At 46.1% G+C, this 61,238-nt stretch overlaps 1 protein-coding gene across 2 annotated transcripts; it reads right to left on the reverse strand.

Annotated features, from left to right (window-relative positions):
* Positions 1–344: 344 nt before the first annotated feature.
* On the reverse strand, positions 345–51,863 carry LOC144495576 (inositol monophosphatase 2-like). Of its 2 annotated transcripts, none has more exons than XM_078215710.1 (8): positions 51,643–51,863; positions 43,721–43,854; positions 31,827–31,931; positions 28,423–28,468; positions 19,594–19,702; positions 9,301–9,409; positions 3,053–3,204; positions 345–1,947 (listed from the first exon to the last, which is right to left on the reverse strand). In XM_078215710.1, exons 1-8 carry the CDS (start codon positions 51,727–51,729, stop codon positions 1,817–1,819), a joined length of 873 nt encoding a protein of 290 aa, XP_078071836.1. In that variant the 5' UTR covers positions 51,730–51,863; the 3' UTR covers positions 345–1,816. The 2 variants fall into 2 exon arrangements, with proteins under 2 accessions (XP_078071836.1, XP_078071835.1); XM_078215709.1 differs by having other exon boundaries at positions 345–1,962.
* Positions 51,864–61,238: the final 9,375 nt, after the last annotated feature.

The raw sequence follows: 61,238 nt of genomic DNA on the forward strand, positions 1-61,238 counted from the left end.
TGGACTGTGGGAAGAAACTGGAGCACCCAGAGGAAACCCATGCAGACATGGGGAGAACGTGCAGACTCCACACAGACAGTGACCCAAGCCGGGAATCGAACCGGGGTCCCTGACATTGTGAGGCAGCGGTGTTAACCAATGTGCCACTCCCCCACCTTGTCCTGTAACTCTGCACATTCTTCCTTTTCAGATAATAAACCCAGTTCCCCTTGAATGCCTCGATTAAACCCATCTTTCATTTTAATCGAATCTGTTAAGATCCTTACCCTCCAGAATCTTTGTGTGTGTCAAAGAGTAGAAATGTGTATCCAAATGAGTCTGAGATTTGAAATGACACGAGCTGAGACAGGAATATAAAACTATTTATTAACGAACTTAAAATTTTATTTCTATGCCAACAATGTATTCTCAGTAAAATTAATAAAACCCTGAAATACAAGATAGTTTAAAAAATAGGACCTTTTTTTAAAAGTAGTCTGTGTATGTCTCTGTTGACAGACTGTTAGACCATGCAGTGCTGAATTTGATGATTACTAAAATGAAAACCAGTTACAAAAACATTTAGGTTTGGATTCAAATGTTTCAGGATGTTGGGGGAGGGAGTCAAATTGATCTTTGACAATAGTGTATGCCAAACAATCCAGTGCCTGCTTCGACTGGCACCCAATGTCGGTGGGGGGGGGTGGTGTAGTGGTCATGTCACTGGACTAGTCATTCAGAGGCCCAGGCTGATGATCGAGGGACGTAGGTTCGAATCCCACCATGGGATTTAAATTGGAATGTAAAATCAGTCTCAGTAATGGTGACAACTAGCACTGATTGGTGTCAATTCACCCTTTAGGGAAGGAAATCTGCCAACCCTTATCCAGTCTGGCCTACACGTGACTCCAGATCCACACAATGTGGTTGACACTTAACTGCTTCTGAGATGGCAAGCCACTCAGTTCACAGAGCAACTAGGGACGGGGAATAATAAATGCTGGCCTTGCCAATGATGTCTACATCCCAGGAAAGAATAAAACAAAAATATCCCTAACCCTGATAACGGAGCACGGGCTCAGTCTCCCTCTCTGTGAACTCCCACCCAAGACCCATTTAAATCCCACAAACACACAAAAACAAATCTGATTCGACCGGTTTTCACGAGTCATGAACTCTGCAACTAATCAACAGTTGAAGTTGAGAAAACGCATATATTAGGCCTGACTTTTATATTCTCCATACGTAGTGAATTCTTTTTTTGAATTTGCTGAAATACTGGCTGGAGGACGAGGGATTAATTATTTACTGAAGTTTTGAAGAGTCACAGTCTTAGTTCCGGGTTTTTTTAATGCACTCCCATCACACTCCAGTTACTGTGTCAGCACCAACCGAACAGACTGTGCGGTGGTGGTGATGGGGGGACCAAATGTATCTGTCAAGAAACCAATGGGGGTGGCCGCAATATTGTCTGATTTAGTTCTCCGCTGAGGTCAGCGTAGAACCAGCAGTCCACCAAATTCCGCGTACCTCGCTCCCTCACCAGTCAGTTAGGTTACAATTATCCCCATCAGTCTGTCCAAACATTAAATGTTAACAGTAGAAAATTAGACCAACACAACTCAATAGAAGATGAATATTGTTGATTCCTGCAGGGAGAGTGGAACATTATACGACCAGTTCACTTGTGTTACATTTTTTTGCTATAAATCACAGCACCAGACGCTGTGCGGAGATCGTAGCAGCTTGTCACTCTAAGTTATTTTTAAGATTCAACAGTGTGATTTCTGCTATGGTCCCACCGGTGAACACTCTGAATTGGCCTTTCTTTAGGCAGTCAGTTACTTGTGCCTTCAGTGCCGTCATCCCGCTCGTAAGCCACCGGCTGTAGTTCCTTGCTAATCCGACAAGCCATCTCACTCGTGCCGGCTGCCACCACCCTCCGAGACATGAGGTCTAATGGTCCTCCTGGAAACAAGAGAACTACAACTGATGTCGGCTCGGTAATGGCAGGATGAACTTTCCACAAATTCATAATCAAACTGGACGTTGGTGAGGTCACACTGGTACAAATAGCAATCTGTTTGCTACCAACACTCCGTTTAGCTCAATGACTTCCACAAAGCAGTGGAATCAAGAAGAGGAAAACTGGGAAGGAGCGAAGAATAAGGGGATGCAAATGATACTATCGACAATTGACTGTTGCAAAATGACCTGGGCCGAAAATCTGACCATTACATTGGCTACTTGTCTATGATGGTTTTCCTCGCTCTCCATTCCATTTCATAGAATCCCTACAGTGCAGAAGGAGGCCACTCAGCCCATCGAGTCTGCACTGACTCTCCGACATCTTAACCAGCCCATCCTGCGCTCTGCCCCCATGGCCCCGCGCTCTGTCCCCGTGACCCCGTGCTCTGCCCCCGTGACCCCGCGCTCTGTCCCCGTGGCCCCATGCTCTGTCCCCGTGACCTGTCCCCGCGGCCCCGCGCTCTGTCCCCGTGACCCCGTGCTCTGTCCCCGCGCCCCCGCGCTCTGTCCCCGCGGCCCCGTGCTCTGTCCCCGCGGCCCCGTGCTCTGTCCCCGCGGCCCCGTGCTCTGTCCCCGTGGCCCCGTGCTCTGCCCCCGTGACCCCGCGCTCTGTCCCTGTGGCCCCGCGCTCTGTCCCCACGGCCCCGCGCTCTGTCCCCGTGACCCCGTGCTCTGTCCCCGCAGCCCCGCGCTCTGCCCCCGTGACCCCGCGCTCTGTCCCCGTGACCCCGCGCTCTGTCCCCGTGACCCCGCGCTCTGTCCCCGCAACCCCGCACTCTGTCCCCATAACCCCATGTATTTACCCTGCTAATCCCCCTAACCTACACATCTTGGGACACTAAGGGTCAATTTAGGGCATGGCCAATGTACCTAACCCGTGCATCTTTGGACTGTGGGAGGAAACCAGAGCACCCGGAGGAAACCCACACAGACACGGGGAGAACCTACAAACTCCACACAGACAGTGACCCAAGGCTGGAATCAAACCTGGGTCCCTTGCACTGTGAGGCAGCAGAAGCAGAGTTCAATAGTCAGCTTCACCTACCTGCTGTGTCCATCATGATCCCTCCTGCCTCCCTCACAATGACAGCGGCAGCAGCCATATCCCAGCAATGGAGGCCAAACTGGTAAAAGGCATCGACATCACCAGCAGCAACATGGCACAGGTCGAGAGCTGCGCTTCCTACTATCCTGATCCTGGGAGTCACAGAAACCACAAGAAAGAAATCACAGCAATTACTCTCAAAAATCCTCACTGCCCTCCTAACTTCAAGGAACATTATTCTTACTTTAAAGCTATTGGAAAATTGAAGGTCCTTGTTTTTAAAAAAAATAGAGGAATAAGGTGTTCTTCTTGCGCATTGACATGTTCGACTGACTACCCACAGTTTCAAACTACAGATTGTAAGGAGGGATCTTAAAAACAGGATTATACATAAAGGGTATATGTAGGGCAGAGATTATTTCTGAAAAATAAATCACTGAACTCTATAAAGCTACATAACTCATGTGACGATACTGTGCCTTTAAGAAATGTATTTGTGTCATGTTTCTTGTGCAGGATTTTGTCTTTTTAGAGTCAGTTCTTATTAACCCTGTGCTACTTTGTCCGTAACCGGCAGCCCACATGTTGATATTGCAGAAGCATAATTGATCCGAATTGCTGGAATGTTTATTTTAGTCTGGGCTGCTGCAGTGAAGTTATTTTAATGTTTTCCCTGGGGTTTTTCAATGTGGGGTTTGATTTGGTTGACTGACAGGAAAAATCACGTGACTGGGTGGGGCTAGGCTCACAAGAGTGAAACAAGCTCAGTTGCTGCTTGGGATCTTTAGAGAGCAGTAGCTCTCTTCCTCTCGCTAGAGATTGGAGTCTGGGATTGCCAGAAAATAGGTCTCTTTCTCTGAAGTTCTGCTTTTGAAGATGGATCTTTCTCTGGAGGCTGCTGTATGGGAGTCAGAAGACAGGTGTCTTTATGTATCCCTGTCCAGAGGTGGTAAAAGGCTGGAGGTCTAGCACCCACGTAAGCCTATGTGTTTTGTGCTAACTGATTCTGAAGAGGGATTCATGTCTGTGGGGATATTGCTTAAATTAGAACTATAGGGATAGCTAGCAGTTAAAGAATTATACATTGTCATGTTGAAGTATTTCAATAGATAAAAGTTATGTTAATTATTTTTGTTATATTTTAGCTGTGTTAAATAAAGTTTGTTTTAATAAAAACTTCCTAGTGTGTCAATCGAATCATACCTGGATGCTCACACTAATGTCAAAATCAAAAACAGTTGGAGTCTAGGCTAACTTCATATTATACCTGGGAGCTTCTGATCTCACTCAACAAACAACAAGTTGTGTTTACATCATGCCTTTAACGTAGGAACAGTAAGCCAAAGCCTTGAGGGAAGTGTAATTAGATAGAAATTATCACTGCGCTCAATAGGGAAACATTAGGAAGGTGATTAAAAGCTTCTACAAACACGTGGTTTCAAGGGGGTCTCAAAGAAAAATAGGGAGGTAGACAGATGTAAAGGCCTAGGGGAAGAATTCCAGAGTTTAGGGCCTGTTCGGCTGAAGACATAGAATCCCTACAGTGCAGAAAGAGGCCATTCGGACCATCGAGTCTGCACCGACAACAATCCTACCCAGCCCCTATCGCCGTTACCCCGCTACTCCCCCAAACCTACGCATCCCAGGACACTAAGGAACAATTTAGTATGGCCAATGCACCTAACCCGCACATCTTTGGATCGTGGGAGGAAACTGGAGGAAACCCACGCAGACACGGGGAGAAGGTGCAAACTCTGTATAGACAGGGACCCAAGCCGGGAATCGAATCCGGGTCCCTAGCACTGTGAGGCAACAGGGCTAACCATTTGTGTCACTGTGCTGCCCATGGCCATAGTGTCAGGCAATGAGTATGCAGGGGATGCACAGAGGGTCCGAATTGGAAGAATGCAGAACTCGGAGTATTATGATACTAGAGAAGATTACAGAGCGAAGAAGGGATGAGGCCATAAAGGGATTTGGACAGGAGGATGAGCATCTGGCATTTGAGGCATTGGGACCAATGTAGATCAGTGAGCATGTTGGTGATAGCGAGTGGGACTTTATACAGGGTAGCACTTGGAAAGCAGAATTTGTAATAAGTTGAATTTTATGGAGAGAAGAGGAAAGGAAGCCAGGCACTGGTTTATAGTCAAATCCAGAGATGATGGAGGGTTCTGGAGGCAGGAGACATCCTGGCCACAACTTGCTCAGTAAGAGTGGAGCAAAGCGGAAGCAGTCCAAGCGATGTACCCATCCGAGGAGATCTACTGAAGGAGGATGGTGCATTTAGGCATGTCAACATCGACAGAGAGATCAAGAAGGGTCTCTTCTTGACCCTTCAGGAAGAGACCAGACACAAGGAATGGCATTCGCAGCTGGTGCAGGCTGCAGCACACTCATAATTCTTCACATTTTCAAACAAAGAGTTGCAGGAAAGGTGAGGGTGAATTGGGAAGAGACAACACATTCAACAACTTTGGAGAGGAAAGGGAGGTTGGAGATGAGGTGGCATTTTGCAAAGATAGAGCAGTGTGGAGGGTTGCTTCAGAAGGGGTGATGATGAAGCCTTGCCGAGTTTGAAAGGATGGGGGTAGTACTTGAGGTGAGAAGCGCCATTTCCAATGTTCATAAGACCATAAGATATAAGAGCAGAATTAGGCCATTTGGCCCATCGAGTCTGCTCGGCCATTCAAGTATTCTGATCTGATTCTCATCACCATTCTCCTGCCTTCTCCATTTAACCCTTGAGCCCCTTATTGATCAAGAACCTATGTCAGGAGGGACAGCATATAGTCACCACTTTAGTGAGAATGAGGCCAAGAGCCTGAGAGGTCATGGACAAGATGTGCTTGGAAAGTGCACGATTGAAAATAGTTGAGAAACAAGAGAAATAAGCAATATAACAGGTCAAGGAATAAGACCAAAAAACAGCGAAGTACACAGCAGGTCAATCAAGATCTGAAGACAGAAACATAGGTTACTGTTTTGGATAATACCCTCAAACGTCTTGTTTTCATAGACATAGAAACATAGAAAATAGGTCAGGAGGAGGCCATTCGGCCCTGCACCACCATTCAATGTGATCATGGTTGGTCATGCGCTTTCAGTATCCCACTCCCACTTTCTCTACACGCCCCTTGATCCCTTTAGCCACAAGGGCCATGTCCAGCTCCCTCTTGAACATATCTAATGAACTGGCCCCAACAGTTTCCTGTGGTAGAGAAGTCCAGAGGTTCACAACACTCTGAGTGAAGAAGTTCTTCCTCATCTCAGTCCTGAATGGCTTACTCCTTATTCTTAGGCTGTGACCCCCAGTTGTGGACTTCCCCAACATCGGGAACATTCTTCCCGCATCTAGCCTGTCCAGTGCCATCAGGATTTTATATGTTTCTATCAGATCCCCTCTCATTCTTCCAAATTCCAGTGAGTACAGGCCCAGTCAATCCAGTCTCTTTTCATGTGTCAGTCCTGCCATTCCAGGAATCAGTCTGGTGAACCTTTGCTGGACTCCCTCAATAGCAAGAATGTCCCCCCTCAGACGAGGAGACCAAAACTGCACACAATACTCAAGGTGTGGCCTACCAAGGCCCTGTATAACTGCAGCAAGACATCCTTACTCCTATACTCAAATCCTCTTGCTATGAAGGCCAGCATGCCATTAGCTTTCCTCACTGCCTGCTCTACCTGCATGCCAACCTTCAGTGACTGTTCCACCATGATACCCAGGTCACGTTGCACTTCCCTTTTTCCGAAACTGCCACCATTCAGATAATAATCTTCCTTCCTGTTTTTGCCACCGAAGTGGATAACCTCACATTTATCCACATTATATTGCATTTGCCATGTATTTGCGCACTGCGCGCTCAGCCAGCCTGTCCAAGTTACCCTGCAGCCTCTAAGCATCCTCCTCACAGCACACACTGCCACCCAGCTTAGCGTCATCCACAAATTTGGAGATATTGCGTTCAATTTCTTTGTCCAAATCATTAATGTATATTGTGAATAGCTGGGGTCCCAGCACTGAACCCTGCAGTAACCCACTAGTCACTGCCTGCCACTCTGAAAAGGACCCATTTATTCTCATTCTCTGCTTCCTGCCTGCCAACTAGTTCTCTAAACACGTCAATACATTACCCCCAATACCATGAGCTTTAATTTTGCTCACTAATCTCTTGTATGGGACCTTGTCAAAGCCTTTCGAAAGTCCAGATACACAACATCCACTGGTTCATCCTTCTCCACTCCACTGGTCACATCCTCAAAATATTCCTGAAGATTTGTCAAGCACGATTTCCCTTTAGTGAATCCATCCTGACTGGGACCTATCCTGTCACTGTTTTCCAAATGCTCAGTTATTGCATTCTTAATAATTGACTCCAGCATTTTCCCTACCACTGATGTCAGGCTAACCGGTTTATAGTTCCCGGTTTTCTCTCTCTCTCCCTTTTTAATAAGTGGGGGTACATTAGCTACCCTCCAATTCACTGGAACTCTTCCAGAGTCTATAGAATTCTGGAAAATGATCACCAATGCGTCCACTGTTTCTAGGGCCACTTCCTTGAGTACTCTGGGAGCAGAGCATCAGGCCCTGGGGACCTACTGGGTTTTGATCCCAGCAATTTCCCCAATACAATTTCCTGACTAATAAGGGTTTCCTTCAGTTCCTCCTTCATGCTCGACCCTCTGTCCCTTTGTATGTCTGGAAATACTAGCTGACCTGCTGCTTGTTACTGTTTTGATTTCTGATTTGATTTGATTTATCATTGTCACATGTATTAGTATACAGTGAATCGTATTATTTCTTGCACGCTATACAGACAAAGCATACTGTTCATAGAGAAGGAAAGGAGAGAGTGCAGAATGTAGTGTTACAGTCTTAGCTAGGGTGTAGAGAAAGATCAACTTAATGCGCAGTAGGTCCATTCAAAAGTCTGATGGCAAATTCTTTGCTACAGTCTTCACAAAGGAAGTTCTGAGAGAAACAAGTTTTAGTGAGGAGCTGAAGGAAATCAACACTGGTAGAGACATGGTTTTGGGAAATTGATAGGTTGAAGGTGGATAAATCTCCAGGTCCTGATAATCTTCGTCCCAGCATACTTAAAGAATGGCTTGATTTGATTTGATTTATTATTGTCTCATGTATTAGCATACAGTGAAAAGTATTGTTTCTTGCGTGCTGTACAGACAAAGCATACCATTCATAGAGAAGGAAAGGAGAGAGTGCAGGATGTAGTGTTACAGTCATAGCTAGGGTGTAGAGAAAGATCAACTTCATGCGAGGTAGGTCCATTCAGATTTCTAATATCTGCAATTGTTGTTATTTCTATGATATTTGTCCAGATTACGCTGTGTGTGAAGAGACACAGAAATGGGAAGAGAGAATGGGGAGGTGATACCGGTATTATGGCAGCTTTCTGCGTGGTGGAAACCGAGGGCTCAATAGGGGAAAAGAGTCAATAGTGAAGAGTCAGGAAAACATTTGGAATTTAGACGGGGCCTACTCAAGTGACACTCGGAGCAAAAGAACTTAATTCTCATTTATACTTTCTAAACCTCTTGAATAAATTACAGTTTTATCATCCAAACCTAAACATCCCAGATTCTATTCTGTATTTAAAAGGTTCTGTGAAGGGTTCACGCACATTCTCTCTTCCACCTTCTTCCGTCGGGAAAAAGATACAGAAGTCTGAGGTCACGTACCAACCGACTCAAGAACAGCTTCTTCCCTGCTGCCGTCAGACTTTTGAATGGACCTACCTCACACTAAGTTGATCTTTCGCTAGACCCTAGCTATGACACTGTAAGAAGTCTCACAACACCAGGTTAAAGTCCAACAGGTTTATTTGGTAGCATGAGCTTTCAGAGCGTTGCCCCTTCAGGTAAGTGATGAAGGAGCAGAGCTCGTGCTACCAAATAAACCTGTTGGACTTTAACCTGGTGTTGTGAGACTTCTTACTGAGCCCAACCCAGTCCAACGCCGGCAACTCCACATCATTCCTAGCTATGACTGTAGCACTGCATTCTGCACTCTCTCATTTCTTTCTCTTCGAACGGTATGCTTTGTCTGTATAGCGTGCAAGAAACAATACTTTTCACTGCATACTAGTACATGTGACAACAATAAATCAAATCAAATCATCTTTAAATCAATTACCGTAGCAGGAGCAAGTAATGTCTTAATTGAAAAAAAATCATATTACAACTTATTCAAAGATTGGTTAATAACCGTGTCATTTTGACTTTCTTACCCATGTGCTGGCACATTTAGTAACCTCTCCATGTTATTAAACAGCATCTTTACTGCTACAGGATCCCGAATTGAGCCAAGTTCAGTTAATATCAGCGCCTTTGACAGGTCTGCAAAGAGAAGATGTCAAACTGTTCAGCGAACTCACATTGACCTGGCTCAGAAGTAGCATTGCCAACAAGACAGCACGTCCAGAACTTAGCTCCAAGGTCCCTTTGCACCAAAGTGTCCTCTCCGCATTGCCTGCTCTGCCTCGGGACAAGTGAGCTGTCCTGTCAAAACACTGGGGGCCCGATTTCACCAAACATTCGCGCCCGGAAATACGGATGGGGGGGATATATATTTTGAAATATTTTCCAAAATTTCTGACTGTCAGGTTTTTAGTTCCTGCGATTATAATTTTGACATTATCTTCCAAAGGGAATTCCTCTAATTCTGTGCAATGTTCAGATGAAAACAAGATTTAGTAATCTCCTTGAATCTTATTTCCAACCAAGTTCCACCACGGGGCCAATGCTGCCAAGTTCACCACAGGACTCTGAACATTTGAGCATCAACAATCCAGTTACAGATCACAAATGTATTATACAGGTCACTAATTGCTCGCTAGGACACTGTAGTTTAATTACCTTTCCCATAGATAATTAGGCAGCACAAAGAAGATGCTACATTATTTGCAGTTTGCAAGATTCTCCCAAGTCCATCCTCCCCCCCTCTCTGCTCTCTCTGCTGTTTTGTATTTCGCGCCCGGGCGCGCTGCTTCGGATTTTTTTCAAACTGCGCATGCGCAGTTCAGAGCTCCGATCGGTCTGGCAGCGCTAAGCCCCGCCCACAGCGCGGTTCGGACTGGAGCCGGCAAAACACGTATGGGCGCGCTGGAAAGAGGATTCCAGGCTCGGATCTATTTGACGCCCTGATTCGGCACCTATACTCAAAATGGTAAAATCAGGCCCTGGGTGTAAGTGTGCAATGACAGGGGTGGCCTGGGCATTGCTGTGAACTTAAACACTGACCTTTTCATCTCTGCAGCTTGGGTCTAAATACAGGTCAGGGCAGTGCTTTGAAAACCTCCCTCTGGGATTACCAATTCACCCGGAATCTAACACGGGTTATATGTGAACTGGAAGAAATGCTTTCTCACCAGTGCACACATCTGCCTTTTTGTTGATTATTTAAAAAAATAATTACATGGCAGTTGTAACACAGAAACAGGCCATTCGGCCCTATTTGTCCATGGCCCAGACAAGCCCCCTTTCATGCTCCCTTCATCCGACTCCCTCTATTTCCATATAAAATCATCAAAGTTTGGGAAAAGAGCAAAACAAAATTCCTACTGGCACAATAAATACTGTATTTATTTATTGTTATCTTTATTTACATTGGATTGGAGAGTGGAGGAAGGCTGGGAGTTTACCTGAACCTTTGCTGATTTGACTGTGGAGTAACAGGACTGGATTACACCACTCGGGGCGGGGGTGGGGGGAGGGGGGGGGCATGAGAAATCCAGCAGGCTGCCAACTTGCCCACCCCTGCCCACTCTGCAATTTTAGCAGCAGCAGGAAGAGGGGGGGGTGACCTCGGGTGAGCTCCCTGCCCGTGGGCCAACTAAAGCCCTTCCAGCAAGGGCGGTCCACACCAAATGCCCAGCTTGAGGTTTGCCCATGAGGGAAGCTGGCAGGCATTGGGAAGGGGGTGCTAGGTGGAGGGGGATAGAAAGATAGATGGAGGTGGGAGGGCAAAAGAGATATGCGGAGTATCCCCCTCAACAGGGTCCCCACAAGGTGTAACCTCTTTGCACACTCTCTCTCCCCCAGAGACCCTTCTTCCAATGATCTCTCAAACCCCTGCCCCGAACACCCCCATCCCCCCATTTACAAAGACATGGTTCAGTCCAACCCATTGCCTCAAAACCCGAGTGCAGTACCGACAGTGACCAGCACTCCAGGTGGTGCTGCCAGCACCGGAGGGCTGCTTCTGATTAGGCTCTTATTTCCTTATCACTGTAGGTTTATTTCCCTCAAAAGTTCATCCAATTCCCTGTCCAAATCATTCATCATCTCCGCTTCCAACACCCTCGTAAGCAGCGAGTTCCAAGTGCATTGAAAAGTTGTTCCTCACAGCCCACCCTCCCGCAATTCTTCTGTCTCCTCTGGTTCTTGTGGCATCAGCTAATAGGAACATTTATTGTCAAGCTGTCATAATCTTGTACACCTTTAGCAAATACAAACAACAATAAAAAGTACAGCACAGGAACGGGCCCTTTGGCCCTCCAAACCTGTGCCAATCACGATGCCCTAACTAAACTAAAAAAAAATCTTCTGCCCTTACTCAGTATTCCCTCTATTCCCTCCCTATTCATGTACCCATCCAGATGCCTCTTAAATGTTGCTAATGTTCCTGCTTCCACCACTGCCTCTGGCAGCGCGTTCCAGGCACCCACCACGTGAAAAACTTCCCCCGCACATCTCCCTTAAACTTTCCCCCCTCACCTTGAACCTGTGCCCCCTTGTAATTGACACTTCCACCCTGGGAAAAAGCCTCTGACTATCCACCCTGTCAGTGCCTCTCATAATTTTGTAGACCTCTATCAGGTCTCCCCTCAGCCTCCGTCTTTCCAGCGAAAACAATCCTAGTTTATTCAAGCGCTCCTCATAGTCAACACCCTCGAGACCAGGCAACCATCCTGGTGAACTTGCTTTGCACTCTCTCCAAAGCTTCCATGTCCTTCTGGTAGTGTGGTGACCAGAACTGCACGGAATGCTTCAAATGCGGCCTAAACAAGGTTTGATATCTTTTTTTCTTCAAGGAGAACATCCCACTTTACTTCGACTTGATCCCTCAGCCCTGGAACCATTCTGGTAAATCTCTGCACCCTCTCAAGATCCTCCTAAAAAGACGTGGTGACCAGAACTGGACACTAAACTCTAATGGCTGAAGTAGAGCTTCATAAAGGTTCAACATAACTTCCCTGCTTTTGTATTTAGACCAGAATTCTTCGTTCTTGCACTACCACTGCCAGCGAGAATGGAGAATCTGGGGCTCTGCCAAATCTCCAGTTGCTGCAGCGGGACTGGAGAATCACAGCTGCAGGCGAGCTTGGAGAATTCTGGCCTTAATACCTCTACTAATGGAACTCTAGACCCGATATGCTTTGCTAACTGCTCTCAGTGAAGCATTGCTCTGCATATTGGCTTGGCAGCCCCAGTTTCTTTGCTGCCCATCAATTTCTATGACAGTCATTCTCATCTTGAGATTAGTTCCAGTTCTGGAGGTGTTGCAAGCAGGTGAATGTACCGTCAAAAGCAATGCCAAGAAGTTTTGGCAATGGGTTATGGATGAGTGGTCAGCCACAGAACATTAAATTCATCCCTGGCCTTGGAGCTGTTGAGGTGGAAGGCTACAATGATGGCAACATTTGGTCAAAGTCTCCATTTTCTGGAGTAGGTTTCCCAAGAAATAGATCTTTAGTGAACGTTTTCTCAATGTCTCGAGAACCCTGGAACACCAGTGCTAAATTGTCAGCATAAGCAAAGAGCTGTGACTTTGTCATAGAGTCATGGAGATCTGCAGCACAGAAAAGGCAAAGATAAACCACCCAACTATTTTAATCCCATTTTCCAGCAGTCAGTCTAGAGCCTTGTCTGTCCTGGCATCGCAAGTGGACATCTAAATATTTCTTACGGGAAGTACGTGGGAGGGAAGTTACTGCTATTAATTTAAAGTGAGCCGGTGTGAGTGTTACTGCTCAACATGGCTCAGGAGCCAGTGGTAGATCTGTGTCTCCGGGAAGGAATGCACAGTGGCACAGCTGTTAGCACTGCTGCCTCACACCGCCAGGGACCTGCCAGGGACCTGGGTTCGATTCCCGGCTCGGGTCACTGTCTGTGTGGAGTTTGCACATTCTCCTCGTGTCTGCGTGGGTTTCCTCCGGGTGCTCCGGTTTCCTCCCACAGTCTGAAAGACGTGCTGGTTAGGGTGCATTGACCTGAAAAGGCGCCAGAGTGTGGCGACTAGGGGATTTTCACAGTAACTTCATTGCAGTGTGAATGTAAGCCTACTTGTGATGCTAATAAATAAATAAAATAGGATTATCTCTGGAACGTTGAGACCAACACAGCTTGAGTGGCTTCCTGCGTTGGACATATTGAACCTCCTGATGTCCGCAGGGAAAACTTCCTTCTCGCAGAACACCACCAATTGAAGCTAATGAAACGCTCACATTAAAACCTCACACACTCCCATGGCCCCCACTCTACACCCTACATGCTCACAACAGCCCTCCTCAACCCCTGACTGACTGTAAACATCACCAACCGTGACCTGATAACTGGCCCGAGTGGTGAAGGCCCAGCTTTCTATCTTCCACTGAAAATATGTCCAACCCTCGGCTGCTGAGGGCGGGTCAGGGAAGATCTGGTCACTTGCTCCACAGATGGACCATGAGGAGTAGGTCAGATTGTGGCTGTGCCCATCGGATTCAACCACTGCCCACCTACTGAACTCCTGCCCTGACGGGGGCGGTTTTATATCCGCATTTGCTGTCAGCACAAACGGCGACTTGGGCGCAAAAATCTCAGGAGAGCAGGAAAACGGGATTCCCGCCGGCGGGATCTAATGTTTCCATTCTTCCCGTCCCTCACCGGTGACGTAACGAGGTTCCGTCCCCATTTCAAAACAGTTTCATAAGTTTTTATGCGATTAACGGGCTCTCCTGCTGTATGTTCATGGACAGCTGAAGATATAAATTCATAGAATCCTACAGTGCGGAAGGAGGCCATTCGGCCCATCGATTCTGCACCGACCACAATCCCACCCAGACCCTATCCCCGTAAACGCATATATTTGTCCCACTAATCCCTCTAACCTATGCATCCTGGGACAGTCAGGGGCAATTTAGCATGACCAATCCACCTAACCCGCACATCTTTAGAGTGTGGGAGGAAACCAGAGCACTCGGAGGAAACCCACGCAGACACGGGGAGAACGTGCAGACTCCACACAGACAGTGACCCAATGCCGGGAATCGAACCAGGGTCCCGGAGCTGTGAGGCAGCAGTGCTAACCACTGTGCCACCGTGCTGCCCACCACTGTGCCACCATGTTCCCCCGACATTTCGAATCCCCCTCCCCCGCCGGGTTTATCACAGGTATTTAAAAACATGAGGCAGTCGAAGAGGAGAGGGCCCCTCTGGGGAGCTCCATTGGGAGGCGTTTCCCTTGGGAGGGGTGGAATGTGGGAGGGGTGGGGGGGCCTGTCCTGGTGGCTTGTGTTGGGGGCAGGAAGAAGTTGGAAGTTGCCACGGTGTACGTTCCCCATATCTGTTGGCGGGGGGCCGTTGAAGAGTTTTTTCTAAGCACAGGGTGGCCATCTCTGGGCTGCTCCCAATGCCTCGTGCCAGTGAGGCTAAGAATAGGGAGTTGGTTCAAATGAATGCCTGGCTAAAGGACTGGTCCAGGAGGGAGGGCTTTATTTTCATAGACCAATGGGAGGTTTTCAGGAGAGGATGGCACCTGTACAAGAGGGAGGGGCCACAACTAAGTTGGAAGGGCACAAATATCCTGGCTGGGAGCTTTGCTAATGCAGTTCGGGGGGGTTTAAACTAGTATGGCAGGGGGGTGGGGATCAAACTATTAGGTCTATAAGTGTGGTGGCTGGGGACGAGCTTGGGGCTGGGACAAGGCTGGCAAAGAAGAAGAGCACTCTGGGGGAGGACGACCTCACTGAGCCTGGGGGTCTGGAGTGCTTATACTTCAATGCAAGGAGCGTAGCAGGTAAAACAGATGAACTTGGGGCCTTAATGCGCACGAGGAATTTGGATGTGGTTGCGGTGACAGAGACTTGGTTGAAAGAGGGACAGGATTGGCAGCTGAATATTCCAGGGTACAAGTGTTTTAGGCGAGACAGAGGAGGGGCCAAAAGAGGTGGGGGAGTAGCGGTATTGGTTGGAGAGCATATTACAGCGGTGCAGAGGGAGGACAATTCGGAGGAGTCGTGTAGCGAGTCACTCTGGGTGGAGCTTAGAAACAGGAAAGGCGCAGTCACTATGTTGGGGGTGTACTACAGGCCCCCCAACAGCCCAAGGGAAGTGGAAGAATGGATATGTCAGGAGATACTGGATAGGTGCAGGAAATATAGGGTTGTTGTAGTGGGAGACTTCAATTTCCCTGGTATAGACTGGAAATCGCTGAGGGCAGGGACTCTGGATGGTGAGGAATTTGTAAAATGTGTACAGGAGGGTTCGTTGGAACAATATGTGGACAGCCCAACTAGAGAGGGGGCTATACTGGACCTGGTACTGGGGAATGAGCCCGGTCAGGTCTTCAAAGTTTTGGTTGGGGAACATGTGGCAAATAGTGACCACAATTCTGTTAGCTTTAGGATAGTGATGGAAAAGGATGAGTGGTGTCCCAAGGGTAAGGTGTTGGATTGGGGGAAGGCTAACTTTATTGGGATCAGGCAGAAATTGGCAGCTCTTGATTGGGAGAGGCTGTTTGAGGGTAAATCCACATCTGGTATGTGGCAGTCTTTTAAGGAACGGTTGTTAGGGCTACAGGACAAGCATGTGCCTGTAAAAAAGAAGGATAGGAAGGGTAGGATTAGGGAACCGTGGATAACCAGGGAAATTGAGGGACTGGTCAAAAGGAAAAGAGAGGCGTATGTTAGGTCCAATCAGCTAAAAACGGAGGGAGCTCTGGAGGAGTACAAAGAAAGTAGGAAAATACTCAAACGGGGAATTAGAAGAGCAAAAAGGGGTCACGAAATGTTCTTGGCAGACAGGATTAAGGAGAATCCCAAGGCATTTTATTCATACGTTAGGAACAAAAGGGTTGTTAGGGAAAAAATCGGACCTCTCAGGGACAAAAGTGGGGACTTATGCTTGGAGCCCAAAGAGGTAGGGGAGATCCTAAATGAATACTTTGCGTCGGTATTCACAAAGGAGAGGGATGTGTTGACTGGGAGTGTCTCGGAGGGGAGTGTTGAACCGTTGGAGAAAATCTCCATTACAAAGGAGGAAGTGTTAGGTTTGTTAGAGAATATAAAGACTGACAAATCCCCAGGGCCTGATGGAATCTATCCAAGGCTGCTCAGGGAGCCGAGAGGTGAAATCGTTGGGCCTCTGACGCAAATCTTTGTCTCGTCACTGGACACAGGTGAGGTCCCAGAGGATTGGAGGATAGCCAATGTGGTCCCGTTATTTAAGAAGGGTAGGAAGGATAACCCGGGTAATTATAGGCCGGTGAGCTTGACGTCCGTGGTGGGGAAGTTGTTGGAGAAGATTCTTAAAGATAGGATGTATGCGCATTTAGAAAGGAATAAACTCATTAACGATAGTCAACATGGTTTTGTGAGAGGGAGGTCATGCCTCACTAACCTGGTGGTGTTTTTTGAAGAAGTGACCAAAATGGTTGACGAAGGAAGGGCCGTGGATGTTGTCTATATGGACTTTAGTAAAGCGTTTGACAAAGTCCCTCATGGTAGGCTAGTGAAAAAGGTTGGATCCCATGGGATAAAGGGGGAGGTGGCTAGATGGGTGGAGAACTGGCTTGGTCATAGAAGACAGAGGGTGGTAGTGGAAGGGTCTTTTTCCGGCTGGAGGCCTGTGACTAGTGGTGTACCGCAGGGCTCTGTATTGGGACCTCTGCTGTTTGTGATTTATATAAATGATCTGGAAGAAGGAGTAACTGGGGTGATCAGTAAGTTTGCGGACGACACAAAACTGGCAGGACTTGCAGATAGTGAGGAACATTGTCAGAGGCTACAGAAGGATATAGATAGGCTGGAAATTTGGGCAAGGAAATGGCAGATGGAGTTCAATCCTGATAAATGCGAAGTGATGCATTTTGGTGGGAATAATGTAAGGAGGAGCTACACGATAAATGGAAGAACCATAAAGGGTGTAGAGACGCAGAGGGACCTGGGTGTGCAAGTCCACAGATCTTTGAAGGTGACGTCACAGGTGGAGAAGGTGGTGAAGAAGGCATATGGCATGCTTGCCTTTATAGGACGGGGCATAGAGTATAAAAGTTGGGGTCTGATGTTGCAGATGTATAGAACGTTGGTTCGGCCGCATTTGGAATACTGCGTCCAGTTCTGGTCGCCACACTACCAGAAGGACGTGGAGGCTTTGGAGAGAGTACAGAGGAGGTTTACCAGGATGTTGCCTGGTATGGAGGGGCTTGGTTATGAGGAGAGATTGGGGAAACTGGGGTTGTTCTCCTTGGAAAGACGGAGGATGAGGGGAGACTTAATAGAGGTGTATAAAATTATGAAAGGCATAGATAGGGTGAACGGTGGGAAGCTTTTCCCCGGGTCGGTGGTGACGTTCACGAGGGGTCATAGGTTCAAGGTGAAGGGGGGGAGGTTTAACACAGATATCAGAAGGACATATTTCACACAGAGGGTCGTGGGGGCCTGGAATGTGTTGCCGGGCAAGGTGGTGGAGGCGGACACACTGGGAACGTTTAAGACTTATCTAGACAGCTATATGAACGGAGTGGGAATGGAGGGATAGAAAAGAGTGGTCTAGCTTGGACCAGGGAACGGCGCGGGCTAATTGTTCCTTGTTTCTCGTGGAAGTGGAAATGACTAGGGTTGGGAAGCATTTTCCGATCAGGGCCATTGTGATCTCCTGGACTCGTTTCGATCGCCTCAGGGGGTCGGAGAGGAATTTCCCAGATTTTTTTTTCCCCATATTGGCCCTGGGGTTTTTCACTCTGGGTTTTCACCTCTCCCTGGAGATCACATGGTCTGGAATGGGGGGGTGGGGGTGAGTTAATAGGTTGTAATGAACAAAGCATCGTAGCTGTGGGGGACAGCTCGGTGGATAGGATATTGGTATGTAGATAGGCTGGAAAATTGGGCGGGGATCCTGGATTCAGGATTCAATCCTGGACCGGGGAGCGGCGCGGGCTTGGAGGGCCGAAGGGCCTGTTCCTGTGCTGTATTGTTCTTTGTTCTTTGTTCACAGACCGTGGTGAGCTGGCTTTGCCGGCACTATCAGGCCCTGCCCTGCCAGCGATACGGTGTCAGAGACGTCCACAGCACTACTTTGCTCCAAGTGCTGTATGATATGGTGGGAGAAGGCGGAGGAGCCACATGCCAGCTATCTCGCCGAGCCAGCGGGTAGAGTAAATATCGGAATATTTCACCCATTCATTCCTGGTGGCATCACAATTATTCACACTGCGTCAGCTGAAGCCTTTGAGTGAATTGTTAATCTCGACACTGCTTCCCCAGCTGTGCAAACAGCTATAAAAGGCTGTCAGCAAGCCCTGTCACCCACAAAGACTCATGCGCTTGCACCCCTGGGTTGCTCTGTTCCTGCACATCGCCCTGGTGAATTTTTACAGTACTGCCTCTCCCTATCCCTTCTGTCAAAACACATCACCTCACACTTTTAAATACCATCTGTCACTTGTCTCCGATTCTGCTACATCTTAACTGCAATCAATTGGTCACATCATCTGTCTGTCACTCCTCCAAGTTTGGTATTATCAGGACACTTTGACATTTTACTCTGTATTCTGAAATCCAAACCATTTATAGATATCATAAGAAGGAGTCCTGGCACTGGTCCTTGGCTAACGCCACTGCCTATCATGCTTCTGTCTGCAAACTAACCATTTACCACTACTCGCTGTTTTCTGTCCTTAAGGCAGTTTTTTAAAATCATAGAATCCCTACAATGCAGTAGGAGGCCATTCGACCCATCGAGTCTGTGCCAACAATAATCCCACCCCAGGCCCTATCCCCATAACCCCACACATTTACCCTGCTAATCCCTCCAACCTACACAACACGGGACACTAAGTGGCCAATGCACCTAACCCGCACATCCTTGAGTGTGGGGGGAAACCGGAGCACCCGGAGGAAACCCACGCAGACACGGGGAGAATGTGCAAACTCCACACAGACAGTCACCCAAGCTGGGAATCGAACCCGGGTCCCTGGAGCTGTGAGGCAGCAGTGCTAACCACTGCGCCACCATAACCGGATCTTTTTTATTTCAAAAACCTATTTTTGTGGCCAATCCTTTTGCACCCGCCCCAGGGAAGAGCTCGGAGATGTGAGATGCACGAAGATGCAGTTGTCTATCCTGCGTCATCCGGGAGTCATCCATGCGGATGGGGTGGGAAAAGGAATAAGTGGATAAGAAAATGACCATTAACTAACTGCCCATCGCCAAAAGCAATTCAACTAATTTCCTTGTCCTTGTGCCACGAATTCGAACTCCGTTCAAACGGCCTTTTCACGTTTACATCAGAAAATAGGAGACAGAGAAGGTAAACAAACCTGTCTGATTGGACGCCTGAAGTTTCTGCCCATTACAAAATGCTCCATGACCTTTTCTGCCAGTGTATAACTTCTCTTCAACACAGCTATAAATTACACCAACTTCAAGCTGTTGGGACAGAAATAGGGGAAAATAATGTCATCAACAACCTGGGCTCCTTCAACAACAACATGTATTTATACAGCACCTTCAGCATAATGGGGTGAGTCACAGGAGCATTAGAAAACAAAATAGGCGGCCAACCCATTTTTTGAATTATTTCATGCGATGTGGGCGTCACTGACAAGGCCAGCATTTGCTGCCTAATTGCTCTCGAACTGAGTGGTTATGATTAGATAGATAAGAATCTAATATTTCATTTTTGTTTTTATTTTTGGCCTGTTCTTTACTATTTATTGTCTTTTTTTAATTAAAAAAAGTGTCCACTTAAACTGCCCTCCCTGTGAATAAATCAGTGCCCTCCTTATCAAAGCCAGGTTGTGAAGCCTCTGTTCAACTTTCAATTTATTTAACAAATCAATGTTTCCCCCCCCCCAGAGTGCATTGCCCCCTTTCTGCCAGAGCAAAACCAAGCTTGCAGCGTCATAGTGAGTAGAGTTTCACAAAATTTTGCAAAACTGGACCGAACGAAGTCCGGTGAGTGTAGTCCCACCCAGCTGGATGACACTGGAGAGGTGTTGGACAAGGACCATGTGGACAACGTTGTCAAACAGGCAGGTTGAGAAGGACATGAGGGGAAAGTTTACCTTTGTCACATAGGAGGCGATGGCCTAGTGGTATTATCGCCAGACTATTAATCCAAAAGCTCAGTTAATGTTCTGGGGACCCGGGTTCGATTCCCGCCATGGCAGATGGTGGAATTTGAATTCAATTAAAAAAATCTGGAATTAAGAATCTACTGATGACCATGAAACCATTGTTGATAGTTGGAAAAATCCATCTGGTTCACTCATGTCCTTTAGGGAAGGAAATCTGCTGTCCTTACCTGGTCTGGTCTACATGTGACTCCAGAGCCACAGCAATGTGGTTGACTCTCAACTGTCCTCTGAAATGGCCAAGCAAGCCATTCAGTTGTATCAGTCAAGGGCAACTAGGGATGGGCAATAAATGCTGGCCAGCCACAATGCTGGCCATGTCCCACAATGAATTATTCAAAAAAAGGATGGAGTTTAGCCCGTTTAGTTATTGTGGTGGAGCCAAAATTTAAACATGAGAGTTCCGAAAAAGTTGGACATGAATTTGGGAGTGATAACACATTCAAGAACCTGAGGGGAAAGGGAGGTTGGAGACAGGGTTGTAGTTTTCAAGGACAATGGGTCTAGGGTTGGTTCTTTGAGAAGAGGGGTGAAGCCAGCAGAACCTGAGGAGACGGAATCTCTGAGAATATCAGCAAAGATGGGAGCCCAGAAAGCAAGTTGGATGGTCAGCAGTTTAATAAGAAATGGATCGAGAGAGCAGGAGCTGAGCTCAGAAAGGATATGCTGGAAGATGGGAATGAAACTATAGGAAGAGACAGGTTCAGGGCTGAGACGGGGGGCTGTTTTCAAAGATGTTTTTCCCAGAAGTGGCAGGAGCAACTGATCAGATGGTCTTAATTTTAACAACCAAACTATCCCTGAGCTCCTCATGCTTATTGTCGGAGGTGAAAGGAAGACAGACTTGCATTTATATAATGCTCTTCATGACCATAAGACCATAAGACATAGGAGCAGAATTAGGCCACTCGGCCCATCGAGTCTGCTCCGCCATTCAATCATGGCTGGTATTTTTCTCATCCCCATTCTCCTGCCTTTTCCCCCATAACCCCTGATCCCCTTATTAATCAAGAACCTATCTATCTCTGTCTTAAAGATACTCAATGTCCTGGCCTCCACAGCCTTCTGTGGCAAAGAGTTCCACAGATTCACCACTCTTTGGCTGAAGAAATTCCTCCTCATCTCTATTTTAAAGGATCGTCCCTTTAGCCTGAGGTTGTGCCCTCTGGTTCTAGTTTTTCCTACGAGTGGAAACATCCCCTTCATGTCCACTCTACCCAGGCCTCGCAGTATCCAGTAAGTTTCAATAAGAACCCCCCTCATCCTTCTAAACTCCAATGAGTACAGACCCAGAATCCTCAATCGTTCCTCATACGACAAGCTCTTTACTCCTCTGGACCCTTTCCAAGGCCAGCACATCCTTCCTCAGATATGGGGCCCAAAACTGCTCACAATACTCCAAATGGGGCCTGACCAGAGCCTTATACAGCCTCAGAAGTACATCCCTGCTCTTGTATTCTGGCCCTCTCGACATGAATGCTAACATTGCATTTGCCTTCCTAACTGCCGACTGAACCTGCATGTTAACCTTAAGAGAATCTTGAACAATGACTCCCAAGTCCCTTTGTGTTTCTGATTTCCTAAGCATTTTCCCCATTTAGAAAATAGTCTATGCCTCCATTCCTTCTTCTAAAATGCATAACCTCACACTTTTCCACATTGTATTGCATCTGCCACTTCATTGCCCACTCTCCTAACCTGTCCAAGTCCTTCTGCAGCCCCCCTGCTTCCTCAATACTACCTGTCCCTCTACATATCTTTGTATCATCTGCAAACTTAGCAACAGTGCCTTCAGTTTCTTCCTCCAAATCGTTAATGGATATTGTGAAAAGTTGTGGTCCCAGCACCGACCCCTGAGGCACACCATTAGTCTCTGGCTGCCATCCTGAAAAAGACTCCTTTATCCCCACTCTCTGCCTTCTGCCAGTCAGCCAATCCTCAATCCATGCCAGGATCTTACCCTTAACACCATGGGCTCTTAACTTATTTAACAGTCTCCTATGCGGCACCTTGTCAAAGGCCTTCTGGAAATCTAAATAAATCACGTCCACTGGTTCTCCTTTATCTAACTTCCTTGTTACCTCCTCAAAGACTAACAGATTTGTCAGACATGACCTCCCCTTGACAAATCCGTGCTGACTCAGTCCTACTTTATCATGCACTTCCAAGTACTCTGTGATCTCGTCTTTAATAACGGACTCTAAATTCTTGCCAATGACTGAAGTCAGGCTAACCGGCCAATAATTTCCCATCTGCTGCCTCCCTCCCTTCTTAAACAGCAGTGTTACATTAACTACTTTCCAGTCCTCTGGTACCCTCCCTGCCTCCAGTGATTGCTGAAAGATCACCACCAATGCCTCCACAATTTCCTCAGCTATCTCTTTTAGAACTCTGGGGTGTAGTCCATCCGGTCCAGGTGATTTATCCACCTTCAGGCCTTTCAGTTTCCCCAGAACCTCCTCCTTAGTGACGGCCACTACACTCACCTGTGCCCCCTGATTCTCCTGGAGCTCTGGCATCCCACCTGGTGTCTTCCACCATGAAGATTGATGCAAAGTAACTATTCAGTTCCTCTGCCATTGCTTTGTTTCCTATTATTAATTCTCCAGCCTTATTTTCCAGTGGTTCAATGGCTATTTTTGCCTCTCCCTTATCTTTTATATATTGAGAAAAACTCTTCCTATCTTCTTTTATTTTACTAGCTAGCTTTCACTCGAATTTCATCTTCTTCCCCCTTATTGCTTTTTTAGTTGTCCTCTGTTCGCTTTTAAAGGCTTCCCAATCCTCTGGCTTCCCACTAATCCTCGCCATTTTGTATGCTTTTTCTTTTGCTTTTATGCTGTCCTTGACTTCCCTCGTCAGCCATGGATGCCTCGTCCTCCCCTTAGCATGTTTCCTTCTCCTTTAGATGAATTTCTGCTGTGCCTCCTGAATAACTCTCAAAAACTTTTGCCATTGCTGTTCCACTGTCTTCCCTGCTAGGCTCCCTTTCCAATCAACTCTGGCCAGCTCCTCCTTCATGTCTTTGTAGTTACTTTATTTAATTGTAATACCGTTACCTCTGATTCCAGCTTCTCCCTCTCAAACTGCAGGGTAAATTCTATCATATTGTGGTCACTGATCCCTAAGGGTTCCTTCACCTTAAATTCCCTCGTCAAGTCTGCCTCATTACACATCACCAAGTCCAGAATTGCCTGTTCCCAAGAAGGCTCTGTCACAAGCTGCTCCAAAATACCATCTCTTAGACATTCAACAAATTCCTTTTCTTGGGATCCACTACCTACCTGATTTTCCCAGTCCACCTGCATATTGAAGTCTCCCATGATTATTGTAATGTTGCCTTTTTTATATGCCTTTTCTATCTCCTGATTTATTTTCTGCCTCACATCCTGACTACTGCTAGGGGGCCTGTACACAACTCCCATCAGGGTCTTTTTACCTTTGCGATTCCTCAACTCTACCCACAGAGATTCTATGCCTTCTGATTCTATATCAATTCTTGCTATCGATTTAACTTCATTCCTTACTAACAATGCAACCCCCCCCTTTTCCCATCTGCCTGTCCTTTCAATAGGTCACGTATCCTTGGATATTTAGATCCCAGCCCTGATCCCCTTGCAGCCATGTCTCTGTGAGGCCCACAACATCGTACCGGCCAATTTCAATGTGCGCAATAAGCTCATTTACCTTGTTCCGTTTACTGCGCGCATTTAGGTCCAACACCCTCAATCCTGCCTTGACCACCTCCCTTCTCATACCTGTCACCTTTTTTGTTCTGCTTGAGGTTAGATTCCTGCCACTTTCTATACTCTCTGTTCTATAACGTGGTCTGGAAACGTTACTAACCTCTCCTGAGGCCCCAGCTCCATTAACCTGCACTTCTACCCTTTCCTTTAACTTCGATTTTCTAATTCTCCATACAACTGAACCCTCCCCCCTACCATTTATTTAAAGCCCTATCTACAGCCCGAGTTATACGATTCACCAGGACTCTGGTCCCAGCACGATTCAGATGAAGACAGTCCCATCGGAACAGGTCCCCTTTTCCCCAATACTGGTGCCAATGTCCCATGAATTCAAATCCATTCCTCCCACACCAATCTTTGAGCCACGCATTTACCTCCTTAATCTTATTGACCCTGTGCCAATTAGCTCGTGGCTCAGGTAGTAATCCAGAGATTATTTTTGATTCTGCTTTTTAATTTAGCTCCTTGCTGTTCATACTCCCTTAGCAAAACCTTTGTTCCTGTTCTACCTGTTATTGGTACCTACATGGACCAAGACAACTGGATCTTTACGCTCCCACTCCAAGTTCCTCTGCAGCCCAGATGAGATATCCCGAACCCGAGCACCAGGCAGGCAACACAACCTTCAGGACTCTCGATCCTGGTCACAGAGAACAGTGTCAATGCCCCTACCAATACTATTCCCAATTACGACTACATTTCTACTTTCTCCCCCCACTTGAACGGTTCCCTGTACCACGGTGCTGTGGTCAGTTTGCTCATCCTCCCTGCAGTCCCCGTTCCCGTCCACACAGGGAGCTGGAAACTCGAATCTGTTGGACAAGTTCAGGGACTGAGGCTCCTGCAGCCCTACCTCCTGGATCCCTTTACCTACCTCACTCGCAGCCACACCCTCCTGTCCCTGTCCACTGGCCGAATTCAAGTTGTTTAATCTAAGGAGTGTGAGTGCCTCCTGGAACACAGTGTCCAGGTATCTCTCCCCCTCCCTGATGTGTCGCAGCGTCCAAAGCTCAGAATCCAGCTCATCAACCCTGAGCCGGGGTTCCTCAAGCAACCAACACTTACTACAGACATGCTCACTGGGAGCCACAGTGGGGTCCACCAGCTCCCATATCTTGCACTGCCAGGCGTTTCAAAGCATTTTACAGCCAATGAACTTTTTTTTTTAAAGAGAGTGACTCACGGTTGTACCAATCTGTGCATAGCAAGGTCCGATAGACAGCAATGTGATAAACTGTGCTTTTGTGGCTATGATTGAGGGATAAATACACTACACTCTGAAATAGTGCCATGGGATCTTTTACTTCCACCTGAGGAGGTAGATTGGGCCTACGTTTAACATCTCACCTGAAAGATGACCTCCAACTGCGCAGGGCTCCCACGGTACTGCGCTGGAGTGTCAGTCTTGACCTTTGAACTCAAGCCCTGGAGTGGGGCTTCAACTTGCGACTCAGCAGTCAGAATGCTTGGCGGTGGAGGGCTCGGTGCACAAGAGTTTGCAACGACGGTTTGCAGAGGAGTAAAAACAGCTGCCATTACCTTTGCAACCCGAGGGGATCCTGGAATAGTGAGCAGTTCCTGCACGCAGCCAATGATGCTTTAACATTGGGTGCAAACCACAAAGTCAGCCTTCAACACCATTATTCCTACAAAACTCATCTCCAAACTCCGTGGCCTGGGCCTCAACTCCTCCCTTTGCGACTGAACTTCCTAACCCACAGACCGCAATCAGTAAGGATAGGCAACAACACCTCCTCCACGATCATCCTCAACACCGGTGCCCCACAAGGCTGTGTCCTCAGCCTCTAACAATACTCCTTATACACCTATGACTGTGTGGCTAAATTCTGCTCCAACTCCATTTTCAAGTTTGCTGATGACACCACCAGAGTGGGTCGGATCTCAAACAATGATGAGATGGAGTACAGGAAAGAGATAGAGAATCTGGTGAACTGGTGCGACAACAATAATCTCTCCCTCAATGTCAGTGAACGAGATTGTCATTGACATCAGGAAGTGTTGTGGAGGGCATGCCCCTGTCTACATCAATGGGGCACGAAGTGGAAATGATTGAGAACTTCAAGTTTTTAGGTGTCCAGATCATCAACAAACTGTCCTCCATGCCAACACTATAGTTAAGAAAGCCCACCAACGCCTCTAATATCTCAGGAGGCTATGAAAATTCAGCATGTCCCCTATGACTGTCACAAACCTTTACAGATGCACCATACAAAGCATTCTTTCTGGTTGTATCACAGCTTGGTATGGCTCCTGCTCTGCCCAAGACCGCAAGGAACTACAAAAAGCCGTGAATGTAGCCCAATCCATCACGCAAACCAACCTCCCATCCATTGACTCTGTCTACACTTCCCGCTGCCTCGGAAAAGCAGCCAGCACAATTAAGGACCCCACGCACCCCGGACATTCTCTCTTCCATCTTCTTCCGTTTGGAAAAAGATACAAAAGTCTGAGGTCACGTACCAACCGACTCAAGAACAGCTTCTTTCCTGCTGCTGTCAGACTTTTGAATGGACTTACCTTGCATTAAGTTGATCTTTCTTTACACCCTAGCTATGACTGTAACACTACATTCTGCACCCTCTCGTTTCCTTCTCTATGAATGGTATGCTTTGTCTGTATAGCGCACAAGAAACAATACTTTTCACTGTATGCTAATACATGTGACAATAAATCAAATCAAAAGTCAACATAATTATTAGTTTCAGAAGTGAATGAAGGCAGAAGAAAGTAGTTATTTCACATCAAGCACCTCAGAAAAAATTAAAATTTTAGAGAATAAAATTTGGGCAGGAGAGAGAGAGCATTTACTTTTAAATTTTACAAAATGTATGTTTCTATTTTGTTAGATGGGTATAGAGGGATATGGGCCAAATACGGGCAATTGGGACTAGCTTAGGGGTTTAAAAAAAAGGGCAGGATGGACAAGTTGGGCCGAAGGGCCTGTTTCCATGCTGTAAATCTCTATGACTCTAGATATGTTCAAGAGGGAGCTGGATGTGGCCCTTGCGGCTAAAGGGATCACGGGGTATGGAGAGAAGGTGGGAGTGCGATACTGAAAGCGCATGATCAGCCATGATCATAGTAAATGGGAATGCAGGCTCGAAGGGCCGAATGGCCTCCTCCTGCACCTATTTTCTATGTACCTCTGTATGCTAACCCCTCAGCCCTAACTGACACAGCTCCAGCTCGCAATGATTTCTTGATTAGTCAAAATCTCATTCCACTCTGAAGGTGCCCTGTTTAATTATCTCGCTCTGCATTATTAGCTGGCTTCAGCTGATCTGGTAAAATGGTGGCCACAATTAGTCTTAATGCCTCTGATCTGGTGGGGGGAGGGGGGAGGGGGAATATCTGCTCCTCATTGTTAACCAATGAACATATGAGATGAATAGCAGGCAAGTTTTCAGATCAGGTTTGGTTGTGTGATAGAATTCATAGAAATCCCTGCAGTGCAGAAGGAAGCCATTCCACCTACCGAGTCTGCACTAACCACAATCCCACCCAGGTCCTACCCTCATAAGACCATAAGACATAGGAGCAGAATTAGGCCACTCGGCCCATCGAGTCTGCTCCGCCATTCAATCATGGCTGATATTTTTCTCATCCACATTCTCCTACCTTTTCCCCATAACTCCTGATCCCCTTATTAATCAAGAACCTATCTATCTCTGTCTTAAAGGCACTCAATAACCTGGCTTCCACAGCCTTCTGCGGCAAAGAGTTCCACAGATTCACCACTCTCTGGCTGAAGAAATTCCTCCTCATCTCTGTTTTAAAGGATCGTCCCTTTAGTCTGAGGTTGTGCCCTCTGGTTCATAACTCCATGTATTTACCCGAGCTAATCCCCTGACACTAAGGGGCAATTTAGCATGGAAAATCCACCTAACCCGTACATTTGTGGACTTGTGGGAGGAAACCGGAGCACCTGGAGGAAACCCACAGGGAGAACGTGCAAACTCCACACAGACAGTGACCCAAGCCGGGAATCAAACTGAGGTCCCTGGCGCTGTGAGGCAGCAGTGCTAACCACTGTGCCACCCCAATGATGTTCCAATGACCCAGCGACAATCACCATCCATTCTGAATAAATCGGGTTATTTGGGGCAGGTAGGCTGTGAATCTAGAAATGTATCCCAGGAAAGAGTTAAATTCTGAAGGAGAGGCGGAGATTGGGGAGAGGGAAGGAAGCTGATGAAACTGTGATGCAGTGAAGGCAGAGGCCGGTTCGCCACACAATATTCTTTACCTCTTTTTTGACAGAAAGTCCAATAGAAACTGCCACCACCGGCGCTCTAAAAAAGAGAAGTCAACGTCATCATTCTGCTTGATGTAGCAATGTCACTTCAGAAATTGAAAGAAAGAAAACAATCGCATGGCCCAGTGTGGAAATCTAATAGATCCCGAGGCCCAGTGTGGAAATCTAATAGATCCTGAGGCCCAGTGTGAAAATCTAACCGATCCCAAGGCCCAGTATGGAAATCTAACAGATCCTGAGGCCCAGTGTGGAAATCTAACCGATCCCAAGGCCCAGTGTGGAAATCTAACAGATCCTGAGGCCCAGTGTGGAAATCTAACAGATCCTGAGGCCCAGTGTGGAAATCTAACCGATCCCAAGGCCCAGTGTGGAAATCTAACAGATCCTGAGGCCCAGTGTGGAAATCTAACCGATCCCAAGGCCCAGTGTGGAAATCTAACCGATCCCGAGGCCCAGTGTGGAAATCTAACAGATCCTGAGGCCCAGTGTGGAAATCTAACCGATCCTGAGGCCCAGTGTGGAAATCTAACCGATCCCGAGGCCCAGTGTGGAAATCTAACAGATCCTGAGGCCCAGTGTGGAAATCTAACCGATCCTGAGGCCCAGTGTGGAAATCTAACAGATCCCGAGGCCCAGTGTGGAAATCTAACAGATCCCGAGGCCCAATGTGGAAATCTAACAGATCCTGAGGCCCAGTGTGGAAATCTAACAGATCCCGAGGCCCAATGTGGAAATCTAACAGATCCTGAGGCCCAGTGTGGAAATCTAACAGATCCTGAGGCCCAGTGTGGAAATCTAACAAGATCCCGAGGCCCAGTGTGGAAATCTAACAGATCCTGAGGCCCAATGTGGAAATCTAACAGATCCTGAGGCCCAATGTGGACATCGAACAGATCCCGAGGCCCAGTGTGGAAATCTAACAGATCCTGAGGCCCAGTGTGGAAATCTAACAGATCCCGAGGGACTGAAACGCATCTCAATAGAAATGTCAGTTTTCTGACTGTGTAATTAAACTGCCACCAAAAAAGTTGCAAAGAAAATGTAGCTTCAAAACGCTCAAGCTTGTTTCCCAGACACTAGCTGCATAAGAATTTAATCCTTTTAATACAATGTCAGCTGTGGCTCAATTGATGGCACTCTCACCTCTGGGGCGGCACGATGGCACAGTGGTTAGCACTGCTGCCTCACAGCACCAGGGACCCGGGTTCAATTCCCGGCTTGGGTCACTGTCTGTGTGGAGTTTGCATGTTCTCCCCGTGTCTGCATGGATTTCCTCCGGGTGCTACGGTTTCCTCCCACAGTCTGAAAGACGTGTTGTTAGATGCATTGACCTGAACAGACTTTGGCGTGTGGTAACTAGGGGATTTTCACAGTAACTTCACTGCAGTGTTAATGTAAGCCTACTTGTGACACTAATGAATAAACAAAACAAAAACTTAAAGAAGTCATATAGCCATCGGGGTGAATTTCACTGTCTCGCCCACCACGGGAATCGGAGCGGGTGAGTGGTGGACCATGGGAAGGTCCGTTGATCTTGGGTAGGATTTTCTGGTTCAGGATCAGCGCGGCTGTAAAATCCCGCCCAAAGAGTCATACAGCACGGGAACAGGCCCTTCGGCCCAACCGGTCCATGCCGACTATAGTGCCCTCCTAGCTAGTCCTGATTGTAAGCCAGTAAGTCATAGGTTCAAGCCCCACTCCAGAGCCCCGAGCACTAGTTCTATGCTGACACTCCAGTGCAGGGTCACAGGAATGATGCACTGTCTGAGATATTGTCTTCCCGGTGAGACACTGAGCACCGAAAGCTCACTCAATGAGGCACTGAAGATCGCGTGGCACTACTTTGGAAGAGCAGAAGTTCTCCACAATGTCCTGGATGGTACTTATCCCTTAGCCAACAACACAAAACGGATTCTCCAGTCATTACCACATTACTAGTCGTGGGATCACATTGTGCACAAACTGGCTGCCACAGTTCACACATTATAATAGTGACTGCACTTCTAGAGTACGTGATTGGCTATAATGTGGTTTGGAAAGACCCAAGGTCCTGAAAGACACTATATAAATACACTAACTCAGTGTTGCAATTATTTCCTCATTGCTTCTGGGGGATCAACTTCCTGTGTTTGCCGATGATATTCTTCCTGGCTTTGTTTAAGAATCCACAAAAAATAATTAGTGTAATAATCACTCACCAGTCTTCATGACAGACCAGGAATGAAGCCCATTCTCTTCTCAAGGAGATGGAAGTGCCATTTTATATACACGTCATTATCAAAGTGTCACCAGAGTCCCAGAGGGCAATAGGCTGCCATCACTATGAGGGGAGAGCTGACAGGTTGTGATAAGGGGTAAATCTTATAGAACTGAGGTGAGAAATTTCTTCACCCAGAGGGTGGTGAATGTGTAGAATTCACTACCACAGAATGTAGTTGAGGCCAAAACATTGAATAATTTCAAGAAGAAAATAGATACAGCTCTTGGAGCTAAAGGGATCAAGGGATATGGGAGGAAGGGGGGGGAATCAGGATACTGAATTTGATGATCATCCATGATCATAATGAATGGTGGAGCAGGCTCGGAGGGCCGAATGGCCTACTCCTGCTTCTAGTTTCTATGTTTCTATTTAACCTGAGGGTCACCACACCTCAGGCAAAGGGCAATGTTGAGAAGGAAGGACCTTCATGAATGACCTCAGCTGAATTCAACGGCGGCACGGTGGCAGAGTGGTTAGCACTGCTGCCTTATAGCGCCAGGGGCACGGCTCAATTCCAGCCTTGGGTCACTGTCTGTGTGGAGTCTGCACATTCTCCCCATATCTGCGTGGGTTTCCTCCGGGTGCTCCGGTTTCTCCCACACTCCAAAGATGTGCGGGTTAGGTTGACTGGCCATGCTAAATCGCCGCTTAGTGTCAGGGGGAATCGCAGGGTAAACATGTGGGGTTACAGTAATAGGGCCTGGGTTGGATTGTTGTCAGTGCAGGCTTGATGGGCCGAACGGCCTCCTTCTGCAACGTAGGGATTCTATGATCCTATGAGTCACCTGAGGCCGGAATTGAACCCGGGTCCCTGGTGCTGTGAGGCAGCAGTGCTAACCACATGTCGCTCCCCCCCCCACCCCATTCCCAGAGCATTAGCCTGGATTACTAGACCAGTGTTACCACTATGCCAACATCGGCCCTATTAAGAAAGCAAAAAAAAAAATTGGCATCATTTGTTGTTGCCAACATTCAAAAGCAAACATTTCCTCTGATAAAGGACACAAACAAAGGGCTTAAGTGGAATTAAGGTCATGACATAATAATTCCTGAACAATTTAAGCAGTGTTGCAAACAAGGAGATTGTCTTTCTTCGAGAAGGACTGAAAATAATCTTTGGAAGCAGAGATCATACCCGTGTACGAAGTTACACGTTCCATCGATGGGGTCAATTATCCATGTGGGATCATCAGTCAGAATGCACTTTTCTCCAGCTGCCACGGACTCTTCACCAATAAATCTGCAACAACAGAACTGAGTGAATTAAAGGAAAGGCAACAGATGGCCATTCAGCTGTGTTACTCACCTACAAACTCCAAACACCATCGTTAATCAGTCACCAAAATCCAGAATTCATGCCTAGGTTGAATTTTTAATGATTTTTTTTTGCATTCTTACTTTCCTTTGGCGGTATAAATTTTCATCTGTACTGTAGTAGAATAGAAACATCGGAAATAGGAGGAGGAGGAGGTCATTCGGCCTTGCTCCATCATCCATTATGATCATGGCTAATCATCCAATTTAGTAGCCTGATCCCGCCTTCCCCCTCCCACATATCCTTTGATCCCCTTCGCCCCAAGTGCTGAATCTAACTACTTCTTGAAAATATTCAGCGTTCTGGCCTCAACAGTTCTCTTGTGGTAGTGAATTGTGCAAGAAACAATACTTCTCACTGCATACCAATAGCATAAGACCATGAGACATAGGAGAAGAATTAGGCCACTCGGCCCATCGAGTCTGCTCCGCCATTCAATCACGGGGGCTGATATTTTTCTCACCCCATTCTCCTGCCTTTTCTCCATAACCCCTGACCCGCTTATTAATCAAGATGTGATACACGTGTCAATAATAAATCAAATTAAATTCCAGAGGCTGACCACTCTCTGGGTGAGGAAGTTTCACCTCATCTCAGTTCTAAATGATTTATTCTGTATCCTCAGGCTTTGACCCCTGGTTCTGGACACCCCCACCATCGGGAACATCCTTCCTGCAACTACTCTATCTAGTCCTGTTAGAATTTTATAGGTTTCTATCAGATCCTCCCTCATTCTTCAAATCATAATCGAACTCAATCTCTCCTCATACGTCAGTCCCGTCACCCCAGGAATCAGTCTGGTAACTTTCTCTGCACTCCCTTTAGAGCAAGAACATCCTTCCTCAGATAAGGAGACCAAAATTGCACATAATATTCTCAGTGTGGTCTCACCAAGGCCCTGTATAATTGCAACAACACATCCCTGCTCCGGTACTCGATCCTCTCGCTATGAAGGCAACTTACCATTTACCTTCTTCACCACCTGCTGCATCTGCATGCTTACCTTCAGCAACTCATATACAAGGACACACAGGTCCCGTTGCACATTCCCCTCTCAATTTATAACCATTCAGGTAGTAGTAATCTGCCTTTTTGTTTTTGCTACCAAAGTGGATAACCTCACATTTATACTGCATCTGCCATGCATTTGCCCACTCACTCAGCTTGTCCAAATCACACTGAAGCATCTCTGCATCCTCCTCACAGCTCATCGTCCTACCCAGCTTTGTGTAAAGTTTGTAGATACGATACAGGGATTCAATATTGAGGTTAAAACATGTGATCTGGAGGTTAGGTGGATTGGCCACGCTAAATTGCCCCGTGGTGTCCCAAGATGTGTAGGTTAGATGGATTAACCATGGTAAATGTGTGGGGTTATGGAGACAGGGCAGGAAAGAGGACCTGGATAAAATGCTCTGTCAGAGAGTCGGTGCGGACTCAATGGGCCGAATAGCCTCTTTTGCACTGTAGGGATTCTGTGATTCTACATGATAAGAGTTCCTTAAATAAGAACAGAACATGAACAATGCATAATTTCCTTGTTGGTTTTAAACAAAGCTGCGTCTCAACAGTGAAGCCAGAAATATTCAGGTGAAACTCTGTGGCAACCACCTACTGTTATGACAGGAAAATACATTTTGGAAGCAACGTGCATTCAGACTGTGCTAATCCTGTAGCTATAACTCTGAGACAAACAGATAAACATAGGACCATTTTGCAGCAAATAGCTCTGTGTTCACATTCTTTAGTTGGGTTCTACCCTATCAAAGCTCTGATGGTTTGAAAGTCCAGTAAGCAGTGTCCACACTTTCCTGAATCTCTGCTGGTTTACGTCAATCAGTGCAATCTGGGAGGAACCGCCTGAGCCAGTGTAAAAGATTTGTGAATTTTAAATGCGGGCAATGCCTAAATCTACTTACATACGCATTTTCCTTTGATTTAAGATTGAATTTGCTGGATCAGGTCTTGCATGCAAAACTGGTCAAACCAGCCCACCCTGCACACTTAAAAATTGGTCATAACAAAAGTACCACCTAACTTTCTAAGAGATTGACTCGTGTACACCAATGAAACTGTTAAATGCTTCAGTATAATTTACCAAAGTCATTTACAATTATTTTAAGCCATGAATGAAAGTTTAGCAATACAGCACTTGAAAGTTTCGCTAGTGACACACTGACTTTATTAGTTAGTGTGTAGAAGACTGTGTGCCAAAGAAGTAAATCCATGTTCCCCAACCAGAAACCATGGATGAACAGGGATATCCACTGCTTGCTGAAGTCCAGGTCAGAGGCGTTTAAATCAGACAACCCTAACCCGATACAAGAAAGCCAGATATGATCTAAGGAGATCCATCAAAGATGTCAAAAGATAGTACCGGACCAAGCTAGAGTCCCAGGCTAGCCACACAGACCCCCGCCGACTATGGCAAGGTCTGCAAGACATAACAGGCTACAAGATGAAGGCATGTAAAATTGCCGGCTCCAACGCACCCCTCCCTGAAGAGCTCAATGCATTCTACGTCCGTTTTGAGCAAGAGGTCAGCGAGAGCATGTCCTCCACCCTGGAAGCCCTGGAAGAACCTGTATCTGGGGTCACCATTGCAGATGTCAGAGCAGCTTTCTCGAAGGTCAACACATGGAAAGTGACTGGCCCCGATGGGGTACCCAGACGAGCACTCAGAGTCTGTGCGGATCAACTGGCAGGGGTATTCACAGACATTTTCAACCTCTCTTTACAACAATTTGAGGTCCCTATCTGCTTCAAGAAGATGACCATCATCCCGGTACCAAAGAAAAACCAAGCAGCGTGTCTCAATGACTATCAGCCAGTGACTCTGACATCCATTATTATGAAGTGCTTCGAAAAGTTAGTCATGGCACAAATCAATTCCAGCCTCCTGGACTATCTGGATCCACTACAGTTTGCCTACCGCCGCAACAGGTCCACAGCAGACGCCATCCCCCTGGCCCTGCACTCAACCCTGGAACACCTAGATAACAAAGACACCTATGTCAGACTCCTATTTATCGACTATAGCTCAGCCTTCAACACCATTATTCCCATGAAACTCATCTCCAAACTCCGTGGCCTGGGCCTCAGCACCTCCCTCTGCGACTGGATCCTGAACTTCCTAACCCACAGACCACAATCAGTAAGGATAGGCAACAACACCACCTCCACGATTATCCTCAACACCGGTGCCCCACAAGGCTGTGTTCTCAGCCCTCTATTATACTCCTTATACACCTATGACTATGGCCAAATTCCCCTCCAATTCAATTTTCAAGGTTGCTGATGACACCACTGTAGTGGGCCGGACCTCAAATAATGACGAGATGGAGTACAGGAAAGAGATAGGGAATCTGGTGAACTGGTGCAGCAACAATAATCTCTCCCTCAATGTCAACAAATTGAAGAAGATAGTCATCGACTTCAGGAAGCGTAAAGGAGAACATGCCTCTGTCTACATCAATGGGGACGCAGTAGAAATGGTTGAGAGCTTCAAGTTTTTAGGTGTCCAGATCACCAACAACCTGTTCTGGTCCCTCCATGCCGACACTATAGTTAAGAAAGCCCACCAACACCTCTAATATCTCAGGAATCATAGAATCATAGAATCCTAGAGTGCAAAAGGAGGCCATTTAGCCCGTTGAGTTTGCACCGACCACAATCCCACTCAGGCCCTATACCCATAACTCCATGCATTTACCCCAGCTAGTCCCTCTGACACTAAGGGGCAATTTAGCATGGCCAATCCACCTAACCCAGACTAAGGAGGCTAAGGAAATTTAGTATGTCCATTACAACTCTCACCAACATTTACAGATGCACCATAGAAAGCATTCTCTCTGGTTGTATCACAGCTTGGTATGGCCCCTGCTCTGTCCAAGACCACAAGGAACTACAAAAGATCGTGAATGTAGCCCAATCCATCACACAAACCAGCCTCCCATCCATTGACACTGTCTACACTTCCCGCTGCCTCGGCAAAGCAGCCAGCATAATTAAGGACCCCACGCACCCCGGACATTCTCTCTTCCACCTTCGTCAGAAAAAAGATACAAAAATCGGAGAGTACCAACCGGCTCAAGAACAGCTTCTTCCCTGCTGCCATCAGACTTCTGAATGGACCTACCTTGCATTAAGTTGATCTTTCTCTACACTCCAGCTATGACTGTAACACTACATTCTGCACTCTCTCCATTCCTTCTTTATGAACAGTATGCTTTGTCTGTATAGCGCGCAAGAAACAATACTTTTCACTGTGTACCAATACATCTGACAATAAATCAAATCAAATCAAAATCAAACTTACTAGGAACTCTTCTTCTGTTTATGACATGTTCAGACAGTTTATTAGATTATTTTTCATGTTCAGCTTGACTCCATAATGAAGATTTACTCCATCAGGCATGAGGGCAATGTATTGCAATACTGTTACCTGTAAGGAGTCTTACACTTCTGGTGTCAGGTGAGAACATGCCTCTGAATTTATACTGTCATTTCTGAAACAATGGTAATAAGATTTCACCAACTATACATTTTTCAAAGCCCCACCCCATTACATTGACTCGAGTTTGATCACGAGGTAGGTTATACTGTTTTGCTCAGTGAGTAACCCCAGGTAATTTACAAGCTTTACACATATCCTCTATGGTTGCATATTTTTGATTTGATTTATTATTGTCACATGTATTAACATACAGTGAAAAGTTTTGTTTCTTGTGCGCTGTACAGACAAAACATGCCGTTCATAGAGAAGGAAAGAAGAGAGTGCAGAATGTAGTGCTACAGTCATAGCTAGGGTGTATAGAAAGATCAGCTTAATACGAGGTAGGTCCATTCAAAAGTCTGATGGCAAATTTGTACTTTGCTTCAGTCTTCACAAAAGAAGACATGAATAATGTCCCAGAAGTTCTGAGAGAAGTGAGGAGCTGAAGGAAATCAGCATTAGTAGAGAAATGGTTTTGGGGAAATTTATAAGTTGAAGGTGGATAAATCCACCTGATCCACCAGGTCCTGATAATCTTCATCCCAGAGTATTTAAAGAAGTGGTTTGATTTGATTTATTATTATCACATGTATTAATATACAGCGAAAAGTATTGTTTCTTGTGCACTATATAGACAAAGCATACCATTACAAAGAACAAAGAACAATACAGCACAGGAACAGGCCCTTCGGCCCTCCAAGCCCGCGCCGCTCCCTGGTCCAAACTAGACCATTCTTTTGTATCCTTCCATTCCCACTCCGTTCATGTGGCTATCTAGATAAGTCTTAAACGTTCCCAGTGTGTCTGCCTCCACCACCTTGCCCGGCAGCGCATTCCAGGCCCCCACCACCCTCTGTGTAAAATACGTCCTTCTGATATCCGTGTTAAACCTTCCCCTCCTCACCTTGAACCTATGATCCTTCGTGAACGTCACCACCGACCTGGGAAAAAGCTTCCCACCGTTCACCCTATCTATGCCTTTCATAATTTTATACACCTCTATTAGGTCACCCCTCATCCTCCATCTTTCCAGTGAGAACAACCCCAGTTTACCCAATCTCTCCTCATAACTAAGCCCTTCCATACCAGGCAAAATCCTGGTAAACCTCCTCTGCACTCTCTCTAAAGCCTCCACGTCCTTCTGGTAGTGTGGCGACCAGAACTCGGCGCAGTATTCCAAATGTGGCCGAACCAACGTTCTATACAACTGCAACATCAGACCCCAACTTTTATACTCTATGCCCCGTCCTATAAAGGCAAGCATGCCATATGCCTTCTTCACTACCTTCTCCACCTGTGACGTCACCTTCAAGGATCTGTGGACTTGCACACCCAGGTCCCTCTGCGTATCTACACCCTTTATGGTTCTGCCATTTATCGTATAGCTCCCCCCTACGTTAGTTCTATCAAAATGCATCACTTTGCATTTATCTGGATTGAACTCCATCTGCCATTTCTTTGTCCAAATTTCCAGCCTTTCTATATCCTTCTGTAGCCTCTGACAATGTTCCTCACTATCTGCAAGTCCAGCCATTTTCGTGTCGTCCGCAAACTTACTGATCACCCCAGTTACACCTTCTTCCAGATCGTTTATATAAATCACAAACAGCAGAGGTCCCAATACAGAACCCTGCGGAACACCACTAGTCACAGGCATCCAGCCGGAAAAAGATCCTTCCACTACCATCATTCATAGAGTTTAGAGGGGAAGATGGTCAGTAATGCATCCACTATCTCTGTCGCAACCTCTTCAGCACTGGCATGCATAATGACAGATCCCAGGGACTTGTCAATTTACAGTCCCATTCATTTATCCAATACAACTTTCTTACATATACTAACTTCCTTCAACTCCTCATTCTGTCTAGTCCCCTGGATCGCTACATCTGGAAGGTTTATTGTATCTTCCTTAATGAAAACAGGCACATAGTAATCATTTAGCTTCTCTACCATTTCACTATTCCCCAATATGAATTCTCCTAACTCCCAATCACCTCTGCCAATTTGTCCCTCGTGCTTTATACCTATACTGGAGGGAAAATTCAGTGGGTGATCATTCATATTTTTAAAAAATTTGATTTATTATTGTCACATGTATTAGGATGCAATGAAAAGTATTGTTCCTTGTGCGCTATACAGACAAAACATACTGTTCATACAGTATATAGTTTTTTTTAGTTTAGTTTATTTATTAGTATCACAAGTAGGCTTACATTAACACTGCAATGAAGTTGCTGTGGGATTAGGGCCACCCATAGGGGACACGAAAAGGAGAGAGTGAAGAATGTAGAGTTACAGTCATAGCTTGGGTGGAGAGAAAGATCAACTGAATATAAGATAGGTCCATGCAAAAGTTTGATGGCAGCAGGGAAGAAGCTGTTCTTTAGTCGATTGGTACGTGATCTAAGACTATTGCATCTTTTTCCTGAAGGAAGAAGGTGGAAGAGAGAATGTCGGGGGTGCGTGAGGTCCTTGATTATGCTGGCTGCTTTTCTGAGCAGCGGGAAGTGTAGACAGAGTCAATGGATGGGAGGCTGGTTATAGGTGTAAGCGTGACTTGCAGATTTCTGCTTCACCATGTGGGTCACAGATGTGAATGTGAAGCTGCTTTCAGGAGGTTGCAGGGGGGATGGTGGAGGGGAGAATTAATTTTTCTTTCTAATTAAGATCAAGATCACAAGGCCACAGCAATGTTCAGCTGTAGAATCCCATAATCAAAGAACCGAAGGCCGTTGTGCATGGAATGGGGTGGAGGAAAAGATTCCACAGGGTAGAGAGATGGCAGATGGAGTTTAATCCGGACAAATGTGAGGTAATGCATTTTGGAAAGTCTAATACAGATCGGAAATATACAGTAAATGGCAGAACCCTTAAGTGTATTGATAGGCAGAGGGATCTGGGTGTACAGGTACACAGGTCACCGAAAGTGGCAATGCAGGTGGAGAAGGTAGTCAAGAAGGCATACGGCATGCTTGCCTTCATCGGCCGGGGTATTGAGTTTAAAAATTGGCAAGTCATGTTGCAGCTTTATAGAACCTTAGTGTGGTGAACCATAGATGGTTACCACTATGGGTACTTGTACATATGTTATTCTTGTTACTGTTGGGGTTAGGGTTGGGGTGTTCCACCTGTTAGCATTGTTCTGTGGTACACTCCGTTTGGTTCCGCCTTCTTATAGGAGTATAAAGGTCACTGCCACTTCCTAGTGGCCCTTAGTCTGGGATAGTATTGTTAAGCAGTATGCTCTATTCTTGTTGCGAATAAAAGCCTTTATTCCCGGGTACGATCTAGCCTCCCGAGTGGATTAATCGCGCATCACTTAGTTAGGCCGCACTTGGAATATAGTGTTCAATTCTGGTCGCCACACTACCAGAAGGATGTGGAGGCTTTGGAGAGGGTACAGAAAAGATTTACCAGGATGTTGCCTGGTATGGAGGGCATTAGCTATGAGGAGAGGTTGGAGAAACTTGGTTTGTTCTCACTGGAGCGACGTAGATTGAGGGGAGACCTGATAGAAGTCTACAAGATTATGAGAGGCATGGACAGAGTGGATAGTCAGAAGCTTTTTCCCAGGGTGAAAGAGCCAATTACTAGGGGGCATAGGTTTAAGGTGCGAGGGGCAAGGTTTAAAGGAGATGTACGAGGCAGATTTTTTACACAGAGTAGTGCGTGCCTGGAACTCATTGCTGGGGGAGGTAGTGGAAGCGGATACAGTAGTGACTTTTAAGGGGCATCTTGACAAGTACATGAATAGGATGGGAACAGAGGGATATGGTTCCCGGAAGGGTAGGGGGTTTTAGTTAAGTCGGGCAGCATGGTCGGTGCAGGCTTGGAGGGCCGAAGGGCCTGTTCCTGTGCTGTAATTTTCTTTGTTCTTTGTTCTAGACAGATCAGAAAATTCACATTCATGGGATCCAGAGGAATGTGGCAAATTAGATCCAAAACAGGCTCAGAATCAGGGACAGGAAACAACAGGATATTATAATCGGTCGTGTTTTGTGTGACTGGAAGGCTGTTTCCGGCCGGCTTTGCAAGGCTCTGTGCTAAGTCCCTTGCGTTGGTGAAACATTTTGCAACATTTATCAACCACAAAACCAATTATTGCGAGAAGCATGCCGTAGACTCCAAGAACTTATCAATGGACCAGTTAAGTGGGTGGAAAAGTGGTTAAAGAAATTTTTATTAAAGTTTATTTATTATTGTTACAAGTAGGCTTGCATTAACACTGTAATGAAGTTACCGTGAAAATCTCCTAGTTGCCACACTCCGGTGCCTGTTCGGGTACATTGAGGGAGAATTTAGCACGGCCAATGTACCTAACCAGCACGTCTTTTGGACTGTGGGAGGAAACCAGAGCACCCGAGGAAATCCACGCAGACACGGGGAGAACATGCAGACTCCACACAGACAGTGACCCAAGCAGGTGCAGCAGGTAATCAAGAAGGCAAATGGAATGTTGGCCTTTATCGCGAGAGGGATGGAGTATAAAAGCAGGGAGGTCATGCTGCAACTGTACAGGGTACTGGAGAGGCCGCACTGAGAGTACTGTGTACAATTTTGGTCCCCTTATTTAAGAAAGGATATATTAGCTTTGGAGGGGGTACAAAGAAGGTTCACCAGGTTGATTCCGGAGATGAGGGGGTTAGCTTATGAGGAGAGATCGAGTAGACTGGGCCTGTACTCATTGGAGTTTAGAAGGTTGAGGGGAGATCTTATAGAGACATACAAGATAATGAAGGGGCTAGACAGGGTAGAAGCAGCGAGGTTATTTCCACTTACAATGGAAACAAAAACTAGAGGGCATAGCCTCAAAATACAGGGGAGTCAATTTAGAACAGAGTTGAGGAGGAACTTCTTCTCCCAGAGGGTAGTGAATCTTTGGAATTCTCTGCCCAATGAAGCAGTAGAGGCTACCTCGTTAAATGTGTTTAAGTCACAGATAGATAGATTTTTAACCATTAAGGGAATTAAGGGTTATGGGGAGCGGGCGGGTAAGTGGAACTGAACCCACTATCAGATCAGCCATGATCTTATTGAATGGCTGAGCAGGCTTGAGGGGCTAGATGGCCTACTCCTGCTCCTATTTCTTATGTTCTTAAGCTGGGAATCGAACCCGGGTCTCTGGCGCTGTGAGGCAGCAGTGCTAACCACTGTGCCACCATGCCGCCCCAGTAAAAAACGACAAGCAAATACACAATAAATAGTAGGATACTGAGAAGAGTGGAGGAGCAAAGAGACCTTGGAGTGTACCTCCACAGATCCCCCAAAAGGTAACAGGACAGTAGATATGTAGATAAAAGGATACTGGATACTTTCCTTTATTAAAGAAAGCATAGAGACTGCTACTGGATTACTACACACAGTTCCGGTCACTGCATTGAAAGAAGGATGTGATCTCACTCAAAAGTGTACAGCAGAGGTCAACGAAGGTGTTGCCTACAAGGAAAGACTGAATAGGCTAGGCTTATTGTCTTTGGAACAGAGAAGGCTAATAGGAGATTTGAGGTGTACAAAGTTATGAGGGGACTATACAGAGTGGATAGGAAGGACCTTAACAGAGATTAATAACCAGGGACCACAAATTTAAGGTAATTGACAAAGAATTGGAAGGGAATTGAGGAGAATTTTTTTTTACCCAGAGGGCAGTCAGGATCTGGAACTCACTTCCTGAATGGGTGTTAAAGGCAGAAACTCTCATTGCATTTACATAGAGACTTGGTTATGCCCTTGACTACTGTAACCTATGGACCAAAGAGCTGGAAAGTGGGATTCAGCTGGATCCCTTTCTTTTGGCCAGCATAGATGTGATGGATTGAATGGCCTCCTTCTGTGCCGTAACGTTTCTCTGTTTTATGTAATAGATCAACATGAAAGCTCCCAAATTGCTTTAACAAAATACAAATTAGTTAAGACCATAAGAAATAGGAACAGGAGTAGGCCGTTCGGCCCCTCAAGCCTGCTCCGCCATTCACTAAGATCATGGCTGATCCGACATTCCTCATGTCCACTTTCCTGCCCTTTCCCTGTAACCCTTGATTCCTTTAATGATCAAAAATCTTATCTATCTCAGCCTTAAATATACACAAGGATTCTTGCCACCCCTCTGTGGCAAGGGGTTCCAAAGACTCTCAAATCTCAGTCTTAAATTGCACTCCTTCATTCTGAGCCTATGCCCTCTGGTCCTAGATTCCCCCATGAGGGAAAACACCCTCTCAGCATTTACCCTGACAAGCCTTTTAAGACTTTATAGCCAGCACTGGAATACATAAATGCAACACTTAAGTACCCAAGTCTACTTACTCTGTGATGCTAGCATTGTGCCATTAACTAAACCATTCCACTCCAATTTAGTTAAAGGCAAAATACTGCGGATGCTGGAAAATCCCAGCAGGTCTGACAGCATCTATGGATAGAGAATAGAGCCAATGTTTCGAGTCTGGATGACCCTTCGTCAAAGCCCAATTTGGGATTGGTAATTTCGATTTTCACTTGTTGAATCCAGCACCAAGCAGCCAAAATAACCCTAAAGCTTTACCCTGTTGGCTTTGAAAATGTTATGCAATCACTTCAGATAACTTGTTTTCACCAATTCTATTCACTGTGGTGCTTGTAGCCATCAAGTACAGGATAGAAGCATGAAATGAGGCACAGCATCGCCCCGAGGGGAGGCAGTGGCATAATGGTATTGTCACTGGACTCGTAATCCAGAAACCCAGGGTAATGCTTTGGGGACCAGGTTCGAATCCCACCACAGCAGATAGTGAAATTTAAATACAATAAAAAACTCTGGAATCAAAAGTCTAATGATGACCATGAAACCATTGTCGTAAAAACCTATTTGGTTCACTAATGTCCTTTAGGGAAGGGAATCTGCCAGCCTTACCCAATCTGGCCTACATGTGACTTCAGACCCACAGCAGCATTGTGGTTGACTTTTAACTGCTTCTGAAAAGGCCCAGCAAGCCACTCAATTCAAGGGTAATCAGGGATGGGTAACAAATGCAGGCCCAGCCAGCGGCATCTACATCCCATGACTGAATGTAAAAGAAATTGGTAATCGCCTCCATTATTTTCAAATTTACCAACCACTTATCTCCATGGGTGAAGGCAGGATATTGTGTAATTTCCACTGGTAAAGAACGGTGATCTGTATCTAAGTGGGGAAGTTATTAAATTATAATATCGATGGAGTATGTGTCTGCCATTCAAAACCACCTACCTGTGCGAAGGAAATCTTTTGCTTAGAGTGGAGATGATGAGCTTTTCAACAAGTTGGTCTGTCTCTGTTACGAGGTCAGCTGCTGAGGATTTCGTTTGGACTCGCTTTTCAATCCTTAATGCTTCCCTGATTATCTATGAAGAAAGATAATGTATGAACATTGTTGTAGGCCCTTTCGGTACTGTTACATTCAGTCACATTCGCTCAATTCCTCCTATTCCATTCCTCCCCCACCTCTAAAGTTTAAAGTTTATTTATTAGTCACAAGTCAGCTTACATTAACACTGCAATGAAGTTACTGTGAAAATCCCCTTGCCGCCACACTCTGGCTCGGGTACACTGAGGGAGAATTTAGCATGGCCAGCACATCTTTTGGGAGGAAACCGGAACACCCAGGGGAAACCCACGCAGACATGGGGAGAACGTGCAGACTCCGCATAGACAGTGACCCAAGCCGGGAATTGAACCCAGGTCCCTGGCGCCATGAGGCAGCAGTGCTAACCACTGCGCTGGAGATTCTCATGCGGAGTATAATTTCTTTTGTAGGCACCAGGCACTCAACATTAGGTTGCCAAGCGTGACAGGTCTTTTCTTAGAATAGAGTAAGGCAGTTCTTGACTGACTCCCAGGCTGGTTTGAAATGAATAGGATGGGGATGGAAGGATATGGACTCTGTAAGCGCATATGGTTTTAGTTTATGTATGCATCATGATCAGCGCAGGCTTGGAGGGCCGAAGGGCCTGTTCCTGTGTGGTACCATTCTTTGTCCTTTGAACCTACTCAGGAATGCACGTGGATCTCGACATGTGAAAAGCCCATGCCACAATCAAAGAAGGAAGTAGAGATGCGGAGTGGTATTTTGTCATGAAGCAGCTGCTTTTGGGTCATATTTTGTTGAAAAAGAACATTGTAATGACAGTTGCTGTTACTTATGCACAGTTACAGTGGATATCAGACAAATGCAAGGTTAAACATGGAAATCCAAAGCCTTCTGTCTGATATGCACTCTTCCACCTTTAGCTTCACAGAAAAATGGATCTCGCTTTCAGATTCAACATTAAGATGTTGAAGAGTGTGAAGTTGCTGCAGTTACATGGTAGATGGTTACATTGGGCGGCACAATGGCACAGTGGTTAGCACTGCTGTTCCACAGCGCCAGGGACCCGGGTTCAATTCCCGGCTTGTGTGGAGATTGCACATTTTCCCCGTGTCTGCGTGGGTTTCCTCCGGGCGCTCCGGTTTCCACCCACATTCTGAAAGACGTGCTGGTTAGATGCATTGACCCGAACAGGCGCTGGACTGTGGCGACTAGGGGAATTTCACAGTAACTTCATTGCAGTGTTTATGTAAACCTTACTTGTGACTGATAAATAAACTTTTAATAATAAAACTTTAGATCTTTCTCATCTCAGAAAGTCTTGTCCATTTCAGTTGAAGTTATAAAGTTTAAAATGTATTTATTAGTGTCACAAGTAAGCTTACATTAACACTGCAATGAAGTTACTGTGAAAATCCCCCAGTCGCCACACTCCGCCGCCTGTTCGGGTCCATTGAGGGAGAATTTAGCATGGCCAATGCATCTAATCAGCACATCTTTTGGAGTGTGGGAGGAAACTGGAGCACCCAGAGAAAACCCACGCAGACTCCGCACAGACAGTGACCCAAGCCGGGAATCGAACCCGGGTCCCTGGCGCTGTGAGGCAGCATTGCTAACCGCTGTGTCACCTTTTTAAAAGTACCCTTTTGATGACATGATAAGTGTTAATTACCATTGCACAACCTTCTCTAGTATGGAAAATGATCACAATTCTGGACTTACAATCTATCAGGTTCTAATTGTTGATGGAGATTGTTAAAGTTAAAATAGTAATTGAAAAAATACCTTTCTTTTCTATCTTTACCCTCCCCCGCCCTGCCATGTTCTCAACAAAATCCTTCTTTCCCTCTATTTCTTTGTGTACCTGATTTGACATTGAATTCACGTCTAATTTGCACTTCCTTCTCTGTCCTTGTGCTATTAATTTCACAATGCTCACTATGTCATTGTATCATAGAATCCCTCCCCAGGCCTTGTCCCCGTAACCCCACGTATTTACCCTGCTCATCCCCAACACTAAGGGGGCAATTTAACATGGCCAATCAACCTAACCTGTACATCTTTGGAGTGTGGGAAGAAACCGGAGCACCCGGAGGAAACCCACGCAGACACGGGGAGAATGTGCAAACTCCACGGCGACACTCACCCGAAGCTGGAATTGAACCCGGTTCCCTGGTGCTGTGAGGCAGCAGTGCTAACCACTGAGCCACCGTGCCACCCAGCGTAGGTTTGCACTTTCATCAACTTTTTTTGTGAGACGTTTTTTTAAAAACCCAAAGATAAAAGCAAAATACTGAAACAAACAGAAAATGCTGGAAAATCTCAGCAGGTCTGACAGCATCTGTGGGGAGAGAATAGAGCCAACGTTTTGAGTCTAGATGAACCGAATCCTGACTCGAAATGCTGGCTCTATTCTCGCTCCACAAATGCTGTCAGACAAAGAACAAAGAACAAAGAAAATTACAGCACAGGAACAGGCCCTTCGGCCCTCCAAGCCTGCACCAACCATGCTGCCCGACTTAACTAAAACCCCCTACCCTTCCGGGGCCCATATCCCTCTATTCCCATCCTATTCATGTACTTGTTAAGATGCCCCTTAAAAGTCACTACCGTATCTGCTTCCACTACCTCCCCCGGCAACGAGTTCCAGGCACCCACTACCCTTTGTGTAAAAAATCTGCTTCGTACATCTCCTTTAAACTTTGCCCCTCGCACCTTAAACCTATGCCCCCTAGTAATTGACTCTTCCACCCTGGGAAAAAGCTTCTGACTATCCACTCTGTCCATGCCTCTCATAATCTTGTCGACTTCTATCAGGTCTCCCCTCAACCTCCGTCACTCCAGTGAGAACCAACCCAGTTTCTCCAACCTCTCCTCATAGCTAATGCCCTCCATACCAGGCAACATCCTGGTAAATCTTTTTTGTACCCTCTCCAAAGCCTCCACAACCTTCTGGTAGTGTGGCGACCAGAATTGAACACTATATTCCAAGTACGGCCTAACTAAGGTTCTTTAAAGCTGCAACATGACTTGCCAATTTTTAAACTCAATACCCCGGCCGATGAAGGCAAGCATGCCGTATGCCTTCTTGAATATCCTCTAACTGCATTGCCACTTTCGGTGACCTGTGTACCTGTACACCCAGATCCCTTTGCCTATCAATACTCTTAAGGGTTCTGCCATTTACTGAATATTTCCTCTCTGTATTAGACCTGCTGAGATTTTCCAGCATTTTCTGTTTTTGTTAAAAAACCCAAACATGGAAGGGGAAACCGATCTAACATTCTGTTAGATGTCATGCCGATGCAAAATGTTAGGGGGAAGGGGGAAGTTTTTCACACAGAGGGTGGTGGACGAGTGGAATCGGCTGCCGTCAGTGGTGGTGGAGGCAAACCCAATAGGGTCTTTTAAGAGACTCCTGGATGAGTACATGGGACTTAATAGGATGGAGGGTTATAGGTAGGCCTAAAAGGTAGGGATATGTTCGGCACAACTTGTGGGGCCGAAGGGCCTGTTTTGTGCTGTAGTTTTCTATGTTTCTATGTAAAATCTGGACTATGATAGTTGCTTGTCTGTCAAAAAATATTGGGCCATGATCTGCTGTAGGAATGATTTTAATGGCGAGTGTCACTAGTTTTGGACAGAGGACAAGTGGTGGTGGGATAACCTTTCCCTCACCTCTCACCTCTTCAGAATAAGTTGTATATTTGTAGGAAGTATTTTAAAACCCTTTGAGTGACTTTTAGTCCTAACCAATAGAAACAAGCTGAAAACAGATAAACACTTATTCATCCTGAAACGTAAACTCACCCTCTGCAGCACGAAAAGATGAAGTCTGGAGATGAAGCATGCACTTGAGTCAAAAAAATAATAATAAGCGAACAAACTGTGTTTAAATCAGTACTTTGAAGGTGCAAGCATTGCAGACCTGAGTGGGTTCTCGCCCATGGTTCTTTGAAGGTAAAAATGGAGGCTGAAAGTTTCTGGATACCAGATGGAGTTGTGACCAAATCTCTGTGGAGATGAATCTTTGCAGCTACAGACAAATTAGCACCATTGTCTGGGGTGGCTTGGTGGCACAGTGCTTAGCACTGCTGCCTCACAGTTCCAGGGAGCCGGGTTCGATTCCCGGCTTGGGTGACCATCTGTGTGGAGTTTGCACGTTCTCTGCGTGGATTTCCTCCGGGTGATCCGGTTTCCTCCCACAGTCCAAAAGGCATGCAGGTGAGGTGCATTGGCCATGCTAAATTCTCCCTCAGTGTACCCGGACAGGCGTCGGAGTGTGGTGACTAGGGGATTTTCACAGTAACTTCATTGCAGTGTTAATGTAAGCCTACTTGTGACACTAATAAACAAGCTTAAAAGCTTGTCTTGGTTGGTTGGTTATCTGAAATTAGTTTCGATCATGCAACCCCATAAACAATACTTCTATTGTCTGCACAAGTTATTCAAGCAAGTCATTGCTTTGTTACACAATGGGAGATGGATGGTGGCTGCTCATATCTGCTTGTGATAAATTGGTCCCTCTGCACCTCTCCTTCCAGGCTCACTGACACCGAGTGGGGGGACTGGGGGATGGACAGCAGAACAATCGAATTTCAGTTTCAGTAAATACCTGGGCAGTAGCAGGTGTAAATTCACAAGCGGTTGCATATCCAGCATGCTGTTACAACCCCATCTGATGTTGCTGTTGGACAGTAGTTACGGCATTGTTCACAGCATGTCGACTGCAGCTTTTCAAGAAGAGTTTTAACAACACCAGGTTAAAGTCCAACAGGCTTATATGGTAGCAAACACCATTAGCTTTCGGAGCGCTGCTCCAAAAGCTAATGGTATTTGCTACCAAATAAACCTGTTAGACTTTAACCTGGTGTTGTTAAAACTCTTACTGTGTTTACCCCAGTCCAACGCCGGCATCTCCACATCATGGCTTTTCAAGAAGGCAGCTCACTATCACCTTCTCAAGGGCGACTAGGGATGGGAATAAATGCTGGCCAGCCAGCGACACCCACGTCCCACGAATAACTTTAAAATGGTCAGGTTCCAGAGTGGCTCAATTGACCGTAGCTTTTGGGCTCTGACGAAGGGTCATCCAGATTCAAAACGTTGGCCTCTATTCTCTCTCCACAGATGCCGTCAGACCTGCTGAGATTTTCCAGCATTTTTCTGTTTTTGTTTCAGATTCCAGCACCCGCAGCATTTTGCATTTATGACCTTGGCTTTTATTTTTTTGTTTAGAGATGCGAGTCACAGGGCTGCCAATTAAATTTAAATAATCATAAAGTATTCATCAAACATGAGAATATTGACTCTAATACAATACTCCCTCACCCTACCTATATTTTCAGATGTACACAGATTTTTAAGGAATTACAAATTATATATTATACCATAGTTCAATGTCAAATCACGTACAGCAAGAGATTCGCTAGCGGTGGGATGTTCTGGTCCCACCGCTGTCGAGGGAATTTCCCACTTAAATCACCCCATGCTCCTGGGAAATCCGCAGTGGGGTGCGCCGTCGGTGGGTCTGGAAGATCCCGCCGACATGAACGGCTGGAAAGCTGCGACCCTACACTGCAGAAGGAGGCCATTCGGTCCATCATATCTACCCCAACTCTCCGAAAGAGCATTTTGCTCAGGCCCCACCCATTGCCCTATCCCCATAACCCTGTTCATTTACCATGGCCAATCCTTCTAACATACATATCTTTGGACTGTAGGAGGAAATCTACATCCATCCATGACATCCATCATTATGAAATGTTTCGAAAGATTAGTCATGGCACAAATCAATTCCGGCCTCCCAGATTGCCTGGATCCACTACAGTTCACCTATTATTGCAACAGGTCCACAGCAGACGCCAGCTCCTTGGCCCTACACTCAATTCTGGAACACCTAGATAACAAGGTCACCTACGTCAGACTTCTCTTTATTGACTACAGCTCAGCCTTCAACACCATTATTCCTGCAAAACTCATCTCCAAACTCCATGGCCTGGGGTTCGGCTCCTCCCTCTACGACTAGATCCTGAACTTCCTAACTCACAGACCACAATCAGTAAGGATAGGCAACAACACCTCCTCCACAATCATCCTCAACATGGTGCCGCACAAGGTTGTGTTCTCAGCCCCTTAATATACTCCTTATACACTTATAACAGCCTCCCATCCATTGACTCTGTGTGCACTTCCTGCTGCCTCGGCAAAGCAGCCAGCATAATTAAAGACTCCACGCACCCTGGACATACTCACTTCCCCCGTCTTCCATTAGGAAAAAGATACAAAAGTCTGAGATCACATACCAACTGACTCAAGAACATCTTCTTTCCTGCTGCCATCAGATTTCTGAATGGACCTACCTCATATTAAGTTGATCTTTCTCTACATCCTAGCTATGACTGTAACACTACATTCTGCACCCGCTCCTTTCCTTCTCAATTTACAGTATGGTTTGTCTGTATAGCATGCAAGAAACAAAACTTTTCACTATATACTAATATATGTGACAATAATAAATCAAATCAAATCAACTAAATACAGGGAGAACGTGCAAACTCCTCCACACAGTCACCTAAGGCCGGAATTGAACCCGGGTCCCTGGCGCTGAGAGGCCACCATGCAACCCTACATCAGTACACTGCCAGCATAACCTTTCTCTATCATACTCATGTAGCTTCCCATCAAATGCATGTTATTTACCTCAACTACTCCTGTTGGTAGTAAAATCTTCAATCTAACCACTCTCCTGAATTCAATGCTGGATTTCGCGGTGACTATCATATATTTCTAGCACTAAGAGGCATTCACACAAGTGGAAGCATTTTCTCTGCGCTGACCTTAGCAAAACCCTATCATAATCTTACAGGCCTCGAGCAGGTCGCCTCTCTCTCAGCCTTGTCTATACAGCCTGCTGGTCCTTCCTGATGGCTATGCACCTCTCAATTCTGATGCTATCTTTGCAATCTTGTTATGCACCTTACCCAGAACCTTGATATGCTTTTTATAATGTGGAGACTTGCCAAGTGGCGGGTTTAATCTCCTTCCACATTTGAATTAGGAACATTTATGCAACCTTTTTAAATGTCAGCAGGATGTGATGATATATCAATTACAACAACAGGCTGCAGTTTCATCTCAAGGTCTCCCTGACATTCAGAAAGCACTCAAGCTTTGACCAGGTTTTATGAGCTCCTGGAACTAGGTTGTCGCACCCCCAGGATGTGTTTTTTTTAAAGACACCTGGTGGTTCTACCTCCTTCCTGTTGAAATAATCTACAATTATATTGAGGGAGGGAGAGGGGGTGGGAAGCAGACACCAGCATCAGCTGCAGATCTTAACAACACTCAGCATTTAATGTTCACAGAAACCTCATCAGCACCAAGAGCAACTGTCCTGAATGTCAAACCTTGCTGCTACACCAATTCTATTTCCTTTAATAAACCCCCTGGCCTGCTTACACATACCATACCTTGTGTTAAAATCCGAGTTCTCTTTTAAACTGTGCATTCATCAGACCAGAAACATTTGGCCAAATGCCAACATTGGCGCTTTATTTCATTTCTGGACGTGGTGGTTAAGTATAAAGACTGAAGATCCCTCCCCCCGCCCCCAGACATAGAGAGAGTCTTATCCACTTGCCCCAGTAGTCAGGGTGCTACCAAACAGCCCAGGAGACATCTCCTGCCTGCCTTGCGATCGGCCTGCTGCTGTGTGTGTGTGTTGTTGGGGAAAGCTGGTTCGCACAGAGACGCTGTCAGTTCTGGCTCCATTTACACTGAGTTAGTATCACTCTGCCTTATCTCTGCGCAGTGGCTCACTCACCTGGCCAGCATCCAGCGCCACCTGGACTGCCGCTTCCAAGCACTCCTGCAGCGGCTGCTGGCTGCTCCCGTCCCCCGAACCAGCCATCGCCTTTCTCCTTCGCCTCCACTTTTCGGTCAGAGTATCTGACCCAGGTCTCTCTCTCTCTCTCTCTGCTGCTCTCTAGTGTGGATCCCAGTTATCAACCTGCACACTCACTCACTACAGTTAACAGCTTCCCCCTCCTACACAGCCTGTGTGCTGTTCGCCCTCACTCCCAATTATTTCCAAAACACCTTTTGCATTTGCCAGCATGCCCTGACAAAGGTTCAAAGGGGGAGACTTACAGTTTATTTATTAGTGTCATAAAGTTTATTGATTAGTCACAAGTCAGGCTTACGTCAACACTGCAATAAAGTTATTGTGAAATTCACTTAGTCACCACAGTCCTGCGCCTGTTCGGGTCAATGCATCTAACCAGCATGTCTTTCAGATAGTGGGAGGAAACAGGGGCACCCGGAGGAAACCCACGCAGACATGGGGAGAACGTGCAGACGCCGCACAGTGACCCAAGCTGGAAATCGAACCCGGGTCCCTGGCACTGTGAGGCTATCCACTGTGCTATCCCAAGTAAGCACAAGTAGGCTTACATTAACACTGCAATTAAGTTACTATGAAAATCCCCTGGTCACCACACTCTGGTGCCTGTTCGGGTACACTGAGGGAGAATTTAGCATGGCCAATGCACCTAACCAGCACGTCTTTCGGACTGTGGAAGGAAACCAGAGCACCCGGAGGAAACCCACGCAGGCACGGGGAGAATGTGCAGCAAAAACAGAAAAATGCTGGAAAATCTCAGCAGGGCTGACAGCATCTGTGGAGAGAGAAAAGAACCAACGTTTCGAGTCTGGATGACCCTTTGCCAGAGTTGAATGTGCAGATTCCGCTCAGACAGTGACCTAAGCCAGGAATCGAACCCGGGTCCCTGGCGCTGTGAGACAGCAGTGCTAGTTGTACAGTCAAACTGGAATATATATTGCAAACTGTCAGTTAAATCAGAATAATCTGTCCAGGAGGCACAGTGGTTAGCACTGCTTCCCCACAGTACTAGGGACCTGGGTTCAATTCCAGCCTTGGGTGAATTCGTCAGACGAAGGGTCATCCAGACACGAAACATTGGCTCTATTCTCTCCCCACAGATGCTGTCAGACCTGCTGAGATTTTCCAGCACTTTACTGTTTTGGGTCAGTACTCCTTTGAAGTTCAGAAGAGTGAGAAGTGATATGATTAAAACATATAAAATTCTTACGGATTTAGCAGAGTGAATGTTGGGAGGATGTTTCCACTCATGGGAGAGTGTAGGACCAGGGGGCAAAGTTGCAGAATAAGTGGGTGTTAATCTGAGACGGATTTGAGGAAGAATTTATTCTCTGAAAGAATGGTGAATCTTTGGACCTCTTTACCCCAGGGAGCTGGAGGCTGGGTCCTTGAACATGTTCAAGGCTGAGATCGATAAGTTTTCAATCAGTGGGGGAGATAGGATTATGGAGAAAAGGCAGGAAAGTAGAATTAGTGAGTGTTAGATCAACCATGATCTTATTAAATAGTGCAGCAAGCTCGAAGGGCTGAATGGCCTACTCCTGTTCGTATTTCTTCTGATCTTATGGACCATGAGCTTTGAATCAGGCAATGATGCAACACACAAGGCCATTTGGCCCATTATGCCTGCACCGGCCCTTTGAAATAACTGTCCAATTAATCCCATGGTCCTTCTCTCTCCCCAGAGCAAAGCTTCCCCCTTCATATATTTATCCAAATCCCTCTGAATGTTACTATTGAACATGCCTCCATTATCCATTTATGCAGCGCTTTTCGGATCAAAATAACTTACTGCATAAGGTCAGAAGTGGGGATGTTCGCTGGCGATTGCACAACGTTCAGCACCACTCACAGTTCCTCAGATTCCGAAGTAGATTGCATCCATATGCAGCAAGACCTGGACAACATTCAGGTCTCATAAAATGAGAAATAATATTCATGCCACACAAGTCAGGCAATGATCATCTCCAACAAGAGAGAATCCAACCATCTCCCCTTGGCATTGAATGGCATTATCATTCTGAATCCCCATTACCAACATCCTGGGAGTTACTATTGACCAGAAACTGAACTGGACTAGCCATATAAATACAGTGGCTGCAAGTCGTGAATGTGATGGAATAGTCTCCACTTCTTGGATGAGTGCAGCTCCATCCAGCAACACTCAAGAAGCTGAACACCATCCAGGGCAAAGTAACCCATTTGATTGGCACACCATTCACACACTTTAACATTCAGTCCCATTGACGTGTACACACAGTGACAACAGTGTGTACTATATACAAGATGCACTGCAGCATCATCCAAACCTGCAACACCTATCTACCACCTAGAAGAACAAGGGCAACAGAAATATGGGAACGTGAACATGTCCAAGCCACACACCATCTTGATTTGGAACTATTCTCTGTCTGTGGATCAAAATCTTCTTCCTAACAGCACTGTGGGTGCACCTACACCATATGGACTGCAGTGGTTCAAGAAGGTAGCTCAGCACTGCCTTCTCAAGGGCAATTTGGGATGGGAAACAAAATGCTGCCCTTGTTAGTGATGCACACATCACATGAAAGAATTTAAAAGACTACTTATCTCGTTTGTGGTTCTCTTTCTTATTACTTTAAATCCATGTCCTCTGGTTGCCAATCTGCCCATCATTCAAACTCCGCTTCATCTTATTTACCTCATCAAAACCTTCGTGACTGGAAATCTCCCATTTTCCTTTTTTTATTCATTTGTTCATGTGAGTTTCAATGGCAAAGTCAACATTTGTTGTATTTGAGAAGGTGGTGATGAAGGAGTAGCAGTATAATTCCAAACCAGGATGGTGTGCATCTTGGAAGGGAACTTGTAGGTGGTGGTGTTCCTATGTGTCTTTGCTATATTCAGTGTCTTTAGCCATTGCTTGATATGGATTGGATCAAATTACTGAGGTCTGGTATCTCTGATGTTGGGGTCCACATGAGGAGTATCCATGGAGAACAATCCCAGATTCTCTGCATTACTCAAATCCTGCATCAAAGTTAGTATTCTAGTAAATCTCCTGTGAGCTCCCTTCAAAGCCTTAACATATTTCCTAAAGGGCAGTGTTCCTAAAGCTGTAAAGTTTCATTTTTGGTTTTAAAAGCTTTAAAACCTTGGGACGTATCTAACCATAGGGTCCAGATCAATAGGGTGTTGGTGAGGCCATACCTGGAGTGCAGTTTTGGTATCCTTGTCTGAGGAAGGATGTCCTTGCTATAGAGGGAGTGCAGCAAAGGTTTAATAGGCTGATTCCTGGCGAAGGCAGGTCTGTCACATGAGGAGAGACTAAATCAATTAGGATTATATTCATTGGAGTTTAGAAAAGTGAGAGGACATCTCATAGAAACTTATAAAATTCTAACAGGATTCGACAGGGTAGATTCAGAAAGAATGTTCCAATGGTGGGGGAGTCCAGAACTAGGGGTCATAGTTTGAGGATAAGAACTGAGGTGAGGAGAAATTTCTTCACCCAGAGGGTAGTGAATCTGTGGAATTCACTACCACAGAAAGCAGCTGCGGCCCAAACGTTGTGTGATTTCAAGAAGAAATTAGATCTAGCTCTTGGGGTAAAGGGATCAAGGGATATGGGGGAGGGGAGATGGGATCAGAATATTGAATTTGATGATCAGCCATGATCAAAATGAATGGTGTAGCAGGCTCGAAGGGCCGAATGGCCTCCTCCTGTTTCTAGTTTCTATGTTTCTGTATGTTTCTATGTTAATCAGCATTCAGATGCAGAGTTGTAACATCTGTTGCAAGGACATCTATAGCATGAATGCAACACAGGGCTCATATGTTCACTGATAGTAGCGGTCAGTCTTTGCTGGAAACGTGCCTCTGTCTTCCTGTAAATGTACCGCAAATCAAACCTTTGGGGACAGTGATGAGGAAGCGACTCTCACTCAGTCAATTTTTATATTCTCATCTTCGCTTTCAAATCGCTCCATCGTCCTCCCCGCTCCTTACCAGCTTCACAAACCTCCAGGATCTCTGTGCTGCTCCGATTTCGGCCTCTTTTGCCTTCCTGATTTTAATTATCCATTCATGGGAGCCAAAGGATCAGCTGTCTAAGCCATAATCTCTGGAGTTCCAGCCTGAAGCCTCTCTGCCTCTGTGCCTCTCTCTCCTGTCCTATAAGTTGTCCCTTTGTCAAGATACTGGAAAGGAAGCTTCAAGATTTGAGTCAAGTCAAGATTAAAAATAAAATTCCACTTGCATGCAATTTTTATGCTTGAAGAAATCTTGCAATCACCCTGAAACCACATAAATAAACTGCCCTCAGAAAACTGGGTGGAATCACAATGCTTTCAGTCTGAGACTCAGCACTGCATTGAAAAATTTGTGTTTGGATATTTCAGTCAATGGGTGCTTCTATATTTTAACAATGTGATGGATAATGAGAACACCATGTTCTGGCACTTCCAGGTGATTTATTAACTGCAGCGCGTTGTTAATTTTAATCTGTTGCTAGTAAAAAGGCATTAATGCTGTTGTTTAACCTATATTTGTGTGTCAACCAAAAGAAGCAAACGGCATTTCTGCTACATCTTTTAAAACAACTCAGTTTAAAGTTTATTTATTAGTGTCACAAGTAGGCTTACATTAACACTGCAATGAGGTTACTGTGAAAATCCCCTAGTCGCCACACTCCGGCGCCTGTTTGGGTACACAGAGGGAGAATTTAGCACGGTCAGTGCACCTAACCAGCACGTCTTTCGGACTGGGGGAGGAAACTGGAGCACCTGGAGGAAACCCACGCAGACACGGGGAGAACGTGCAGACTCCGCACAGACAGTGACCCAAGCCGGGAATTGAACCCAGATCCCTGGCGCTGTGAGGCTGCAGTGCTAACCACTGTGCCGCAATGAAAAATCAGCCAGAAAGGCGGGCTGTTAAAAGAAATTCAGATCATACTTATTATGTGTCTTGTTTGAAGGATAAAAGAACCTATTGACAAATAGGAAAAATTCAACTTGTCTACTGAGTCACAAATATGTTCAGCTGCTACATTTAATTTAATCCCTTATTAACATTTTAATTCCGACTCATTCCTACTCAGCCTGGGATGAACCTGTATCCGAGGTCACCATTGCAGATGTCAGAGCAGCTTTCTCGAAGGTCAACCCACGGAAAGCGACTGCCCCAGATGGGGTACCCGGACGGGCACTCAGATCTTGCGCAGGTCAGCTGGCGGGGGTATTCACAGACATCTTCAACCTCTCTTTACAACAATCTGAGATCCCTATCTACTTCAAGAAGACAACCATCGTCCCAGCACCAAAGAAAAACCAAGCAGCGTGCCTTAATGACTATCGTCTGGTGGCTCTGACATCCATCATTATGAAGTGCTTCGAAAGGTTAGTCATGGCACAAATCAATTCCTGCCGACCAGACTGCCTGGATTCACTACAGTTCACCTACCACTGCAACAGGTCCATAGCAGACGCCATCTCCCTGGCCCTGCACTCAACCCTGGAACACCTAGATAACAAAGACACCTATGTCAGACTCCTATTTATTGACTACAGCTCAGCCTTCAACACTATTATTCCTACGAAACTCATCTCCAAACTCCATGGTCTGGGGCTCGGCTCCTCCCTCTGCAACTGGATCCTGAACTTCTTAACCCATAAACCACAATCAGTAAGGATAGGCAACAACACCTCCTCCACAATCATCTTCAACACCGGTGCCCCACAAGGCTGTGTTCTCAGCCCCCTACTATACTCCTTATAGACCTATGACTGTGTGGCCAAATTCCCCTCCAACTTGATTTTCAGGTCTGCTGAAGACACCACCATAGTGCGTCGGATCTCAAATAATGACGAGACAGAGTACAGGAATGAGACAGAGAATCTGGTGAACTGGTGAGGTGACAATAATCTTTCCCTCAATGTCAACAAAACGAAGGAGATAGTCATCGACTTCAGGAAGCATAGCGGAGGGCAGGCCCCTGTCTACATCAATGGGGATGAAGTTGAAATGGTCGAGAGCTTCAAGTTTTTAGGTGTCCGGATCATCAACAATCTGTCCTGGTTCCCCCATGCCGACACTATAGTCAAGAAAGCCCATCAACGCCTCTACTTTCTCAGAAGACTAAGGAAATTTGGCATGTCAGCTGCGACTCTCACAAACTTTTACAGATGCGCCATAGAAAGCATTCTTTCTGGTTGTATCACAGCTTGGTATGGCTCCTGCTCTGCCCAAGACCGCAAGAAACTACAAAAGGTCGTGAATGTAGCCCAATCCATCACGCAAACCAGCATCCCATCCATTGACTCTGTCTACATTTCCTGCTGCCTTGGCAAAGCAGCCAGCATAATTAAGGACCCCACGCACCCCGGACATTCTCTCTTCCATCTTCTTCTGTTGGGTAAAAGATACAAAAGTCTGAGGTCACGTACCAACCGACTCAAGAACAGCTTCTTCCCTGCTGCCACCAGACTTTTGAATGGGCCTACATAGCATTCGGTTGATCTTTCCCTACACCCAAGCTATGACTGTAACACAACATTCTGCACTCTCACCTTTCCTTCTCTATGAACTGTATGCTTTGTCTGTATAGAGCGCAAGAAACAATACTTTTCACTAATACATGTGACAATAATAAATCAAATCAAATCAAATCATTGGTATGCATTTCAGGATAGCGTGTCCACTGATGACAGAGAGAGGACAAGGCTTAAGTCTGTTTTAATCATGATCATGATTTCTTATAGTTCATATACTACATTCTGGAAGACTTATCAATGCTATTTAAATGCTGTAGTACTTTTAATGTTTCTGTTTATTGCACTTTTTGAAGTTCCGTTCTGTGCATTTTTAAGGAAAGCGGATAAGTTATGAAAATTTGGTGATGATATTGCTTTAGCAAATGTAAACATTGTGGCTGGAAATCTGAAATAAAAACAGAAAATACTCAGCAGGTCAGGCAGCATTTACGGGGAAGAAACAGGGTTCATGGGTGGAATTCTCTGTTTTTGAGACTAAGGTTCCTATTTTACTATTTTGATTCTAAGTGCTGGGCGGTCTTGAAACTGGGAGTGTTTCAGATCCGATTTTTAGACCCGTTCTCAGGAGCCCCCCATTCGCACTCTGCCTGAAAAAATATCAGCGATTCCGAATCGTGGTGCAGAAGCCTGTGGGCGGGTCTTAACGTGCCCGAAATCCTGCAGCTCCGATCAGTGCCTCCAACTGCACATGCGCAGAAAAAAAAAGAATGTGGCTTCCCTGCCACATCGCCCCCAGGCCGGATAATGCCTCCGTCCCCCGTCCCCCCCGGCCCCCACAGACATTGCCCCACCCCTACAACATAACTGACCCCCTTATCCCCCCACCCCCTCCCCCATCCGGACCGATCGCGGGCCATCCCCCCCTCCCCCCTAACCGATCTCAGGCAGAGTGGCAGTGGACCCCCCCTTCCCCCTCACTGATCTCAGGCAGGATAGCAGCAGATCCCCTCTTCCCCCAAACTGATCTCAGGCAGAGTTTTTTTTATTCATTTGTGGAATGTGGGCGCCGCTGACTAGCCAGCATTCATTGCCCATCCCTAGTTGCCCTTGAGGAGGTGGTGGTGAGCTGCCTTCATGAATCACAGTAAGAAGTCTCACAACACCAGGTTAAAGTCCAACAGGTTTATTTGGTAGCAAATACCATAACCTCCACATCATGACTACCATCGACGCCACAAACTGCCGGCTCCAAGTGGACCCCAGTCCAACGCCGGCATCTCCACTTCATGAATCGCTGCAGTCCATGTTCTGTGGGTTGACCCACAATGACATTAGGGGCGGAATTCCAGGATTTTGACCCAGCGACTGCAAAGGAAGGACGATATATTTCCAAGTCAGGATGGTGAGTGGCTTGGAGGGGAACTTGCAGGTGGTGGTCTTCCCATGTATCTGCTGCCCTTGTTCTTCCAGATGGAATTGGTCGTGGGTTTGGAAGGTGCTGTCTAAGGATCTTTGGTGAATTGCTATATCTTGTAGATAGTACACACTGCTGCTATTGAGCACCAGTGGTGGAGGGATTGAATGTTTGTAGATGTGGTGCCAATCAATTGGGCTGCTTTGCCGTGGATGGTATCAAGCTTCATGAGTGTTGCTGGAGCTGCACCCATCCAGGCAAGTGGGGAGTATTCCATCACACTCCTGACTTGTGCCTTGTAGATGGTGGACAGGCTTTGGGGAGTCAGGAGGTGAGTTACTCGCCGCAGTTTTCCTAGCCTCTGACCTGCTCTTGTAGCCATTGTGTTTATGTGGTGAGTCCAGTTGAGATTCTGGTCAATGGTAACCCCAAGGGTGTTGACGGTGGGGGATTCAGTGATGGTTACACCATTGAGTGTCAAGGGGCGGTGATTAGAGTGTGTCTTATTGGTGATGGTCATTGCCTGGCATTTGTGTGGCGTGAATGTTACTTGCCACTTGTCAGCCCAAGCCTGGATATTGTCCAGATCTTGCTCCATTTGAACATGGACTGCTTCAGTATCTGAGGAGTTGCGAATGGTGCTGAACATTGTGCAATCATTGGCAAACATCCCCACTTCTGACCTTACGACAGAGGGAAGGTCATTGATAAAGCTGCTGAAGATTGTTGGCCTCTTTTAGGTTTTATAGAAGCCTGAAGAAGACATCTGTTCCTTGATTTGACCACACCCCTCCCGCCCGAGTCCATCACCTGTGAGGTGCCCATGCCTCAGTTGAGGCACCCATGCCTCAGTTGAGGCTACCTCATTGAATGTTTTTAAGGCAAGGATAGATAACTTTTTGAACAGTAAAGGAATTAAGGGTTATGGTGAGCGGGTGGGTAAGTGGAGCTGAGTCCACAAAAAGATCAGCCATGATCTTATTGAGTGGCGGAGCAGGCTCGAGGGGCCAGATGGCCTACTCCTGCCCTTAGTTATTATGTTCTTATGTAGGAGGTGGAGAACTTGAGTTTGGCAGAGAAGCAACACAGAGATTGGATGAAATTGGCAGGGGAAAACACTCCTAAATGACCTAAACCAGGGGATAAGGTAATGGTAAAACTCATGACAGACAAAAAAAGGGCGAGGGGTCCGATGGGAGGGGCCTTTTACTGTGATTGTAACAGGAGAAACATGTGCCTTAATTGATGAGACATACAGTTCAAGATGGCGACACTGGGCATCATAGCCTAATGAGCAATCCAGTAATAACCCGATTGTATGAAGGATCCAGTAGAATAGGGGATCATCATAGCTATTGCAGCTGCATTAATGATAACAGGGTTAATTTGGATTTGTAGACGGGTTATTAGAATTAATCAAATTCTGGCACTGCGAAATCAGGGTAACATTAGAAAAGAAGAAGCAGAAATGAATTAGTTAATGTGATACTAACTCAAGGGCCTTCGGGCCACTCTGTCCTTACAGAATATTATGCACATGAAGATTTCAAGATAATCTCAATGGGATATTGATTATCAGTTATCAACTCCCATGACAGATTGTCAACTCCAGACCTGAGATTAAAGGCGAC

This window comes from Mustelus asterias, chromosome 7 (assembly GCF_964213995.1).
Source record: "Mustelus asterias chromosome 7, sMusAst1.hap1.1, whole genome shotgun sequence".
Lineage (NCBI taxonomy): Eukaryota > Metazoa > Chordata > Chondrichthyes > Carcharhiniformes > Triakidae > Mustelus > Mustelus asterias.

What these genes read in the sequence shown, in the direction of transcription:
- LOC144495576 (XM_078215709.1), bottom strand. Translation starts at nt 51,729, where the DNA reads ATGGCTGGTTCGGGGGACGGGAGCAGCCAGCAGCCGCTGCAGGAGTGC. An exon ending in GACTTTCTGTCAAAAAAGAG is followed by an intron (nt 19,703 to 28,422) that starts GTAAAGAATATT and finishes CTGTCCCAACAG; the next exon opens with CTTGAAGTTGGTGTAATTTA. An exon ending in TCAGGCGTCCAATCAGACAG is followed by an intron (nt 9,410 to 19,593) that starts GTTTGTTTACCT and finishes TTCTCTTTGCAG; the next exon opens with ACCTGTCAAAGGCGCTGATA.